Source organism: Rhinatrema bivittatum, chromosome 18 (assembly GCF_901001135.1).
Source record: "Rhinatrema bivittatum chromosome 18, aRhiBiv1.1, whole genome shotgun sequence".
In the NCBI taxonomy this organism is placed as follows: domain Eukaryota; kingdom Metazoa; phylum Chordata; class Amphibia; order Gymnophiona; family Rhinatrematidae; genus Rhinatrema; species Rhinatrema bivittatum.
In genome coordinates this window covers 61,283,973-61,353,747 of record NC_042632.1, presented here as the reverse complement: position 1 = coordinate 61,353,747, position 69,775 = coordinate 61,283,973, and the positions used below count along the sequence as shown (strand labels likewise).

The 69,775-nt window shown below is 45.6% G+C and overlaps 1 protein-coding gene across 1 annotated transcript; it reads right to left on the bottom strand.

The window, feature by feature from the left end:
- Positions 1 to 9,187: 9,187 nt before the first annotated feature.
- Positions 9,188 to 67,821, bottom strand: FBXO38 (F-box protein 38). The gene is given in 26 exon segments (XM_029583492.1): positions 9,188 to 9,770; positions 12,701 to 12,814; positions 17,972 to 18,075; positions 18,331 to 18,476; positions 19,137 to 19,303; positions 25,937 to 26,039; positions 30,021 to 30,121; positions 31,949 to 32,500; positions 38,703 to 38,876; positions 39,376 to 39,492; positions 39,570 to 39,628; positions 39,630 to 39,766; positions 40,123 to 40,265; positions 40,615 to 40,785; positions 43,149 to 43,279; positions 43,377 to 43,470; positions 52,067 to 52,154; positions 52,157 to 52,206; positions 53,219 to 53,356; positions 53,732 to 53,770; positions 53,773 to 53,896; positions 54,123 to 54,286; positions 55,359 to 55,492; positions 56,403 to 56,586; positions 63,643 to 63,783; positions 67,672 to 67,821. Coding segments are annotated over 24 exon segments (3,339 nt in total). The 5' UTR covers positions 56,513 to 56,586; positions 63,643 to 63,783; positions 67,672 to 67,821; the 3' UTR covers positions 9,188 to 9,591.
- Between the last annotated feature and the right edge of the window lie 1,954 nt (positions 67,822 to 69,775).

Genomic DNA, 69,775 nt, shown 5'->3' with positions numbered 1-69,775 from the left:
GTATATACATACGCACACACCTATGTATATACAGACAGTCACACCTATGTATATACATACGCACACACCTATGTATATACATACGCACACACCTATGTATATACATACGCACACACCTATGTATATACAGACAGTCACACCTATGTATATACATACGCACACACCTATGTATATACAGACAGTCACACCTATGTATATACATACGCACACACCTATGTATATACATACGCACACACCTATGTATATACATACGCACACACCTATGTATATACAGACAGTCACACCTATGTATATACATACGCACACACCTATGTATATACATACGCACACACCTATGTATATACAGACAGTCACACCTATGTATATACATACGCACACACCTATGTATATACATACGCACACACCTATGTATATACAGACGCACACACCTATGTATATACAGACAGTCACACCTATGTATATACAGACAGTCACACCTATGTATATACATACGCACACACCTATGTATATACAGACAGTCACACCTATGTATATACATACGCACACACCTATGTATATACAGACAGTCACACCTATGTATATACATACGCACACACCTATGTATATACAGACGCACACACCTATGTATATACAGACAGTCACACACCTATGTATATACATACGCACACACCTATGTATATACAGACAGTCACACCTATGTATATACATACGCACACACCTATGTATATACATACGCACACACCTATGTATATACAGACAGTCACACCTATGTATATACATACGCACACACCTATGTATATACATACGCACACACCTATGTATATACAGACAGTCACACCTATGTATATACATACGCACACACCTATGTATATACATACGCACACACCTATGTATATACATACGCACACACCTATGTATATACATACAGTCACACCTATGTATATACAGACAGTCACACCTATGTATATACATACGCACACACCTATGTATATACAGACGCACACACCTATGTATATACATACTCACACACCTATGTATATACAGACAGTCACACCTATGTATATACATACGCACACACCTATGTATATACAGACAGTCACACCTATGTATATACATACGCACACACCTATGTATATACAGACAGTCACACCTATGTATATACATACGCACACACCTATGTATATACAGACAGTCACACCTATGTATATACATACAGTCACACCTATGTATATACATACGCACACCTATGTATATACATACGCACACACCTATGTATATACAGACGCACACACCTATGTATATACATACGCACACACCTATGTATATACAGACAGTCACACCTATGTATATACATACAGTCACACCTATGTATATACAGACAGTACACACCTATGTATATACATACGCACACACCTATGTATATACAGACGCACACACCTATGTATATACAGACAGCACACCTATGTATATACATACGCACACACCTATGTATATACATACGCACACACCTATGTATATACATACCCACACACCTATGTATATACATACGCACACACCTATGTATATACAGACAGTCACACCTATGTATATACATACAGTCACACCTATGTATATACATACACACACACCTATGTATATACAGACAGTCACACCTATGTATATACATACGCACACACCTATGTATATACATACGCACACACCTATGTATATACAGACAGTCACACCTATGTATATACATACGCACACACCTATGTATATACAGACAGTCACACCTATGTATATACAGACAGTCACACCTATGTATATACATACGTACACACCTATGTATATACAGACAGTCACACCTATGTATATACAGACAGTCACACCTATGTATATACATACGCACACACCTATGTATATACAGACAGTCACACCTATGTATATACATACGCACACACCTATGTATATACATACTCACACACCTATGTATATACAGACAGTCACACCTATGTATATACATACGCACACACCTATGTATATACATACGCACACACCTATGTATATACAGACGCACACACCTATGTATATACAGACAGTCACACCTATGTATATACATACGCACACACCTATGTATATACATACGCACACACCTATGTATATACATACGCACACACCTATGTATATACAGACAGTCACACCTATGTATATACATACGCACACACCTATGTATATACAGACGCACACACCTATGTATATACATACGCACACACCTATGTATATACAGACAGTCACACCTATGTATATACATACGCACACACCTATGTATATACAGACAGTCACACCTATGTATATACATACCCACACACCTATGTATATACAGACGCACACACCTATGTATATACAGACAGTCACACCTATGTATATACAGACAGTCACACCTATGTATATACATACGCACACACCTATGTATATACATACTCACACACCTATGTATATACAGACAGTCACACCTATGTATATACATACGTACATACCTATGTATATACAGACAGTCACACCTATGTATATACATACGCACACACCTATGTATATACAGACAGTCACACCTATGTATATACGTACTCACACACCTATGTATATACAGACAGTCACACCTATGTATATACATACGCACACACCTATGTATATACATACCCACACACCTATGTATATACAGACAGTCACACCTATGTATATACATACGTACATACCTATGTATATACAGACAGTCACACCTATGTATACATACGCACACACCTATGTATATACAGACAGTCACACCTATGTATATACATACCCACACACCTATGTATATACATACGCACACACCTATGTATATACAGACAGTCACACCTATGTATATACATACGTACACACCTATGTATATACAGACAGTCACACCTATGTATATACATACGCACACACCTATGTATATACATACTCACACACCTATGTATATACAGACAGTCACACCTATGTATATACATACGCACACACCTATGTATATACATACGCACACACCTATGTATATACAGACGCACACACCTATGTATATACAGACAGTCACACCTATGTATATACATACGCACACACCTATGTATATACATACGCACACACCTATGTATATACATACGCACACACCTATGTATATACAGACAGTCACACCTATGTATATACAGACAGTCACACCTATGTATATACATACGTACACACCTATGTATATACAGACAGTCACACCTATGTATATACATACGCACACACCTATGTATATACATACCCACACACCTATGTATATACAGACAGTCACACCTATGTATATACATACTCACACACCTATGTATATACAGACAGTCACACCTATGTATATACATACGCACACACCTATGTATATACAGACAGTCACACCTATGTATATACATACCCACACACCTATGTATATACATACGCACACACCTATGTATATACAGACAGTCACACCTATGTATATACGTACTCACACACCTATGTATATACAGACAGTCACACCTATGTATATACATACGCACACACCTATGTATATACATACCCACACACCTATGTATATACAGACAGTCACACCTATGTATATACATACGTACATACCTATGTATATACAGACAGTCACACCTATGTATATACATACGCACACACCTATGTATATACAGACAGTCACACCTATGTATATACATACCCACACACCTATGTATATACATACGCACACACCTATGTATATACAGACAGTCACACCTATGTATATACATACGTACACACCTATGTATATACAGACAGTCACACCTATGTATATACATACGCACACACCTATGTATATACATACTCACACACCTATGTATATACAGACAGTCACACCTATGTATATACATACGCACACACCTATGTATATACATACGCACACACCTATGTATATACAGACGCACACACCTATGTATATACAGACAGTCACACCTATGTATATACATACGCACACACCTATGTATATACATACGCACACACCTATGTATATACATACGCACACACCTATGTATATACAGACAGTCACACCTATGTATATACAGACAGTCACACCTATGTATATACATACGTACACACCTATGTATATACAGACAGTCACACCTATGTATATACATACGCACACACCTATGTATATACATACGCACACACCTATGTATATACAGACAGTCACACCTATGTATATACATACCCACACACCTATGTATATACAGACAGTCACACCTATGTATATACAGACAGTCACACCTATGTATATACATACGTACACACCTATGTATATACAGACAGTCACACCTATGTATATACAGACAGTCACACCTATGTATATACATACGCACACACCTATGTATATACAGACAGTCACACCTATGTATATACATACGCACACACCTATGTATATACATACGCACACACCTATGTATATACAGACAGTCACACCTATGTATATACATACGCACACACCTATGTATATACATACGCACACACCTATGTATATACAGACGCACACACCTATGTATATACAGACAGTCACACCTATGTATATACATACGCACACACCTATGTATACATACGCACACACCTATGTATATACATACGCACACACCTATGTATATACAGGACAGTCACACCTATGTATATACATACGCACACACCTATGTATATACAGACGCACACACCTATGTATATACATACGCACACACCTATGTATATACAGACAGTCACACCTATGTATATACATACGCACACACCTATGTATATACAGACAGTCACACCTATGTATATACATACCCAACACACCTATGTATATACAGACGCACACACCTATGTATATACAGACAGTCACCCCCTAGTATATACAGACAGTCACACCTATGTATATACATACGCACACACCTATGTATATACATACTCACACACCCTATGTATATACATGACAGTCACACCTATGTATATACATACGTACATACCTATGTATATACAGACAGTCACACCTATGTATATACATACGCACACACCTATGTATATACAGACAGTCACACCTATGTATATACATACTCACACACCTATGTATATACAGACAGTCACACCTATGTATATACATACGCACACACCTATGTATATACATACCCACACACCTATGTATATACAGACAGTCACACCTATGTATATACATACGTACATACCTATGTATATACAGACAGTCACACCTATGTATATACATACGCACACACCTATGTATATACAGACAGTCACACCTATGTATATACATACCCACACACCTATGTATATACATACCCACACACCTATGTATATACATACGCACACACCTATGTATATACAGACAGTCACACCTATGTATATACGTACTCACACACCTATGTATATACAGACAGTCACACCTATGTATATACATACGCACACACCTATGTATATACATACCCACACACCTATGTATATACAGACAGTCACACCTATGTATATACATACGTACATACCTATGTATATACAGACAGTCACACCTATGTATATACATACGCACACACCTATGTATATACATACGCACACACCTATGTATATACAGACAGTCACACCTATGTATATACATACGCACACACCTATGTATATACAGACAGTCACACCTATGTATATACATACGCACACACCTATGTATATACATACGCACACACCTATGTATATACAGACGCACACACCTATGTATATACAGACAGTCACACCTATGTATATACATACGCACACACCTATGTATATACATACCCACACACCTATGTATATACAGACAGTCACACCTATGTATATACATACGTACACACCTATGTATATACATACGCACACACCTATGTATATACATACGCACACACCTATGTATATACATACGCACACACCTATGTATATACAGACAGTCACACCTATGTATATACATACACACACACCTATGTATATACAGACAGGCACACAGGTTAAAGCACCTTTAACCTTTAACCCGTTCTCACTATCATATTCTCTTATTACTTACTTTCATCTTCCCAGCTTATGATAAGCTTCCACGTTCTCGATTCCAGTTGATTGTAACTTTGACTTAATTCAAGTAGACAATAGATAACAATAAATATGAATGTTTCTTCCAGTTATACCCCCTGTTAAATGTAAACCGATCCAATATGGTTGTTTACTTTGCAGGTCAGTATAAGACACAGTTAAATAACTAACTAAATAAATGTCTGTATATATGTATATCTGTATCTTATGTATATACATACATATCTATCACATATATACATATAATAGATTTACCTCCCCATTGTGATAAAGTCTGAATTTCAGAAAAACATACTTTATCACAATGGGGATGTACCTGGAGAAATAATATGAATGAGGTGGAACAACAGTGGTCTAAGTTAAAAGGAGCTATTACAAAGGCAACAACTCAATCTGTTAGAAATGTAAGCAAGAGGAAAGAGAAACCAATCCACTTCCCTAAGATGATGGCTGAAAAAATAAAGACAAAAAGAATAGCATTCCAGAATTATCTACAATCTATTAGGTTGCTGGATCCGAGGCAGTATGGATTCACCAGGGGAAGATAGACAAATCTGATTAGTTTGTTTTTTTTTTGGATTGGGTGACTGAGTACTCCTCCTAGATTCAATTCTCCAATGTGATCTACTTGGATTTCAGCAAGGTTTTTCATACAGTCCCAGACCAGAGGCTTGTGAATAAAATGAGAAGCTTGGGAGTAAGTGCTACAGATTTAGCCTGGATTACAAACTGGTTGACTGATAATACAGTGTAATGGTAAATAGAACCTACTCTGCCAACCGTGTTAAGCAGAGTGCCACAGAGTTCGGTTTTGGGACCTGTGCTGTTCAATATCTTTGTGAGCGACAGTGTGAAAGGGACAGAAGGTAACATTTGTCCCAAAGCTATCCTACTGTATAGCCATTCAGGTTTTCCAGTTATGCAAGGGATGGATCTGCAGATGTAAGAGTGCCACTAAATACACATACTATAACACATCCATCACCAGTGGAGGTGTGGGAAGCCTTGGTGTAGTTGTCTTGTGCATTCACTCAAAGATGGAGGCATTATATGCCTTGGAACCTGCATTCTTCCCACTGTACATGCCTGGCCCACATATCTATGTAGAAGACATGGTTGTATTTTCCTGAGCTGCTTGCCAATAGCATGAATTAAGTAGCTAGCCAGGAACACTCCAATACTCATAAGATTTAGCCATATCAGAATGTGAAGAAAGCCAAGGTGTGCACAGCAAGGGAAATGCAGTGACAGTGTTATCAAACAGCACTACTGTGTGTTTAAAAGCAGCATTACAGATATGGTTTGTCACAGACCTGTCTATCTGTAACTGCAAATAAAAGGTAAACAAACAAATTCTCTACCCAAACCCACAATAAAACGTAAGAGAGCATGAGCTCCAAGAAACTAGTACAATAAAAAGGTATCCCATCTACATTTTCAGTTTTTATTTAACTTGATTTTCCATGCATTGATGCGGACTAACATGGCACTGCACTACTTACCCTCAAATCACTGTTATGCAGACCAAATAGTCATAGGATCGTTGGAAGATAACTGATAACACCAATAGTAACCAACTTAACCCGCTAATATCCTTCACAATCTCCAGATGCATATAATAAAGTGGAACAATAATTTAATAACAGTCAAGACTATATATGACCATCATACTAGGCTTCATCGTGCAGTGAACACTTTAAGTCTCGTCCTTACTTATAATCACCAGTCATGGGTTGAGTTTTTTAGGTCTTCTTTTATATGTGAATGTCAATCATCAAAATTATTTCCAAACCAGACTTTTTATAATCCACGTGGCATAACAATTTTAACTGCACAGATCTTCAAGCCCCAAATCGTCAGAAAGCAATCGATGGTGTGGTTCCTTAACCTTGCCAACGCAAACAAAAAACCCCAAAAAAAAGCATTACCCTGTGTCTCTTACTGCTGCTAAACAATTTTGGGAAGAGGAGACCAGCTAGAGAAATATTTCCCTCTGTCTGTCTCTTATAAACCACCAAGAAGTGTTGATTGAGCTGAATGAGATCCTATCGATGAGAAATTAGACAAAGAGAAAAGATGAGACATGGACCCTGGGCTTGCTGTAGGATGTTCTACCTAGCACACTTCAGCTACTTCTAATGCAAAGTGTTTGCAATAAGAAGATTTTTATATTTTTTCATACTACATTAACCTAATTGATTATGGTCATTACAAACAAGTTCCAAATAATAGCATCTACAGGAGTGTGAAATGGTGGAACTGTGCAGCATAATAGAAAACAGACATATAAACTATAAACCACAGTAAGGTGCATGGGAAGAGCATCCCAGATAAGGAGATGCTACAGTCATGTTTCCAGGAGAGAGGAGAGAGAGCAGTTGCTAGCATTCATCCATTACAAGAGGGGATGAAAGGGTCCTCGGCGCAGAATCTTATGATACCCCAGAATCCACCATTCTCTCTGAGCTATCACCCTTCCACACTCCAGCACTCCCCCATTCCCCTCATCCTTCCCATAGCAGTCTGAAGTCTTTACATCAATCCCAAGCCCATCAATAGCTACAAGGAACTCACTGCTATGCCCACTATGCTTGCTGTTTGTGAAAGAGATACGAGGATCATTACCCGCCTGTATATATGGCTGCGATAAATCCATGTAAGAAGATGGACCTCAACACCTGTCATTCCCCACCACAGTAAGTACATACAAGCACAGCCTCCAGGGAATCTGTCCTGTCACTTATGCTACAGTGTGCATGTGGTCAGTGCTTTCTGCTGCAGCACTCGCAATGTAAAATTTGTCTTGTCTGTCTGCCCCATCTCGACTGTGAGCACCACGGAACAGGGCCCGGCTCCAGCACATAGAAATGGTTAGCAGTGGCAGGTCACACAGTCTTCAGGCCTAAAGCAAAGCCACATTTCATCCTTTCCACAGTAGGTGCAGAAGTACAAAATAAATTGCTCTGCAATTCGTTTTTCTAGCAGCCACATCAAACCTTAAACAAATACTGTTGACGTCATAAGAATTCCCAACTTTAAACAAAAAAGGCCAGAAATTGAGTAAGTGTAATTTGTATTTATTGTTTCCTATATTCCTTTGTGAGTTTTTGTCTTTCCAAGATTCATCTCCTCTTATTCCTAATGCACAAAAGGTAGACAGGACACGAGACAGCACGAATTCCATCGGTTCAGTCCGCACAGACGCTATAGAAAGGCACAGGTTAAAAACAGACTCCGCCCACTATTTGTACAAAATAAGAAAAGCAGCTGCCCTTGAATGAGGGTTTTCACTATTAAATTAACAGTATAAACATACAATCCAACTTTAGAAAGCAGTTTCTTTTATTTTTAGTCATTGCTATCGCTTATTTTGTATAATTATTTATAAACCCAGACTGAGCAATGTGCAGCAGCTCAGGGACCCCAGGCCGTGCCTCCTCTTCCTCTGCCATGGCAGAGATCCTCTCAGATGTAATCGTCCTCCACAGGTTCTCCATTCACGTCGCAGTAGTGGATGAAGATGGCGGCCACCCGCTGAAATACACCTTTCTTCATCTGCCGCAACTCTGAGATCTCTTCCCCGATTGTCTCCATGCAGATGTCCGCGGACAGCTGCCCTTTCCTCCGCGGGGCATAGATCGTTGCTGAGGAATCAAGCAGAGAGAGAAACAGGGGTAGTGGACAGGGAAATTTTCCAAATCATCACTGCTCTGATATAAAGTGGTGAAAGGCATCATGCACATGGCAGATCATCCCTGGGGAAGACTAAATGCAACGCTCTCTAGAGCGTTTGTTTCCTTAAATAAACTAAACCTCTACAAATAAACTAAACTAAACCTCTACAAATGGTTCAGAATACAAACTAAACTAAATGGTTCAGAATACAAACTAACTAAATGGTTCAGAATACAAACTTAAATTTTAATTAAACAAACTTAAATACAAACTTAAATACAAACTTAAATTTAGAATTAAACTAAATACAAACTAAGCTAAATGGTTCAGAATACAAACTAAACAAATGGTTCAGAATACAAACTAAACTAAACCTCTACAAATGGTTCTACAAATAAACTAAACTAAACCTCTACAAATGGTTCAGAACTCTGCAGCCAGAGTCCTTACAAATTCCAGGAAAATCGACCACATTTCCCCTATCCTCAAAAACCTCCATTGGCTACCAATCCATTATAGAATCATGTACAAAACCATCAACATCATTTACAAAACTATCAACCAACACACGCAAATCGACCTACAAATACCACTTAAAAAATACATTTCCGTCAGACCCATCAGGGAATACTACAAAGAGTCTCTCCAAATTCCAAAGGCCAAAACCTTCCAACATAAATCCTTGAGTCTCAGAGCCTTCTCTTCAGCAGGTTCAGCTCTCTGGAACTCTATCCCACCAGACTTAAGACAGGAGCCATGCTCTCTAACATTTAGGAAAAGACTAAAAACTTGGCTTTTCAAAAAAGCATTTCCAAGCCCTGAATAAAACCTTCACGCAACAGCACAACTGGATCTAAATTCTGGGTTATATTTATTCATATTCTGTGTCATATTTAGCCTTCTAGATACATATGTTCCATCTCACAGTGATATACCGCCACATTTATTCGCATAGTCTTATTTACTCATCTTGTTACTCTTTTACATTAATTGGCTGAAATGTAAATATTGCTCTGTTCCTTTATCTCCCCTCTTCCAGTTCCAAGTTAATTTTCCCTGTTTTTTGTAACTTTCTCACATCCTTTTCTGATTCCCTGTATTTAAAGTTCAAGGTTTTTATTGAGAATATTGTTTATTACGCTACGTTATGCCTTTCACACTTTGTTAATTGTAAACCAGGTTGATGTGATGCCTGTCATGAAACTCGGTATAACAAAAACAATAAATAAATAAATAAATAAAAATAGCTGAGGGTGGGTGAAGTCTGCAAAAGCCAGGCCCAGGGCCGAATGTGGATGAAGTTTATTATGAAACCTCAATACTTTTTTTGATTTATATAATTCTGCCTTTCATGACTGGTCAGCTACTTCTAAGCACTTCAAGGCAGTGTAGTGAAACTGAAAGGTAACGAGAAGCAACGTGTCGAGAGCGGTGAAGAAATGACAAAAATATTAAACAAATACTTCAGTTCCAATGTTCACTAAGGAAGACACAGTTACTGGTTGACAAAACCATGGATGGCAGTGGGGTAGATGTAACCCCATTTACAGAAGAGAATGTATGGGAAGACCTAGGAAAACTGAAAGTGGACAAAGCCATGGGGCCTGATGAAGTTCATCCCAGGATACTTAGGGAGCTCAGAGATGTACTGGTGGGTCCCCTGCATACGGGAGTGGTGCCGAGTGATTGGAGAAGAGCGGTGGTGGTCCCGCTTCACATGAGTGGGAGCAGAGAGGAGGCTGGAAACTACAGGCCGGTTAGCCTCACCTCAGTGGTGGGAAAAGTAATGGAGATGATGCTGAGGGAAATGATAGTAAACTAGCTACAGTCTGGTAGGTTGCCGAACCCGAAGCAGAATGGATCCACCAGAGGAAGGCTCTGTTAGACAAATCTGATTTCTTTTTATTATTGAGTAACTAGAGAATTGGTTTAAGGAAGAGTGCTAGATATGATTTACTTGGATTTCAGCAAAGCTTTTGAGATGGTGCCTCATAGGAGGCTTGTGAATATAATGAGATTCTTGGGAGTGAGCGCCAAGGTGGTGTCATGGATTACAAAATGGTTGATTGATATGAGATAGCAGGTAATGGTAAATAGAACCTACTCCAAAGAAAAAACTGTGTTAAGTGGAGCGCCACAGGGATCGGTATTGGGTCCAGTTCTGTTCAATATCTTTGTGCGCGACATTGTGGAAGGGATAGAAGGTAAAGTCTGACTATTTGCAGAGGATACTAAAGGCAAAAGCTGTGACTGAATGCAACGACTTCAGATCCAGGGTACGCGGAAGGTGTCTGTCAGAAATCCAATAAAAGTGCTGGAACATTCTATACCAATGAGAAGGGGCAATTTTATACATTACACAGAGCCAAGTTTAGTCCAAACCACAAACACAACAGAAACTTTGTAAATGTGAACACTCAGACAGCTCATAGAACAAAATAAAATTAATTAGCTATGAAAATATTTTCCCACTGTGGTCAAAATGCAGAGTGACGTCCCAAATCGTTACCCTGAGAATGTCTGATGTCATTAACTATTTGTCCATTACTGGGCCCCAATGACCTGGGCACACGCAAACGTCGCAGGCAAGAAAAGTCTCACTAAACAGGGAGCTTGATTGGCAATAGCCAGAAAAACGGCAGAGAAGGTGCATGGCAGTTAGAAAGGGCAAACAATTATATTCACAGCGAAGATCTGAGTCTCCCGTAGGTGGCTAATGATACGAGCACTGCCAGTGAGAATTCAATGGGCTTCTCAGATACTGATCAGGCACTTCCCTCTTTCTGGCAAAAGCACATCCACCCTTTTTAATCCTTCCTGTCACACAGTTTACACAAATAAACACCTGACATGGTTTGGCGACACAGTCTCATCAAGGAAACATCTTTTCCATACTCACTTTTCTCGTCATCCTCAAAGTCGTATCGCGCGTAGCTGTTAGGCTCTGCTGTGCGAAGAGATCTGAGCCACGGAAAATCTGTGATCAGGGAGTAGGGGGCCCCATCTACAATACCTGAAAGAGACGAGGCCCGGCCATATTAATGAGAGCAAAAACGTTCTAAGCCCACCCACAACTTGGCCAAGAGGTTAAGCCGATAAATGAAAACCCACTGGGATGCAAGGTTACGTTCTCGTCTGGGACCTTGGTTCAAATTCCTCTCTCTCGTGTGGTGAGTTACAGGCAGAGAGGGTGAATTAAATCGGGGATTCTGAGAGGGCAGAGGCGGTCATGCTTTGTGGCTGGCAGCGTGCGGTCAGGAATAAACAACAGACTGGGTGGGCCATTATTAGGTATACGCTGCATAGTGCAGACACAGAGACAGTCTCTGGTTCAGGCAGCTGACGCACAGGCAGGACAAATAAGAGGATTTTAGTAATGCTCCAAATGTTTATAAAGGATTTTTAGTCTATTCTGTGTTTGAACAACAGGAAGAATTTACTATACCTCTGCTGCATATGCAAGTATAGATGAAACATTACATATTTCTTGGATTTATAACTTGTTCCTATATATTTTTGGCTAATTATATAATATATAATTGTTTGATTGCTATATAGTTACACGTTAATTGATAGGAGATAAGGATCAATTGGCCCAGCCAGTCTGCCAAACTGTCGTTCCCCCCCCCCCCCCCCCCCCCCCCAATACTGCTCTCCCATCTGTCAGTCATACGAGCTTGACCGCATACAGGATATTGCTCCTTATTGAAGTCAGTTTGGTGGTCTTCCTTCATTTGTCCTCAACCATTCTGGCCAGATAACCATACAAATTCCTTCCCACCTCCAGGCATTTACTACTCTCCATAAGGAAGTTTCCTTTATCCTGATCCCTTGATTCTTGACTTTCTTTTTCTACAGAAGATTGCACCTTCTTTTACTTTACTGGAAACTGCTAAATATTTGACTGTTTCCATCTTTCCTCCTGACGAGTACACCTGGAGCTGGCAGCCCTTCCCTGAATTGATTGTCCTCTCACAAAGGCTGAGCCTCTAGAATTCAATGTGGGGGCTTCACTAGTGCCCAGAGTGTTATAGGAAAATCAGTTCTCACCTGCTAATTTTCGTTCCTGGAATACCCCAGATCAGTCCAGACAAGTGGGTTTTGCATCCCTACCAGCAGATGGAGGCAGAGAATAAAAACTTGGCAGGTAATACTATTTAACCGAGAGTGCCACCTGCAGTCCCTCAATAGTGACCTGTCCCCAAGCCACGATGACTACTTCCCAAACTCCAAAGATTTCTTCCTCTAGAGCGAGATGAGGAATAAGTTTTAGAATTCATCTATTATTATCCTGTTATATGTACACGCAATTGCGTATTTTTGTTCCTTGTACACCGACGTGATATCTTTGATGAGCAGCGGTATAGAAAAACCATTAAATAAATAAATAATAAATAAGTTGGAAACCCCAGCCAAACTGAACCCTCAACTTAGGGTAATGAAATAGAAACTTCCAGTCTCAAAATAACAATCTCATTCATAATTCTGCATCACTAGCAGCATCCAGCAGCAGGAAAGGTCTTTCGAAAGAATAATCATAATGGGACAGGAGTCTGGACTGATCTGTGGTATTCCAGGGATGAAAATTAGAAGATAAGAACCAAACTTCCCTTTCCTGTTCATACCCCAGATCAGTCCAGACAAATGGGATGTACCCAAGCCCCTCTAACCTGGGTGGGATCCCAAAAGACCTGCACGCAACACACTTTCACCAAAGGAAGCCTCTTCCGGGACCCTGACATCCAATGGTAATGTCTAGTAAAAGTGTGCAAAGAAGACCAAGTTGCTGCTCGACAACTCTCCTGCAGAGAAGCCAACTGACACTGCACCCAGGAGGCTGCCTGTAATCCCTCTAGGATCGGCCGGAACAATCACATCCTTTAACCACTGTGCAATCGTGCTCTTAGGGCTTTGCAACCCTTCTTTGCTCCACTAAATAACACAAAGAGATGGTCTGATTTCCGAAATCCATTAGTTAAGAGAACCCAATGCACATCCAAAACGTGAAGTTCCCTTGCATGGGGAGAATCAGACGTCAGGTGTGGAAATCCCGGCAGCTCCACCATCTGGCTAAGATGAAAACAAACACGACCTTGGGCAAAAACGAAGGAACTGCACAAAACAAAACATCATCATCGGAAATCCACAAAAAGGAATCTCTGCACAATAAGGCCTGAAGCTCTGAAATTGTCTCGCTCAGCAAATCACCACCAGGAACACCATCTTCAGGGGAAGATCCTTCAAAGAAGCCCTGCTCAAAGGGAGGTCCACACAGTACTCGAACAACCAAATTAAGATTCCAGGACGGACAAAGTCTACTGGCTGGAGGATATAAAAACTTTGCTTCCTTAAGAAAATGTACTACTCCAGATGAGACGCTAAGGGTCGTCCCTACAACCTACCTGACGCAACCCAAGGCCGCCACCTGGACTCAGAGAATTATAAGCTAAACCCTTTGACAAGCCCTCTTGCAAAAAGGTCAAGACCTGGGCAACATTCGCCTGCAAAGGATCAGCGTCATGGACCCCACACCAGGACTCAAACACTCTCCAAACTCTGATATACGCCAAAGAAGTAGAGGATCTTCTAGCCTGAAGAATAGTAATCACTGGTTCCAAACACCCCTTCAAGTGGGAACATTGCCTCTCAAAAGTCAGGCTGTTAGACAGAAGCGATCTGCCTGCTAGCCTACGGGTCCCTCAAAAGGACTGCTGTCTTCCTGAAGCCTGCTTCTGCGTGGATCCAAAAGAACTTCAGTTGAAGCGAAATTTCTTCATCTCACGGAAGCACGTGCACGGCCGAAAGCTCTTCGTACTTCCTCTCTCATCTTCGGGCAATCTATTCCCTTTAGAATCCGCCAAATGCTTCATCAACTTCTCCAGGTCTTCCCCAAACAACAACTTTCCTTTGAAGGCGAAATTACAAAGCTGCGCCTTCGCCCACACATCCACTGATCAATTACACAACCACAGGAGTCTTCGAGCAGCCACAGTGGACACCATATTTCTAGCCGAAGTCCGAAGCATATCATGAGGGCATCTGCCACATAGGCCACTCCCCATCTCCAACTGAGCATCCTGGCCAGAATCAGCAGAGGTCCCCGATGACTTCTCCTACACCTTCCGCACCCAGCACAAACAAGCTCTCTGCATTAGACTAGCGCAGACTCAGAGCCGAGACCTCAAACAACCTCTAACAGGTTCTCTAGCTTCCAGTCCTGGACATCTTTCACCGCCGCTGACCCTGCCACAGGGATGGTTGTCTTCTTCATCACTGCCAACACTGCTGCATCCACTTCTGGAAGCATCCAAAGCTCTAAGGTGTCCTTTGGCAGGGGAAACAACCTGGCCATAGCCTAACACCTCTGCGAACACAGTCTTCACTTCTGTCTAAACCTATTCTAAAACTATATCTTCTTCTGAGGGACTGCAGGTGGCACTCTCGGTTAAGTATCAGTGCCTGAAAAGTTTTTGTTCTCTGCCTCCATCTGCTGGTAGGGATGCAAAACCCATTTGTCTGGACTGATCTAGGGTATGAACAGGAACAGAACTTTTACAGATAATTTTAAATACATCATAAAAACTAGGGATGACTTACAGGTACTTGAGACCTCACAGATCTCGTCTCTGCTTCACTGCTTGGTATTTCCAGAGTAGCAAGACAAATAGGTTTGCTTTTACCTGCATCTAGACCTGGCTCGCCTGCGATTAGCTCTGGGGATATTTTTATGTCCTTGGTTGATTTTGATGTGGTATTGAGCAGGGTTTTTAAGAACATAAGAAGTGCTATACTGGATCACACCAATGGTCAGTTAAGCTCAGCATCCTGTCTGGACTACTAGAATGTACTCAGCAGATCTTAATGGGAAGATCCACACCTTTTGCTTATTTCCTGCATCTGTCTGGCTAATAAGTGTTAATGGCCCTGTCCCCCAGAAAGTTGTCTGAACTATTTTCAAACCCAGCTGTACTACTAGTCCTCTGACAAAAAGTTCCCGAACTTAAATGTACACAGACTGAAAACACAAACACTTTATTAAATCTGATTTAAATCTGCCACCTGTTTCTGGAAGTTTCCCCTCTGAAAGGGTAAAGAACCCACTCCTGATTTTACCAACCCCTTTATCAGTTTTTGTCCTTCTCCTATGTCTTTGTGAGATGCAGTGACCAGAACTGCACACAACAGTCAAGGTGTGGTTGCACCACGGATTGACACAGAGGAATTACGATGATATCCCCATTTTTATTCTCTAGTCCTTTCCAAATAACGAACAACATTCTGTTTGCTTTTTTTTTTTTTACCACTGCCACACACTGTGATGAGGATTTCAATGCATTTTCCACAATGGAGGTGTAGTCTAGTACTTCGAGCAGCAGCCCGAGAACCAGAGAAGCCAGGGTTCAAATCCCACTGCTGCCCCCCCCCCCGTGACCATAGGCAACTCACTTCACCTTCCACTGCCTCAGGTATCGTTTTAGACTGTAATCACCTTGAGCTTAGATTCGGAAAGGCGAGTGATTAAATCAAATTCAAATGCAAAGAGTCCAAGGTCCTTTTCCTAACAAGGAACCCAGCACTGAGTATCTACATCATCAATTTCTATTCCGTTGTTTCCAATTTGTTCAAGGCGCATTACAATTAAAACGTACATACAGTCACTTTGCACTTGTCTGCCATTTAAGTTCCCTTTTCCTCAGTCCTATAAGGGCCTCCTGCAGTACCTCACCTTGTGTTTTAACTACTGAGATTCATTTTGTTACCATCTCTCAGGACTCTTTTTTTTCTAGATCATTAATGAGTCCCAGTACAGATCCCAGGGACACCTCTCTCAAGCAGGAAAACGGATTCAGCCAGTTACCAATCCACAGCAAGACACTGCATCTCAGCCGATGACGTTTCATGGGGAGAACTTACACTGGTGGCTTCTCACGCGGATTCTTCTGCATCTTACTTGAAAGACCTGCAGTACAGAGTCTGGACAGGAACTGCCCCGTTTTCTTCCATTAGGGCAGTTCTTCTGCCTTTTACTGAGCACAGGCCTCAGCTTCTTTTTTACATTCTGGTGAATGGCAAGAAAGAAGCAGAACTGCTCACATCTCAGCCTCTTATCTCCACAGAGTAAACACAAGCAATTTGCTTTAGTGAAACAGATCGTCCGTCTCCTACTCACCTTCTAAAGTATAAATATTCCTCCCCCAGGGGTACTTTCTGTATTTCTTTATATCATCTTCACTTCGTGTCGCTTCAGGGAAGAATTCATATTTAATGAGCTCTCTAGAGGCAAAGCAGGAGAGGATACAGGCTTACAGCAATGGCTGAATTAAAGAGCAGCAGCTTAAAGCAGATTACAAAACTGATCAATGGTCCTGGGCAGCACCGAAAACTATTACACATGGATTCATTAGAGAGATTCTGTAATCCGTTTTTGTGTGCCGAGTAAGAAAACAATCCTCATCCCAAGTGGGGAGAAAGCTTAAGTGGAGACAACTCTGAAGTGCCCAGGCAAGGTTACTGGAATTGGGTACTCACTGGTTAACGTTTGCTATCGTGTCCATCCAGCTGCGTATGCGCACCTTGTTCCGTATGTTGGGAGGGTTACTGAATTCGTGGATGATACAGATGTGGTAGGGGTACGGCCCACTGAATATCTTCTTCTCTAAGGTTAACGTGTCCACCTAGAAAATAAGAAAAGCTCCAGGGACTGTGCACCATGAAACTCTGGACAACTGTAAGCCCTTCAGCCACTCCCACCTGTCAACACAGAGGCTATTTCATGCTTTGTTTTTAAATTTAAAATAAAGCTTTAGCATGGTTTTGCTAAAACTTTGTGTGTGTGTGAATAAATAAATTTATGTTTGCAAGTGCTTGGGTTTTCAATAATTACACATAGTAGAATCACAGCATGCGGACCAGACCAGTGACTGGAATGCCAGCTTTTCCTGGCTATAGAGCAATTTGCTTTCAGAGCTAAGTCCTGGGCGTCCGCTTTCAAGAAGCATCTTATACATCAGTGGCAGAGAACCTAAGAATGCCCATACATTCAGAAATACAGTAAATGTCAGCACATAAAGATACAAAAGCGCTCATCCAGACTGCCCAGTAAGGTGTTTAGGACTACAAGTACCATTCCTTACAGATTACATCCTATGCCTTCTGTTTAAGATTGTAAATGCCACTCTGTGCAGGTTAACCCCCTGCAGAAAAGTTACCACAGGTTACCCCCAGTGCTCATTTCCATTCTTCTAATGTGCTGAGGATACACACAGAAGACTGTTCCTGACTCCTCTTAACCATGACTTTGAGAAGTCCCAGGATAATTCATAAAAGCTTTTTACCTGCTGCATGGGGCGAAGGTAAACAATCCGGTTCCTCTCAGGCGGCATCATCAGGATCTGATCCAGAATCTGTTCCATATTCAGCTTCTTGCACTGGGCATAGTCAAAGCGATTCACTATCGGTGCATTTTCAACCTTTAAATGCTTCAATACACGACATCTGGTGGCTAAAAAGTTAACAATAAAATCGTGAACATGCAGGGAAAAATGGGTGGTTGAGCATCCAGGAGTAAGATTTTATCAGATGGTTATTCTGGGGAGAGATTAAGGAGGCAATGTTGTTATTTCTGCTCACTGGAATGAGAGATCAGGTCACAAAACCACTACAAATCTGGGCAAAAAGAAAACAAGAGTTTTATAAATTGTAACTGGCAGCACAGCCAAAAGATGTCTCTGTCCTAACTTTAGGCACTACAGCTAGAGACCCAGCAAAGGCAAATTTAGATTTGGTATAAAACTACTGATTTTTTCTTGTGAACAGGCATCAGAGACGTTGCAATAAAGAGAAAAGAAAATTATTATTTACCTGCTAATTTTCGTTCCTGTAGTACCATGGATCAGTCCAGACAGTGGGTTATGTCCCCAATCCAGCAGATGGAGTCAGCACAAGCTTTGAGGGGGCGTATCCATATATACTACTACCCCCTCTGCAGGAGTTCAGTATCGAGTATATCAAAGCCCGAGTAGAAACCCCCGAAGGATCAAGTTTGTGGAAACAGATAATGAAAACAATTGTAACCGCAACAAGTAACTGCAAACATCCTACCAACTTGTAGGGAGCTGTGAAAAACAGCGAAAAGAAACAACTGCGAGCAAGAAGCAGCGCAGAGCTGAGCAGGATCAAGAACCCAAACGCGGTGGGCGTCTGGACTGATCCATGGTACTACAGGAACGAAAATTAGCAGGTAAATAATAATTTTCTTTTCCCTGTACGTACCTGGATCAGTCCAGACAGTGGGATGTACCCAAGCTTCCCTAAATCGGGTGGGGTCCTGCGAGGCCTGCTCGGAGAACCTGCTCGCCAAAGTGTCCAGAGACCGAAGAGGCGAGGTGCAGACGATAGTGCCTCGAGAACGTGTGTAACGATTTCCAGGTGGCTGCCCTACAAATTTCCTGCGAGGATACCGAGCGAACCTCCGCCCAGGAAGCCGCCTGAGAACGTGTAGAATGCGCTACGATTCCGGGTGGGGGAGTCCGTCCCGCCCCAATGTAAGAAGCAGCAATGCCGGCCTTCAGCCATCTGGCAATGGTAGTCTTCGAGGCCTGAGACCCCTTCTTAGGACCGGCCCAGAGTACGAAGAGATGGTCAGAGGTCCGGAACTCATTTGTAGCCTCCAGATAGAGGCGCAGAGTGCGCTTGACATTCAAGAGACGGAGAGACTTCGGCTCTGAGGAAGAGAAGGACAGCAACTCCACCGTCTGGTTCACATGGAATGCAGAAACCACCTTCGGAAGGAAGGAGGGAACGGTGCGAAGCGAAACTCCAGAGTCGGAGAAACGGAGATAGGGCTCTCTACACAACAGAGCCTGCATCTCCGAGATGCGTCGAGCGGAACAGATGGTCACAAGAAATACAGTCTTGAGAGTGAGATCCTTTATCGTTGCGCTGCGCAGCGGCTCGATCGGTGGTCCCGACAGGGAGCAAAGCACAAGGTTAAGACTCAAGGAGGGACAAGGGTCCCGTAACGGAGGACGCATATGCTTGACACCCTTGAGAAAACGAGCAATGTCAGGATGCTGTAGAAGAGAGCCCCCATCGCTCAACAGCAAGCCAAGGGCGGCCACCTGAACCCGTAGTGAATTATAGGCGAGCCCTTTTTCCACCCCCGCCTGTAGAAACTGAAGGATCTGAGGTACAGAAGCCTTAGCGGGTCTCGTGGCCTGGCTGGTACACCACAGCTCGAACACCTTCCAGACTCGAACATAGGCCGATGTCTTTCGTGCCCGCAATAGCGTGGATACTACCGCCTCCGGGTAGCCCCGACGCCGGAGGCGGCGCCTCTCAAAAGCCAGGCTGCAAGACAGAAGAATTCTGCCTGCTCGAAAAATACCGGGCCCTGATGTAGGAGCTGGGGGAGGTGCCCCAGCCTGATTGGCCTGTCGATCACCAGCTGTAGCAGGTCCGCAAACCAGGGTCGCCTGGGCCATTCTGGGGTGACGAAAACCACGGTCCCCTGATGGCTTTCTATTCTGCGGAGCATCCTGCCCACCAGGGGCCATGGTGGAAAAGAAAGATATGGCGGCCACGGGAGGACCAGGGCATCCACTCCCTCCGCGCTCTCTCCAGCGACTGAAGAAGCATGGAGCCTTGGCGTTGAGAGCGGACGCCATCAGATCCAAGTGGGGGGCCCCCCACCAATGGACGAGAAGTTGCATTGCTTTGTCGGAGAGAGACCACTCTCCGGGTCCAGCAGTTGACGACTGAGGAAGTCCGCCTGGACGTTGTCCACACCGGCGACGTGCGAGGCCGCTAGCCGGACGAGATGACGCTCCGCCCATTGCATCAGCAGCGCCGCCTCGAGCGCGACCTGCGGGCTGCGCGTGCCTCCTTGTCGGTTGATGTAGACCACGGTGGTAGCGTTGCCCGATAGGATTCTGACTTCTCGGTTCCGAAGAAGCGGGAGGAAATGTCGCAGAGCTAGCCGGACCGCTCTGGTTTCCAGACGGTTGATTGACCACTTCGCCTCCACCGTGGACCACGTCCCCTGCGTGGCGCTTCGATCGCAGACTGCACCCCAGCCTGCTAGACTGGCATAGGTGGTCACCACCACCCAATTTGGCAGATCGAGGGACTTGCCACGGGCCAGGTTCGGCGGATCCAACCACCAGCCCAGACTGTCCCTGGCATTCTGTGGGAGCGGGAGAATCATCTGATAGTCCTGCAATACTGGTTTCCAACGGGAGAAGAGCGCCCACTGTAAGGTCCTGAGGTGCGCGAAAGCCCAAGGTACAAGGTCGATGGTGGACCCCATCACTCCCAGGAGTTGCAGGTAGTCCCAGGAGGTGGGCTCTGGTAACGCAGAGAACCGTCGTGTGTGATCCCGCAAGGATTGAGCTTTGTCCTGGCGCAGAAAAACTTTGCCCAGTAGGGTGTCGAAAGTTGCCCCCAAAAAAAACCCAAGCGTTGCGAGGGCATGAGGGAGCTCTTGGAGAAGTTCACTACCCATCCCAGGGAATGTAGAAACCGTACTACTCGAGTCACCGCTGAGCGTCCATGATCGAATGACTTCGCCCGGAGGAGCCAATCGTCCAGATAAGGATGAACCAGGATGCCCTCCTTCCGGAGAGCTGCCGCCACAACTACCATGATCTTGGTGAAGGTGTGCAGCGCCGGCGCCAATCCAAACGCGAGAGCCGTGAACTGAAAATGCTGGTCCAGAATTTTGAAACGAAGGAAACTGTGGTGGTCCGGGCGGATGGGAATGTGCAGGTAGGCCTCCGTTAAGTCCAGGGAGGCGAGGAACTCCCCCCGATGCACCGCCGCAATCACTGACCGGAGTGTTTCCATGCGGAACCGAACGACTCGAAGGGATTTGTTGACTTCCTTGAGGACTAGGATAGGCCGGAAGGAACCGTCCTTCTTTGGTACGACGAAATAGATGGAATAGTGGCCCGAGCCCACCTCTCCGAAGGGCACAGGCGCAGTAGCGCCTATCTCCCGGAGTCTGTCCAGAGTCAGCTGCACCGCTCCTCTCTTGAGGTCCGAGCCACAGGGGGAAAAGATGAACCTTCCCTGCGGGGGGCGGACAAATTCCAATGCATAGCCGTGTTTTATGGTATCCAGGACCCACTGGTCCGAGGTGATCCGTGCCCACTCCGCTTAGAAATACGTTAGTCGGTCCCCAATCCTGGGGACAGGGGAGTGGGCGAGACTGGCATCATTGTGAAGACTTGGTATAGGGGTTCCCGGTTCCGGGAGTAGTGCGTGCGGGCCGATGCCCGCGGAAGGCGCGCAACCAGGGCTGAGACCTGGGGGCGGATGGCCGGGAGCCCGTCTGTCTGTAGCCCCTGTAGCGCCGTTGCGCTCTGGCTCTGGTCCGAGAAGAAGAAAACGCTCTGGATGGTCGAAACCTATCCTCCGGCAGCCGATGAACAGCGTTCTCCCCCAGGGACTTGATGATCTGGTCCAAATCCTCCCCGAAGAGGAACTTGCCCCTGAAGGGAAGAGAGCCCAGACTGGACTTAGAGGACGTATCAGACGCCCAATTGCGTAGCCACAGTAGTCGTCGTGCTGCCACTACCGAAACCATGGATCTTGTGAGGACCCGAAAAAGGTCGTACGAGGCGTCCGCCCCATACGCCACTGCGGCTTCTAGCCGATCTGCCTGGGCAGCCTCATCGGACGGCAGGTTCTGAGACGTGAGGAGTTGTTGCACCCAAAGGAGACTAGCCCGCTGGGCAAGCGAACTGCACATCACCGCCCGCATACCCAGAGCGGAGACCTCGAAAACCCGCTTAAGGAAAACTTCCAACTTACGATCCTGTGTGTCCCGCAACGCCGCACCTCCCGTCACTGGGATAGTCGTCCTCTTCGTGACCGCCGACACTGCGGAGTCCACCTTTGGGACCTTGATGAGGTCCAGAAAATCTTCGGGGAGCGGGTACAGCTTTTCCATAGCCCGGCTGCTCTTCAGGGAGGCCTCCGGGGTGTCCCATTCCCTGGTGAGAAGTTGTAAAAACGAGTCATGAATGGGAAAAGCCCGAGCCCTCGGCCGGAGTGCCGCCAGGACAGGATCTCCCTTCCTTGAAGAAGTGATGACAGCGGGAGCTACTGGGGCAGGCGGGTCTGGTGGCGGATCCAAATCTAATTCTTGGATGATCTGCGGGATGAGGTCGTCCAGCTCTTCCCTCTGGAAGAGGCGTAGGGTACGCGGATCATCCCCCTCCTGTGTGCCGTCCCCTTGTCCCCCGTCCGGGAGGTCAAGTCCATGTCCCGCTGGGTCTGGCACCGCCCCCACTGCCGCGGGCGTGGATCAGACCCGGGTAGGAAGGCGGGAGGCCCCCACTCCCGGAGGGTCGGGGGGGGCCGGCGTCGAGGGCGACATCCGAGGGATCTTAGGAGGGGGGGGGGGTCCCACAGGTGCTTCCAGCCCCTGCAGATAAGCGGTATGCATGAGCAGGATAAACTCCGGAGAGAACCCCGGCCTGCTCGGGAGCGCTTCGGGGGCGGCGTGGTTCCTGCTCCCTGGCTCTGGGTGCTTGGTTCCTGCACCAAAATCGGGGGAACACCCCCGCTGGTAGAGTCCTCCAGGGATCCGTTCTCCCTCGTGGCCTCCAGGGATCCGTTCCCCCTCGTGGCCTGCGCCTCAGGGCGCTCAGAATGTAAAATGGCCGCCGTTCCCGCCAAAAATGGCGGAGTGGCCGGCCCGCACCGCCCGGGCAAAAAAGAGAAATCAGTCAGGGACTGTGAGGTACCTTCCCCCCCGGGAAGGCATCGTGCACAGATGCCCTCCCGGGAAATCCGGGACCCCGGGTCTCCGCAGGCCGCACAGCGGGACGGCCGCGGCATCGGGATCGCTGCAGGAGAAAAGAAAAAGCCACGGGGGGGGCCACGCGCACAAAGGCGCCGCTGCGGGGGGGCCCGGTCGGCCCGCACTGCCCGCTGTCTGAAAATAGAGGAGGGTGCCGCGGGGGGGCCTTCCTGGCCACACGACCCGCCCCAGACATCTTTCCCTAAATGGCTCAGCAGCCCATGAGGAGCTGTAAAATGGCCGCGGGTGAGGGAGTAAAGAGCGAAGAGGCCGGCTCCACCGGCTTTCGCGGGCACCGGGGGCTGAGCTGTAAAGGAAAAAACTACAAAGGAAAAACAAACTTACCCCTGGCTGCAACGAGAAATAAACAGCAAGGCCGCAGAGAAGAGACAAGGAAGAGAAGCCACTCCCCAGGAGTTGAAAGAACTCTGCCTTTTTTTTTTTTTTTTTAAACTTAATACAAACTTGATACAAACTTGATCCACAGAAAAAGCCAACAACAAGCCATAATCAAGCAAGAAAGTGAAGAAAAAGGAGGGGAAGCCTGATTCCCCTACTCGCATCTGCTGGAGTCAGAAGATACTGAACTCCTGCAGAGGGGGTAGTAGTATATATGGATACGCCCCCTCAAAGCTTGTGCTGACTCCATCTGCTGGATTGGGGACATAACCCACTGTCTGGACTGATCCAGGTACGTACAGGGAACAAGAAATTACTGGTGCAGCGGGAGAATCAGTCTTATGTATATTATTCATGTAAGATTACATAAAAGGAGACGGGATTTATGCTATTACTGCATTCAGATATTAATTCCTTCTTAACTCTAAGTCATTCAGTCCTGCAGGTCTTTGATGTTACATCACAGCACCCAGTTAATCAACAGCCATCAACTGATATGAGATACTTCTTTCCTAGAATTCAAAACCATCCCTGACCCAAAACAAGAAGGAAATAGGGATCCTAGGACTCTCAGTCCTTTCAATGCAGAATCATGACATAACCATTACATCATCCAAGAAACCGACGTATGCAGCGATACAAATGCAGGCCATGTGGGAAACCTGCCAAAGACTCACTAACGCTGACGGGCCCGTTCTCTTTCAGTTAGCATGACGCATACTCAAAGGAGAAATAAATAGAAATTACAAACAGCAGCACATATCCAGCTGTTAAGAGCCCTGCCGTAATCCAGGCAAAGCATCAAAGACTACATGATCCGTGAGAAAGAGATGGGAATAGCCAGTCAGGACATGTTTAAGAACCAAGGTGGGAGGGTTAGGGTGGGAGGCTGAGCCCAGCTGTGTCTCCTGAGCAGACAGAAGCACTTACCATGAATAAACATCATCTTGGGACAGTCCTTCAGCACAAGGTCAGTGATGCCGCAGTTGGTTAATGTGATACCAACCAGGTTTTTGGATTTGAGAGTCAGCACCTGGAGAAACAACACGAGAGTCAGGCTCAGAAAGGGATGGGGCAGGAGAGTGAGAGAAGAGATGGTGCAGAGACCAGACACTATATCAGAGTTGTGGGACCTCTATCTAGCATGGGGATCCTAGGAAGAGAGGGGGATAAGAGTTTGATGGCACTCCTAAGATAGGTCAGGGAGCAGCTCAAGCCTGGCTCGTGATTCAAACCATACACAATGAAATAATGTCAGTCAGTTATAAGCACTGCATGAACCCTGGGAGGCAGATACTCCAACTGAGCTACCTATACCTGCCGTGATACCTTCAGCTCCCCGCAAGCGCAAATGTCCGGATGGCTTAGTGTTATCAACGTCTTTGCAAGGAGCCAATACAGCAGGGATAGGCAACTCTGGTCCTGGAGTGCAACAGACAGGTCTGGTTTTCAAGACATCCACAACGAATATGCATGAGATTATCTGCACACCATGGAAAGATATCTCCCGCATTTTCATTTCTTCCTATTCAATACATTTGGCCCATATTTAAGTGTTTGATGCTATTTCATAGATAAATAATGCAGGTTTCCGTTCCCTGGCCTGCATCCTGTAAGCAGGGACTCTGCGTGGACTTTAGAGAGACATTTACAGGTTTGTATTTCACTCATTTCTTTTACATTGCCAGGGCGGGATCATGATGGAAGTCACAGGGGTCTGTGCAGCAGGCTGGCAGTGGGTCAGGCAGACAGGGCAAAGCCTGCCTTAAGAAGACATTTCAGAATGCAATGGAAAAGGTCTCCCTTCAAGGGAAAGAGGAGTTTGGGAACTCTGAAATATTATACAGGCGAAGGTCGGGGGAAGGAGGGTTATTTAATGAAAGTGAAACAAGGTGGCAGAGGAGGAGAATGAGAAAAAAACCATCAGGCAAACAACAGATAAGAAGGGGGATATTTCTATTGTTGCATTAAAGCAGTTCCTGTGTGTTTGAGAAGAAAGGTTTAAATAAAAAACATACAAGCCACAGAGGCAAGTGGTTACGCACATCTCAGGACCTGAAAGCTACTGCACAGGCAGCACATCCATAAGAAATTGCCCAGTATCCTGTTTCCAACAGTGGCCAATCCAGGCTACAAGTACCCAAACACTAAGAAGATCCCATGCTACTGATGCAATTAATAGCAGTGGCTATTCCCTAAGCCAGCTTGATTAATAGCAGTTAATGGACTTCTCCTCCAAGAACTTATCCAAACCTTTTTTAAAAATAGCTAAGCTATCTGCCTTAACCACATCCTCTGACAACAAATTCCAGAGCTTTATTGTGCGTTGAGTGAAAAAGAATTTTCTCCGATTAGTCTTAAATGTGCTACTTGCTAACTTCATGGAGTGCCCCCTAGTCCTATTATCTGAAAGAGTAAATAAACGATTCACATCTACCCGTACTAGTCCTCTCATGATTTTAAAGACCTCTATCATACCCCCCCCCCCCCCCCCCAGCCGTCTCTTCTCCAAGCTGAACAGTGCTATATCTTTACTTTTTCCTCACAGGGGAGCTGTTCCATCTCTGCTGTCATTTTGGTCGCCCTTCTCTGTACCTTCTCCAGTGCATCTATCTTTTTTGAAATGCAGTGACCAGAATTGTACACAGTATTCAAGGTGCAGTCTCACCATGGAGCGATACAGAGGCATTATGACAGTTTCCGTTTTATTCACCATTCTCTTCCTAATAATTCCTAACATTCTGTTTGCTTTTTTGATCACTACAGCACACTGAGTGGACGATTTCAATGCATTGTCCATTATGACACCCTGATATTCTCCCAGGTGGTAACTCCTAATATGGAACCCAACATCATGTAACATTTTTCTCTATATGCATCATCTTGCATTTGTCCACATTAAATTTCATCTGCCATTTGGAAGCCCAATCTTCCAGTTTCGCAAGGTCCTCCTGCAATTTATCACAATCTGCTTGTGATTTAACTACTCTGAATAATTTTATATCATCTGCAAATTTGATTACCTCACTTTAAAAATCATTTATAAATATATTGAAAAGCACCGGTCCAAGTACAGATCCCTGAGGCACTCCACTGTTTACCCTTTTCCACTGAGAAAATTGACCATTTAATCCTACTCTCTGTTTCCTGTCTTTTAACCAGTTTGTAATCCTCGAAAGGACACAGACTCCTATTCCTTAGAAGCCTCACAAGGGGGACTTTTTCAAACGAAAATCCAAGTACACTACATCTACCGGTTCATCTTTATCCACGTTTATTCACCCCTTCAAAAAAATGAAGCAGATTTGTGAGGCATGGGACACATGCTGCCTGTGTCCCATTAAATCATGTCTTTAATGCTCTGTGATTTTGTTCTTTAGAATAGTTTCCATAATTTTTCTTGGCATTGAACTCAGGCTCACTGGTCTATAGTTTCCAGAACTACCCCTGGAGCCCTTTTTAAATATCGGTTATTCATTGACCACCAGTCTTCAGATACAATGGAGGATTTTAATGATAGGTTATAAATTACTAGTTTCATTTTTGAGTTCTTTCAGAACCATGCAGTATATACCATCCGGTCCAGGTGATTTGCTACGTTTCAGTTTGTTAATCTAGCCTACTATATCTTCCAGGTTCACCGTGATTTGGTTCAGTTGATCTGAATCATCACCTTTGAAAACCATCTCTGGAAGTTATCTCCCCAATATCTTCATTTGTAAACACCAAAGCAAAGAATTTTTTAGTCTTTCCAAGATGGCCTTATCTTCCCCAAGTGCCCTTTTACCTCCTCGATCATCTAATGGTCCAGCTGACTCCCTCACAGGCTTCCTACTTCACATATATTTAAATAGTTTTTTATTAAAAGTTTTTGCCTCTATGGCCATCTTCTTTTCAAATTCTCTCATAGCCTGTCTTATCAATGTTTTACACTTAACTTGACAATGCTTACGCTTTTTCCTATTTTCTTCAGATGGATCCTTCTTCCAATTTTTGAAGAAAGTTTTTTTTTTGGCTAAAATAGCCTCTTTCACTTTGTCTTTTAACATAGCTGGCAGTTGTTTGGCCTTCCTTCCACCTATCTTAATGCATAAAATACATCCAGACTGCGCTTCTAAGACTGTTTAAAAAATACTATGTCCACTCCTGTTGTATACTCTTAACCTTTATGGCTGTACTTTTCAGGTTTTTTCTATTTTCCTCATTTTATCAAAGTTCCCTTTAGAAAGTTTAGAGCCGTGGATTTACTTTTATCTCCCCCACTTCCAGCCATTAGTTCAAATTTGATCATGTTATGATCACTATTGCCAAGCGGCCCCGCCACCATTACCTCTCTCACCAAATCTTGCGTTCCACTAAGAATTAAATCTAAAATAGCTCCCTCTCTCGTTGGTTCCTGAACCAATTGCTCCATGAAGCAGTTGTTTATTCCATCCAGGAACTTTACCTCTCTAGCATGTCCTGATCAATATTGGGGTAATGAGATCTACCAATAATATCCAAAGTTTCATACAGAATACAACGATAAGGTAAACACTACTGTAAAACACGTTGTATGAACAATATTTCAGAATTAACATGTGTTCTTTTATGGCAATAATTCACTTACTACATTATTATGGACCATCATACCACCCGTGACATGCATGCATTTGATGCCTGTATTTTCAGTCACATTGAGTCAAAAAAGCAAAAAAAAGCACAAATGACTGCTTGCATTTAAATTTTACAGGACCGATGATTAAAGATGACCCAATGTGACTGAAAATACAGGCATCAAATGCATGCATGTCACGGGTGGTATGATGGTCCCTAATAATGTAGTAAGTGAATTATTGTCATAAAAGAACACATGTTAATTCTGAAATATTGTTCATACGTGTTTTACAGTAGTGGCAATGAGATCTCCCATTATTACTGCACAGCTTCCCTGATTTCTCTTAGCATTTCATCATTTTGGCCAGCTGGACGGTAGTATACTCCTATCACCCAGTGTCTGACGTGCAGGCCTTACCTGCACGTGATCGTCCTCAATCACAGGGTCACTTGTGCTTGTGGATTTGTCAGCGGTGCGCTTCCGTTTGATAGACTGTCGAGGTTTTGATGTGATCACCTCTAAGGAAAGGGAAAGGGATAGAATTACCTCATCTCCTGCACTTCCACCAATTATGTGCCCCAGGCTCTCCTGATTTCGTTTTCTCATGGGATCGCTAAACTTAACCTGGCAAAGGCTGCATAAGAGGCGACTAAAAGCCATTGCCAATTGATAGCTTCTGTGAAATAAGCTACTGGCTTCCATGCAAATGCCAATGGCTGAATGCTAGTATCATTTGCACAACTGCCCAGTTAACTAGCTTCATGTTGTAAGACTTTAATCTGCTGGTGTCCCTCAGGGTAATGGGCTGCTTCAGATGCAGTCACTATGTACAAAGAGTATTGTATGATTCACTCCATCACTGGCACATCTTTTACAACTCAACATTTCGCAGCTTTGCAGATTCCGATTCCTTTATTGCTATGACAATGCTGTCAAAGCAATATATACAGAGAGAGAGCGAGCGAGCCCAATATTCAAAAAAGATTAGCCAGCCAAGTCCAACTTATCTGGTTAAGTGGCACTGCTGAACATCTGGCTACGGTCAGTAGGCACCAGCTAGCCGGATAAGTGACTTCTCTGGCTAAGATTTTAGCTGGATAACTCAAGGACAGCGAATGGGTGGATAAGGGAGGTGTCCAGCTAACTTTGGTCGTGCCCTCTAAGATAGCCGGGTATATTCAGCAGTAACTTAGCCGGATAAGTGTATTCAGCTAAATTGCTGAGCCGCACAGTGGCTGAATGATTACAATAAAAGCTGAGGCAGGCAGTTTTCCCTTTATACAATTATTGTGTGTATGTAAAATTCAGGATGAGTCTTCCAGCTTTGTGTAATGCATTGTGGGAGACTGAGGATCAAGGTTCACTGTGGCCAGCCAGGTCTGGACACTGGAAGACAAAAGTAACAATGAGCAGTACTCAAGGAGACAGCGCTCCAGCTCCCTTGGCCAGGGAAGGGTTGCAGAAAAAGCCTTCCTCCTCTGAAATCCCATCTCTACACCCACCGAGCAACGCACCTGGCTTCATGTGACAGACAATTTGTTTGCTCCCCTCTTGCCAGTACTCCCCCAAGGCAATTCAGTTCCCTCTGCTGGCTGAAGACGAAAGAAAGTCTTTCATGAGCCTGAATCCCTCAGCACTGAGCTCACCCCACAGAGTGAGTCTCTTCCTTCCCCAGGGCCCAGCCCATACCTGAATCACACGGGCCTCCGTGTTTCTCCTGCATTCCTTCATGCTGGAACCTTCTCTGGGCCATTGCTTCACACAGTATAAGTGTCTTAGCAGGATACTATTTATTGATCTATTAATTTGCATTGCCTACTCCCTCTTATCTGTATTGTTATCGGTTATATGTAAGGGCGCTGCCCAAAAGTTTTTTGTTCTTTGTGAACCGATGTGATGTGCGAACGGCTATCTGTATATAAGAGACTTTAAATAAATAAATAAATAAATAATATTTAACAGACAACTCAGAGCAATTACTGTCAATTACAAACAAGCAAGCAGCAGCCACATACTGATACAATATTAATACTATGGTAGCAAGTCATCAAAAAAAAAAATACCAAAGATAAACCAGGCACCCACAAATTACAGCAAAACATTTTAATAAAAGAAGGAAATTGCACATCTGGCTTATCTCTGATATTTTAGTGGGACAGTTCCAAGTCAAATCTTTTTCTTACTTCTGCAATATTGCCTTTAAAATACAGCTGCAAATTTTCAGTCAGCACATAAGGACTGTGAGAAAGAAAAAGATTTAAAGTTAAAGAGAGCCCGAACACACGAGCGAGACCCTCTGGCCATTGGCAGGATGCATCGAGACATGCAGTAGGTTGAGAGTGTACCTGATTCAGACACCAGTGGAACCTGAGACAAACGGCTCCGGGCTCGCGTCAGAGGTCTGTGCAGAAAATGGTTATGGTATTCCCGTCCGCAGGTCTGTCCCCCACACACACCCTCACCAGGCCTCTCACCTTGAGACCCACAGTTCGGGAGTGTCCTGACTGGTACGTCCAATCCATTACCGTTTGGAGAGCAGGCTCCACTCACAGCATAACCCTCCACCTCCTGGCAGCCACTAGTCCTGCTCTGTGGCTCTGCAGCCTGGCTGCACGAGCACTTTGTACAAAAGGAGTCCGTAGCAGCTGGCCTGCTGGGAGGGGGCTCAGCAGAGGCCACGTCGCACGAGCTGGGGGTGGCAGGAGAGTCCCCTCCCAGGTCTTTGTTCTTGCTCTTCTCGGGCAGGTCGCTGGCTGCTTTCATGTCTGCTTTGATCTGCTCGCTGGTCACCTGGCAGCCTTTCTCACAACTGCTTTCCTCTGCAGGGACGGACCGCTTTGCCGGACCGGCACCCAACTTCTTCCGTAGGGGGCTTTTCCCTTTACCGCTTGGCAAACCTGCAGCGAGGAAGAGAAGCGGTAATCAGGAAAGGAGTTACAGGAGTTTCCCAGTCACCAGCACATCTGCTGTCAGCCTCAGCATTACTAAAATATATTTAAAAAATGTAGGCACCGCACCATAAAGCAAAGCTATCAGAATGGTTTACAAATAGTTTTGGTCACTACTCCACAAACAGTCCTAGTGATCACATAGCCCCACCACTCCCCCTGAATTCTGCTGCTGATACAGCACACACAGCCTGGGATTGGGGTCCTAGTGATCACATAGCCCCACCACTCCCCCTGAATTATGCTGCTGATACAGCACACACAGCCTGGGATTGGGGTCCTGGTGATCACATAGCCCCACCACTCCCCCTGAATTCTGCTGCTGATACAGCACACACAGCCTGGGATTGGGGTCCTGGTGATCACATAGCCCCACCACTCCCCCTGAATTCTGCTGCTGATACAGCACACACAGCCTGGGATTGGGGTCCTGGTGATCACATAGCCCCACCACTCCCCTGAATTCTGCTGCTGATACAGCACACACAGCCTGGGATTGGGGTCCTAGTGATCACATAGCCCCACCACTCCCCCCCCAAATTCTGCTGCTGATACAGCACACACAGCCTGGGATTGGGGTCCTAGTGATCACATACCCCCACCACTCCCCCTGAATTCTGCTGCTGATACAGCACACACAGCCTGGGATTGGGGTCCTAGTGATCACATAGCCCCACCACTCCCCCCCCCTGAATTCTGCTGTTGATACAGCACACACAGCCTGGGATTGGGGTCCTAGTGATCACATAGCCCCACCACTCCCCCTGAATTCTGCTGCTGATACAGCACATACAGCCTGGGATTGGGGTCCTAGTGATCACATACCCCCACCACTCCCCCTGACTTCTGCTGCTGATACAGCACACACAGCCTGGGATTGGGGTCCTAGTGATCACATACCCCCACCACTCCCCCTGAATTCTGCTGCTGATACAGCACACACAGCCTGGGATTGGGGTCCTAGTGATCACATAGCCCCACCACTCCCCCTGAATTCTGCTGCTGATACAGCACACACAGCCTGGGATTGGGGTCCTAGTGATCACATACCCCCACCACTCCCCCTGAATTCTGCTGCTGATACAGCACACACAGCCTGGGATTGGGGTCCTAGTGATCACTTAGCCCCACCACTCCCCCCCTGAATTCTGCTGCTGATACAGCACACACAGCCTGGGATTGGGGTCCTAGTGATCACAAACCCCCACCACTCCCCCCCTGAATTCTGCTGCTGATACAGCACACACAGCCTGGGATTGGGGTCCTAGTGATCACATACCCCCACCACTCCCCCTGAATTCTGCTGCTGATACAGCACACACAGCCTGGGATTGGGGTCCTAGTGATCACATAGCCCCACCACTCCCCCTGAATTCTGCTGCTGATACAGCACACACAGCCTGGGATTGGGGTCCTAGTGATCACATAGCCCCACCACTCCCCCTGAATTCTGCTGCTGATACAGCACACACAGCCTGGGATTGGGGTCCTAGTGATCACATAGCCCCACCACTCCCCCTGAATTCTGCTGCTGATACAGCACACACAGCCTGGGATTGGGGCCCTGGTGATCACATAGCCCCACCACTCCCCCTGAATTCTGCTGCTGATACAGCACACACAGCCTGGGATTGGGGTCCTGGTGATCACATAGCCCCACCACTCCCCCTGAATTCTGCTGCTGATACAGCACACACAGCCTGGGATTGGGGTCCTGGTGATCACATAGCCCCACCACTCCCCCTGAATTCTGCTGCTGATACAGCACACACAGCCTGGGATTGGGGTCCTAGTGATCACATAGCCCCACCACTCCCCCCCCCTGAATTCTGCTGTTGATACAGCACACACAGCCTGGGATTGGGGTCCTAGTGATCACATAGCCCCACCACTCCCCCCCCTGAATTCTGCTGCTGATACAGCACACACAGCCTGGGATTGGGGTCCTAGTGATCACATAGCCCCACCACTCCCCCCCCTGAATTCTGCTGCTGATACAGCACACACAGCCTGGGATTGGGGTCCTAGTGATCACATAGCCCCACCCCTCCCCCTGAATTCTGCTGATACAGCACACACAGCCTGGGATTGGGGTCCTAGTGATCACATACCCCCTCCACTCCCCCTGAATTCTGCTGCTGATACAGCACACACAGCCTGGGATTGGGGTCCTAGTGATCACATACCCCCTCCACTCCCCCTGAATTCTGCTGCTGATACAGCACACACAGCCTGGGATTGGGGTCCTAGTGATCACATAGCCCCACCACTCCCCCTGAATTCTGCTGCTGATACAGCACACACCGCCTGGGATTGGGGTCCTAGTGATCACATAGCCCCACCACTCCCCCTGAATTCTGCTGCTGATACAGCACACACAGCCTGGGATTGGGGTCCTAGTGATCACATACCCCCACCACTCCCCCCCTGAATTCTGCTGCTGATACAGCACACACAGCCTGGGATTGGGGTCCTAGTGATCACATACCCCCACCACTCCCCCCCTGAATTCTGCTGCTGATACAGCACACACAGCCTGGGATTGGGGTCCTAGTGATCACATACCCCCACCACTCCCCCCCTGAATTCTGCTGCTGATACAGCACACACAGCCTGGGATTGGGGTCCTAGTGATCACATAGCCCCACCACTCCCCCCCTGAATTCTGCTGCTGATACAGCACACACAGCCTGGGATTGGGGTCCTAGTGATCACATAGCCCCACCACTCCCCCTGAATTCTGCTGCTGATACAGCACACACAGCCTGGGATTGGGGTCCTAGTGATCACATAGCCCCACCACTCCCCCTGAATTCTGCTGCTGATACAGCACACACAGCCTGGGATTGGGGTCCTGGTGATCACATAGCCCCACCACTCCCCCTGAATTCTGCTGCTGATACAGCACACACAGCCTGGGATTGGGGTCCTGGTGATCACATAGCCCCACCACTCCCCCTGAATTCTGCTGCTGATACAGCACACACAGCCTGGGATTGGGGTCCTGGTGATCACATAGCCCCACCACTCCCCCTGAATTCTGCTGCTGATACAGCACACACAGCCTGGGATTGGGGTCCTAGTGATCACATAGCCCCACCACCCCCCCCCTAAATTCTGCTGCTGATACAGCACACACAGCCTGGGATTGGGGTCCTAGTGATCACATACCCCCACCACTCCCCCTGAATTCTGCTGCTGATACAGCACACACAGCCTGGGATTGGGGTCCTAGTGATCACATAGCCCCACCACTCCCCCCCCTGAATTCTGCTGTTGATACAGCACACACAGCCTGGGATTGGGGTCCTAGTGATCACATAGCCCCACCACTCCCCCCCCTGAATTCTGCTGCTGATACAGCACACACAGCCTGGGATTGGGGTCCTAGTGATCACATAGCCCCACCACTCCCCCTGAATTCTGCTGATACAGCACACACAGCCTGGGATTGGGGTCCTAGTGATCACATAGCCCCACCAATCCCCCCCTGAATTCTGCTGCTGATACAGCACACACAGCCTGGGATTGGGGTCCTAGTGATCACATAGCCCCACCACTCCCCCTGAATTCTGCTGCTGATACAGCACACACAGCCTGGGATTGGGGTCCTAGTGATCACATAGCCCCACCACTCCCCCTGAATTCTGCTGCTGATACAGCACACACAGCCTGGGATTGGGGTCCTAGTGATCACTTAGCCCCACCACTCCCCCCCTGAATTCTGCTGCTGATACAGCACACACAGCCTGGGATTGGGGTCCTAGTGATCACATACCCCCACCCACTCCCCCCCTGAATTCTGCTGCTGATACAGCACACACAGCCTGGGATTGGGGTCCTAGTGATCACATAGCCCCACCACTCCCCTTGAATTCTGCTGCTGATACAGCACATACAGCCTGGGATTGGGGTCCTAGTGATCACATAGCCCCACCACTCCCCCTGAATTCTGCTGCTGATACAGCACACACAGCCTGGGATTGGGGTCCTAGTGATCACATACCCCCACCACTCCCCCTGAATTCTGCTGCTGATACAGCACACACAGCCTGGGATTGGGGTCCTAGTGATCACATACCCCCTCCACTCCCCCTGAATTCTGCTGCTGATACAGCACAGTGTGCCTGGGATTGGGGTCCTAGTGATCACATACCCCCACCACTCCCCCTGAATTCTGCTGCTGATACAGCACACACAGCCTGGGATTGGGGTCCTAGTGATCACATAGCCCCACCACTCCCCCTGAATTCTGCTGCTGATACAGCACACACAGCCTGGGATTGGGGTCCTAGTGATCACATACCCCCACCACTCCCCCTGAATTCTGCTGCTGATACAGCACACACAGCCTGGGATTGGGGTCCTAGTGATCACATACCCCCACCACTCCCCCTGAATTCTGCTGCTGATACAGCACACACAGCCTGGGATTGGGGTCCTAGTGATCACATACCCCCACCACTCCCCCTGAATTCTGCTGCTGATACAGCACACACAGCCTGGGATTGGGGTCCTAGTGATCACATACCCCCACCACTCCCCCCCTGAATTCTGCTGCTGATACAGCACACACAGCCTGGGATTGGGGTCCTAGTGATCACATACCCCCACCACTCCCCCCGAATTCTGCTGCTGATACAGCACACACAGCCTGGGATTGGGGTCCTAGTGATCACATACCCCCACCACTCTCCCCCTGAATTCTGCTGCTGATACAGCACACACAGCCTGGGATTGGGGTCCTAGTGATCACATACCCCCACCACTCCCCCCCTGAATTCTGCTGCTGATACAGCACACACAGCCTGGGATTGGGGTCCTAGTGATCACATACCCCCACCACTCCCCCTGAATTCTGCTGCTGATACAGCACACACAGCCTGGGATTGGGGTCCTAGTGATCACATACCCCCTCCACTCCCCCTGAATTCTGCTGCTGATACAGCACAGTGTGCCTGGGATTGGGGTCCTAGTGATCACATACCCCCACCACTCCCCCTGAATTCTGCTGCTGATACAGCACACACAGCCTGGGATTGGGGTCCTAGTGATCACATACCCCCACCACTCCCCCTGAATTCTGCTGCTGATACAGCACACACAGCCTGGGATTGGGGTCCTAGTGATCACATAGCCCCACCACTCCCCCCCTGAATTCTGCTGCTGATACAGCACACACAGCCTGGGATTGGGGTCCTAGTGATCACATAGCCCCACCACTCCCCCCCTGAATTCTGCTGCTGATACAGCACACACAGCCTGGGATTGGGGTCCTAGTGATCACATAGCCCCATCACTCCCCCCCTGAATTCTGCTGCTGATACAGCACACACAGCCTGGGATTGGGGTCCTAGTGATCACATACCCCCACCACTCCCCCTGAATTCTGCTGCTGATACAGCACACACAGCCTGGGATTGGGGTCCTAGTGATCACATACCCCCTCCACTCCCTCTGAATTCTGCTGCTGATACAGCACACACAGCCTGGGATTGGGGTCCTAGTGATCACATACCCCCACCACTCCCCCTGAATTCTGCTGCTGATACAGCACACACAGCCTGGGATTGGGGTCCTAGTGATCACATAGCCCCACCACTCCCCCCCTGAATTCTGCTGCTGATACAGCACACACAGCCTGGGATTGGGGTCCTAGTGATCACATAGCCCCACCACTCCCCCTGAATTCTGCTGCTGATACAGCACACACAGCCTGGGATTGGGGTCCTAGTGATCACATACCCCCTCCACTCCCTCTGAATTCTGCTGCTGATACAGCACACACAGCCTGGGATTGGGGTCCTAGTGATCACATACCCCCACAACTCCCCCTGAATTCTGCTGCTGATACAGCACACACAGCCTGGGATTGGGGTCCTAGTGATCACATAGCCCCACCACTCCCCCCCTGAATTCTGCTGCTGATACAGCACACACAGCCTGGGATTGGGGTCCTAGTGATCACATACCCCCCTCCATTCCATGGCCAGACTCGAGCTGAAGGTAGTTAAAAATGGGAAACCCTCCCCCCCCCCAGCCAACTCAGGTAGGTATAAATGAAGTCATATGTTCATATATATGTATGGAGAAATCAAACAACGCAGGACTTGTATTTCCCATTTTTACGCTGAAGCATCACATTAGTCACCTGGAGTTTCTTGTGCCACAGCTGTCTCTTTAGGTTTCTCCTCTAAGTACACATGTGCTACACTGTTAGCAGAGCAGGGCTGTACAGGAATCACATTCTCCTCTTCATCTTCACTGTCAGAGTCATGGACGGTGATTGGTGCAGCTTTCACCGCTGGCTGTAGGCCGCTGGGTCCTGCCAGGAGAGAAGGCCCGGTAGCTCAAACAAGAAATACGCATCGTGTGTGTGCATGCACGACAGCACTGGTAAAATGTAGGTCTGGGCACACTTACAATTATTCCTCTCTGTGCTTCCTTCATTGGAGATCACTAAAGTTAATTATGCTTAGATTGTTCTTTCAAAGCTCCTAAGTACTGGCCAATTTCACCTGAGATAAGACAACACCAATGTGGAGATACAAAGCACTCCTCTCTGAACTAGTACTGAATCAATATCCTCCACATGGTAATATTAGGAGGGTCAATGATGCTTTGGGGTGAGATGTCCTCTCTACATCATAAGCATTAAAGCTCCCAGGGTACTATGTCATAAACACAAGGTGTTAATCATATATCCTGGCTAATTCCAGATTTACAATCTGCTTGCACCTTAACAGAACCCAATTAGGTTAAAAAATATGAAACAGATTGTGCAGCTCTCTGCATAAAGTATTGTACAAATATATCAAGAATACCTGCTTGCTCTTCATCCACATCCATGGGAATAACAGCTTGGCTCTGCCTGGGGAGCTCATTCCTGTTTTCTGCTACCTCCGCGTCTTCCTGTGCTACCTCCTCCATCTCATTTAATGCTGAAACACAGTGCGACATACAAATCAGGCGCCACCCCTGGGGGGGGTACTTCCTGGGCGGGGAGAGCGGCACTCACCCTCGGCTGCAATCTGCTGCTCCTCGGCTGGCCCATCCTGCTGCACCTCGTTCTGGTTTGTTGTGGTGCAGGTTCGGGGGGTGGTTGTTATTGTTCTGGTTGTTATTCTCGTTGTCGTTGTTAGAATTCTGGTTGCTAACCAATGCAGAAGAGACCCCGATACCAGTGCCAGCGCTCAGACCCACACGGGCACAGCCCTGAGTATACACAGACAGAGAGTTACCCCAGACACACAGAGCTTCTCGTCTGCCCCAAGATGACTTGTATAAAGTGGCCGATTATTCCTACATATCCCTACTTATTTCATCTCCAACTTCCTCAAAGCCCTGCAGATTCTTCTTGAGATCATCATGGCCTCACTTTCCAGCTCGGTCCCACTGCTTGATATTCTTCTATTTGTTTTTTTTTTTTACCTTGCATATCTGTTATAATAATGCTAACTCTCTGGGAAGAATGCTTTGGATCATTAGTTTTTCCTCTCCTTCACATGGCTTCTTTCTGAGGAATTTCCAGAATCCCTTAAGCCTGGAACGTGCCCCGAGGACGCCCTCACCTTTGGGGGCTCTCGGAACATCTGGTCCAGGGAGATAAACTCCAGGCTGGGAAGCAGCTCTATAAACTGGCTGAAGGATTCCAGCTTTACTGCATGACAGCGCACCAAGGTGAGATCAACCAGTCGGCTCCATCGGGAATGGTCTGCAGGGAAAAGCAGATTTACCTTACAGAATGAGACATGCTGCTCGCAAACGGAACCTCAACAGCCCCAAAATCTTGCCTAAAAAGGTATCACTTCTTCAAACTATTGTGCTGGATTTCTTAACAAATTTTCATTTTTTGGCAGACCAACACAGTATTTAGAAAATGCAATGCACCAGTAATATTATGCAGGAAAGGCAAATGTAGACAATCCTATTCAGGATAGAGCTATCGGTGTGACGCAAGCCATTGCAATCACAAACCTTTCGCCCTGCATACCTAGCAAGAGGATTCAAGCAGTTTTGGGCATAGCAAGCATGGCCCAAGCTTTCACAGTAGTCTCCAGTACCTGTGACCCAGCTGTTGGGGGTGTTGTAGGTGAGGGCAGTGTAAATGACAAGATACTTGATGCAGGAGAAAACCTCGTTCAGCGCCTTCATGCCAATGTCAGTGATGATGCCAGGGTTTTCAGCCACATCTGCTAGGCCGTACTTCATCAGGTCCGCATTGGTCATTTTACCTGTAACAGGTAAGCAGCAGAACCTTAAAACCTATTGGCAGGTACAACTCTCTGTGAGAGAAGCCAGGAGCGATCGTCACTGGATGAAGCAGGACCAGCTCCTGGAGCACTCATCTCATCTCAGTGTTCAAATATTAAAAAGGTGTGAGGCAGATCGATGATGGCGAGAGGAATTTGATTCACTTAAGAAAACAGTTTTGTTTATCCGCAGAAGACAAATATGCCTACATACAGGGAAAGCAGGTTACTGGTCAGCATGAAATCAAGAAGCTCTTCTGAGAAAGACTTGATCTTTACAAAACATTAAATTAAAACAGCGGAAACTTAAAATGAAACCGTGCTTCATTAAAGACTGAATTACATCCTGATGGCTAGAGGAAAGGACAATCCTCTACATGCACACTAATCCTACAAAACAGAAGTAAAATATTACACCGGTGCTATCTTACACTATGGCGACTGATAAAATATATCAGAGGCATCTCTATTATGGCAACTGCTGTTGATTTTTTTAATTTGGAGCCATTTCTTTATTATAATAATGTACGATGATCCATTATTTGGTTAGGTAATGCATTTTTACTGTATGACTTTACATTTAGGTGGAATGTGCATAGATATGGGTTATTAATGTGCTTGTGCCAAGCCCTGAACAACAAATAAATACATCTCAGCCATCTGGTTGGAGGGATGTGTTTTTATCCAGGTGGGTGGTGGGGTAAATAAAATGGACAGTGGGTAGTAAGTAAGCTTCCATAAGATGCCAAGGTCTTTCTAATTGGGCTTCCCTATTTTAAAAAAAAAACAACAAAAAACTTTTACTAGAGATGTGCATTTGTTTTTCTCGAATTAGACAATTTCAATGAAATCGTCTAATTCGTCATGGTTCGTGGGCACTGAAAAAACGAACGGAATTTTTCAGAAATTTCGGAGAAATATGTGCGCCTTTTTTATTTGCCTGATTGATAACATAAAAGGAAAGATACAGTTAGAAAATTATACATGTATAAAAAGGACAAGATTTATCACATTCACCCAAATAGTATGATCATAAAATTATGTAACCGAATCTTATGCACCTGTTTAGATTATATGAGCCTATACACTTATCAACATTAATTTATGTGCCTTACTGTAAACCGCTGTGATGGTATTTAACTTAAACGAAGGTATAGAAAGATTTTAAATAAATAGTTTGTGTTAGTGCACACTAACTTTAGAATTTTAGAGTGCAGCGTTAGCGCGCACTAACATGAAAACGGGACCCCACGAAAAAAAAAATAAGAACCATGGGAAAACGGAATTTCCTGCGAACTGATAGGGTTAACAATGCACATCTCTACTTTTACACCCCCCCTCTGAGTAGAGCCTGGGCCATGTTAGGATCAGGGGAATAGCAGGATGTCTGGATACCAAGTCTCAACTTGATGTGAATGCGAAACCTGCTCGCCTACAGAACTTCTTCTCCTGTTCCAGTCTGGGTTCTGCTCTCTCTACGGTTAGGTACAAGACTCTTAGCTACTTGTAAAGCAGGCCAATCCATATTAAGCATTTACAGCCATGTGGATGAGCCTGGTGACCATCACTGGACGGTGTAACTCGGCAGGACCCAAGGCAAATCCCAAGTTTTTTAATCTTCCAATACTGACCTGCTGCTTGTAATTAATATCACCTGGGGCAATTTCCAGTACTTCACACCCACCTGGGAGGCAATTTTAAAAACCCAAACAGGGTAACACACAGTTCTTCTGAGACTTTCTTTACCTGGTCCCTGTGGACTTTGCACCTCCTCTTTTGCAGGAGGAGAAAAGGAGGAAAAGGTTCAGGAGCCGATCTGAAACGGTGCTCTCCTTCCCCAGCCTAAGCATCCCCCCCCCATGGACGTGTGGTGTGAGCCCTGCACACACCTTTCAGCCACTCTGAGGGAAGCAATATTCAGACTTTGAAAGCTGTCCTGCACAAGACTGGAATTTATTTAAAAAAAAAATTAAGAGTAAAAGCATTAAAGCAGAAAGGGAGCTGCTTAAAGTCAAGTACTGTAGGACCATCAGCCCTGGGGCAGGCCATTATAAAAAACAAAATAAGCCGTCCCTTCAATGCCTCATTATGTGGTATAAATCCAGCTTCTGCAGTGCTTCATTACCACACACTGAAGCAGGTCAGATCCTTTTAGTCATGCTAGCCAACACTAGAAAGCTCTAATGTGCTTGGATAGGATCCTTTCTAAGCAGCCGACCAGAGCTGCATCCATGGCTGGAATCCAACCGGCTCAAAAGGCACCGATTTCTACATCTTGCAGCTACCACATGCTGTTTAAAACCGCCATACCATATTTTCTCATAAAATGAAGGAAAGTTTCTTACATTGTAGTAAAAACTCATCCACATATCCCAAGTGAAGAGTTTCAAACTGCGGGAACTCCAGCTCTGCCATCTTAAGAGCAGAAAATACGCCATCCTTGGTCAGGGAAGGCTGGATGCGGACTTCATGTAACCTGTTGGCAAGCAAATCTGCATTACTTGTACAGCTGCGAACACCGGGATGTGAAGGGAGCACAGGTAGAAGCCTGCAGTGCGAGGAGGAAGCAGTACCTTCGTGCCGCAGTGATGAATGAGGTAGCCCAAATCCATTCCAAAGCATTCTTACAAGCCCCCAGGACAATAGTGTGCAGATTCCGGAAGCCACCTGCCAACACAACCCGAGCAAAAAATGACATAACAGATGCAGGTGGATATTGCTACCTATTGTATAATGTTGCTGAAATTTAAAATCACATGCAAAATTTGAAAAATAATATTAGTGGAAAAAAAAAAACAAAAAACTTTCACCACATCCTTCCTGGCAAAGAGAAAAATGATCTTGTTAAAGACATGGTCAGGTTTTTCAGGTTTAGAAGTCCTGCTATCAGTTAGCATCATGCATGTTTAAGCATGAGCAGCGAGGCGCTCCCAAGGGTTGTGGTCTGCTAACAAGTCATGTCAGACACGTCCTTCCTCATTTCTCTGACAGTTTCGCCCGTTTCTCTCTTGTCTTTATATTTTGACTATGGGCATGGATACAGGAAAATTGTTTCTTACCTGCTAATTTTCATTCCTGTACTACCACAGATCAGTCCAGACTCCTGTGTTTTGCCTCCCTTCCAGCAGATGGAGACAGAGAAAGTTTTACCGACACTGCCACTTAACACGAGGTGCCTCCTGCAGACCCTCAGAGTATTGATCTGTATCCAAGCCAGAAATGAAAAACAAAAACTATCACCTGAATAACCAACTAGTCTCCCCTGAATGAACAGCGGGAACAGGAAAACCTTAAAAGCGAAAACTGCATCCACACAAAACCCTGTGTAAGACTAACAAAACTTTTGCCATTCTTCAGAGCAATCACAGAAAAAAAATAAATAAATAAAAGACCGATAGAGCAATTTTCCCCTTTCCTCCAGAGGGTGGGGACTCTGGACTGATCTGTGGTAATACAGGAACGAAAATTAGCAGGCAAGAACCAAATTTTCCTTTCCATGTACATATCCAGATGGGTCCAGACTCCCGGAATGTACCAAAGCTTCCCTAAACCGGGTGGTACTGAGAGAGTCCCACCTTAAGCACGCTTTCACCAAAGTATCTGGGGCCTGGACATCCAAACGATAATACCTGGTGAACGTGTGCAGAGATTTCCAAGTAGCTGCTCTACAGATCTCTTGTAGTGAAACTAGCTGACACTCGGCCCAGGCGGCCACCTGAGCATGAGTAGAATGCGCCCTTAGCCCCTCTGGAACAGGGCGACCCCGACAGATATACGCAGAACTAATAGCCTCTTTCAACCACCTCACAATTGTGGCCCTTATGACCCTTTTTGGCACCACTCCACAGTACAAAAAGATGATCTGACATGCGGAAACTGTTCGTGACCTCCACGTACTGCATCAAAGCGAGCTTTACGTCTAACCGTCGTAAATCTTTAGTGTGCGGTGCCAAAGGATCCACATTTGAGAAGGACGGAGTTCTACTGACTGATTTAAGGGAAGAGAGGAAACTACCTTGGGTAAAAAAAAAAAAAAAAAAAAAAAAAAAAAAAAGAGGGAACTGTTCTCAAGGAAACTCCCTAGCCCGAAATTCTCAAAAAAGGTTCCCTGCATGATAAGGCTTGAAGTTTGGAAATTTGATGAGCCAAACAGATTGCCACCAGGAAAACCATTTCAAGGCAAGATCCTTCATAGTTGCACGTCTCAGAGGTTCAAAGGGGGGGTGCACACACACTCTTTAAGACCACATTAAGGCTCCAGGAAGTGCACGGCTGCCGAACCAGAGGGCGCAAATGGTTCGCTCCCCAAAGGAAAACGCACAATGTCCGGATGAGCTGCTAGCGAAACTCCTCGAACCTTACCTTGTAGACATCTTAACACCTCCACTTGAACCCTGAGGGGATTAAAGGATAACCCTTTGACCAAACCATCCTGAAGAAAGACCAAAATATGCACCACCAAGGCTCACCTAGGATCCACCCGCTGATCGCAACACCAGGCCTCAAAGACTCTCCGTACCCTCACATAGGCGAGGGAGGTGGAGGTCTTCCTAGACTGCAAGAGAGTAGCAATGACTGCATCCAAATAACCTTTATCTTTCAAACGCTGCATCTCAAAAGCCAAGCCACAAGACAAAGTCAATCTGCCCAATCTAAATAAACGGGACCTTGGTGCAGAAGAAACAGCAGGAGAGCTAGCTGCAATGGTCCATCCACTGCTAGACTAAGTCCACAAACCACAGATGCCTCGGTCATTCTGGTATGACTAGAATCACATTGCCCAGATGAATCTCTATGCGCCATAAAATCTTGCCTACTAATGGCCAAGGAGGAAACACATACAGTAGGATGTCCGTCGGCCAAGGTAAAACGAAGGCATCTTCCCCCTCTGCTCCTCTTTCTCTTCGTCGGCTGAAGAAACACGGGGCCTTGGTATTGCGGGAGGTCACCATCAAATCTACACAGTGTACCCCACCTGTGATTGACGAGGCGCATCACTTATGACAGCTCCCACTCTCCGGGGTCCAGCTGCTGCAGCTTAGAAAATCCACTTGCTCATTGGCCGAGCCCGCAATGTGGGAGACTGCCAAGCGCTCCAATTGTTGTTCTGCCCAATAGACCAAAACCGGGCCTCCCTGAGTCACTGCTCGACTCTTGGTACCCCCCCCCCCCCTCCCCCACACGTCGACTGATGTATCCAACAAGACCCTCCTCAGCCTTCCAGTCACCAAGGGTAGAAATGCCTGCAGGGCCAATCACATGGCTCTCGTCTCTAAACGACTGATAGACCAGGAGGCTTCCTCTGTCGACCACCGCCCTTGCAGACTGGTTCTGACCTATCGCTCCCCACCTGGAGAGACTGGCATCAGTGGTGATGATCGACCAGATCGGAATGTCAGGTTCACACCTTGACTCAATTTGTCCGAAAGAAGCCACCAGAAAAGACTTGAACGCGCAAACTCCAGAAGAGGGAGAGGTAGCTGAAAACGCTCCGACAACAGGTCCCAGCGAGATAGTAACCGACTGAAGAAGCCTCATATGAGAAAACACCCATGGAACCAAGTCCAAGGTGGAAGTCAGAGACCCGAGAACTTGTAAGTAATCCCAAACCTCAGGTACTCTTTGTCCAACAATCTGCGAACCTGAGCTTGTAATTTGGAAATCTGCTCTTTGATGAGGAACACCTTCCCACCCTTGTATCAAAACACGTCCCCAGGGATTCCAAACTCTGGGAACGAACAAGATGACTCTTGGACAGATTGACTATCCACCCCAACGATCTCAGGTGCCAGAGGACCAAATCCACTGCCCTCCGAAAAAGGGATTTTGACTTCGCTCTAATCAGCCAGTCACCCAGATGGGGTGGATCAGGAGCCCTCTTTCTGGAGAGTTGCAGTCACCATGACCATTACCTTGGTAAAGGTCCTGGGTGCTGTCGCTAGACTGAAAGCCAGAGCACAAAATTGAAAATGCTCTCCTGGAATCATGAACCCGAGAAATCTCTAATGATCGGGCCGGATTCCTATATGCAAGTACGCTTTGGTTAAATCCAGGGATGCTAGGTACGCCCCCTTGTGCACCGCAGCATCACCAAACATAGGGTCGCCATTCGGAACCGAGGAACTCTCAGAGCCACGTTCACCTTTTCTAATTTGAAGATTGGATGGAAAGTTGCCTCCTTCTAGGGAACTATGAAATACATGGAATAGCGTCCTGTCCCTCCAGGAGGACAGGGACAATGGCTCCCAACTTGCGCAGGCGACAAACGGCGTCACATACCGTCAGTTACTTTTTCTTCGTAAGAGCACAGGGGAAACCAAAAACCGATCTCTTAGCAGCCGGGCAAATTTTAAAGCATAACCTTGTTTTATTATGCTTAAGACCCACTGGTCTGACATGATTTTGGTCCACTCCTCATAAAAAAGAGCTAGACGGCCCCCTATCACTGGAACAGAGGAGTGAACCAGCCTTGCATCATTGAGATGATTTGGCTCCACCTTCTTTCTGGGAAAAGTCATCTCTCCAGACCGATGCCCACGAAAGGACTGACTCCAGGACTGCTGTCTGCCCAAGAACTGCCTCGGAGCAGTTCCTGACGGTCTGGACGATAAAAAAATCTTTGACTTCCTCTGAAGCAGGAATGAGGAGGAAAAGTGCCTTTCCCCTTTTGGTTTATTTTCTGGCAACTTATGAACCTTATTGTCACCAAGGAACTTGATCATCTCCTCTAAGTCTTTACCAAAGAGCAATTTCCCCTTAAAGGGCAAAGATCCCAACTGTGACTTGGAGGAAATGTTGGCCGACCAATTCTTCTACCAGAGGAGTCTCTGGGCCGAAACCACCGACATCATAAACCTGGAAGAGATCTTGAGAAGATCATACAATGCATCCACACTGTACGCCACAACATCCTCCAGCTGCTCTGCCTGTAGAGACTCAGATTCAGACAAAGACTTGTCCATTTGCAACTGCTGCACCCAGCAAAGTCCTGCTCTCAACATAAAACTGCTACATATAGCAGCCCGAGCACGAAGGGCATGAGGTGCACTTCCAGCTTCCTATCCTGAAGGTCCTTCAGAGCTGCAGCACCAGAATGGTCGTATTCTTAGAACCGCCGAGACTGAGGCATCCACCTTCGGGACTTTGAGGAGGTCAAGCGCATCTTCCGGCAACGGATACAATTTATCCATATTCCTGCTGACCTTTAAAACTGTGTCTGGAGTATCCCATTCCCTGAACAACAAAGCGCTAACTAACTTATGAAAAGGAAAAGACCTGGCTGGACCCTAGAGGCAGACCATGACTGGGATCCACTGCTCCCAATTCGGAATACTCTCGAGGGATCTCTATGTCCAGTTCCTCCAGAACTGTGGGTATGAGAGGACTCAGCTCCTCGCTGTGGAACAATCATACTACCTTAGGATCATCTCCATCGACCGCTAAGCTCTTCGATAATGCCTGATCTGGGTCCTGATCCACCACACCCAAGGTCAGACCCCCAAGGGCCCTGCATTGTTTTCAGAAGCTTCGGAGGAACTGTCCACAGTGGGTGGCAGTGCCGTGGCCATCAGGAGTCAGCTGACCCTTGTGGCCCCCCATCCCCGGAGGGCCTGGACCTCTTTGCCGGCCTTACAGGAGCCCCCTTTTCAGGTCTGTGTCGTGCAGACTTACTGGCCTTATAGGCCTTGTGTACTAAAAGCACAAAATCTGAAAAGCAGGTAGAAGAGGCATCTGATTCTTTTTGGGGTCCTCCTCACTTCCTAATGGGGGCCCCTTGGGATCTGGACCTCCGCCGGAGATCCACACCTCCGGAGATAAAGGAGAAGGGAAATCCCTGTCCCCCTCTGCAGGAGTCCTGAATTTTGACAAAATGGCTACTGTTCCTGTGCACAGTGGGAAGAGAACTTCAGAGAGCTGCCATGCCAGCTAGAGCCTCCCAGATTCATTGCGCCTAGCCAACCTTTCCTCCCGTCATACTTCCCGAAGAGCCTTCCCCACCGGGGGAGGCATCAGGAGCATAACGCCTTTGCATGAAGCGTCTCCAGAAGTGGCACTGGAGTCTGTGTCGGGCAGCGAGAGAAAAAAGCGTCAGAGGAATGGGGAGAAACAGCAGCCCAAAGGAGAAGGTAGCAGAATCGGGATCAAAAACGGGCTTTCCCACAGTAACCCCCCTACTGCTCTGAAAAATCTCTTTCCTCTTTTTCTTTTCTTCTTTTTTTTGAACAAAAACTTTAAACGAATATAAAGAAAGCACTTCCCTTAAGAATGGCTGCAAGCTCCATCCAGCCCTCAGGGTGAGTGAACCGGGACCCCCGGCTTTCAGCCCTGTCCAACGAAAAAGGGAGAAAGCTATAAAAGGGTCCGTGAACCCCTGCACGTCCGCCTCAAACACCAGGGGGGATGGCCCCACCAGGACCTAGCAACCTCCTGGAAGGCAGGCACTGCTGAAAACTGCAGTTCTGTGTTTGTTTGTTTTTCTAAACTCAGACTGCAGGCTTTGTACCTCCACCATCTGCTGGAGACCGATAAATACTGAGGGACTGCAGGTGGCACCTCATATTAAGTGGCAGGGTTGGTAAAAGACTCTGTCTCCATCTGCTGGAGGGAAGGCAAAACCCAGGAGTCTGGACTGATCTGGGTATGTACAAGGAAGAGCATTTTGCTTTATATTTGCCATGTATTACAGGAAAATTGGTTCTTACCTGCTAATTTTTGTTCCTGTAATACCACAGATCAGTCCAGACAAGTGTGTTATGCCTCCCTACCAGCAGATGGAGTCAGAGAAACAAAACTTTGAGGCACTACTATATATCCGAGAGTGCCACCTGCAATCCCCTCAGTATTGACCTGTACCCAAGCCAAGCTGTAACCCTCAGGCTAACAGGGAAAACTATAGGGTTGGAAACCCCAAAAACTGGAGCCCAAAACACTGAAAACTAATCTGAAAAACCCAAACCATGATCAACAACTGCCTAAATACGCTGAAAGAGAAACTAACTTGTACCACCAGTTGGCGAAAAACATAGTCGTTCGGCAGTGACGGGAATGGGTCTCTGGCTGATCTGTGCTATTACAGGGACGAAAATTAGCAGGGAAGAACCAAATTTTCCTTTCCTGAACTCACCCAGATCAGTCCAGACAAGTGGGATTTACCAAGCACCCGTTAGACTAGGCGGGATCCCAAAAGACCCGCACGCAGAAGACTCTCACCAAAGAATGGTTGTTCAATTTTCTCTCTCTCTCAGACTGCAGGGGTTGCACCTCTCCCATCTGTTGGAGACAGAGAGATACCGAGGGACTGCAGGTGGCCCTCTCCCATCTGCTGGAGTCAGAGAGGATACCGAGGGACTGCAGGTGGCCCTCTCCCATCTGTTGGAGACAGAGAGATACCGAGGGACTGCAGGTGGCCCTCTCCCATCTGTTGGAGTCAGAGAGATACCGAGGGACTGCAGGTGGCCCTCCTCCCATCTGCTGGAGTCAGAGAGATACCGAGGGACTGCAGGTGGCCCTCTCCCATCTGTTGGAGACAGAGAGATACCGAGGGACTGCAGGTGGCCCTCTCCCATCTGTTGGAGACAGAGAGATACCGAGGGACTGCAGGTGGCCCTCCCCATCTGTTGGAGTCAGAGAGATACCGAGGGACTGCAGGTGGCCCTCTCCCATCTGTTGGAGAGAGAGATACCGAGGGACTGCAGGTGGCCCTCCTCCCATCTGCTGGAGTCAGAGAGATACCGAGGGACTGCAGGTGGCCCTCTCCCATCTGCTGGAGTCAGAGATACCGAGGGACTGCAGGTGGCCCTCTCCCATCTGCTGGAGTCAGAGAGATACCGAGGGACTGCAGGTGGCCCTCTCCCATCTGCTGGAGTCAGAGAGATACCGAGGGACTGCAGGTGGCCCTCTCCCATCTGCTGGAGTCAGAGAGATACCGAGGGACTGCAGGTGGCCCTCTCCCATCTGCTGGAGTCAGAGAGATACCGAGGACTGCAGTGGCCCCTCTCCCCATCTGCTGGAGTCAGAGAGATACCGAGGGACTGCAGGTGGCCCTCTCCCATCTGCTGGAGTCAGAGAGATACCGAGGGACTGCAGGTGGCCCTCTCCCATCTGCTGGAGTCAGAGAGATACCGAGGGACTGCAGGTGGCCCTCTCCCATCTGCTGGAGTCAGAGAGATACCGAGGACTGCAGGTGGCCCTCTCCCATCTGTTGGAGTCAGAGAGATACCGAGGGACTGCAGGTGGCCCTCTCAGTTATGTAGCAGGGCCAACATTTGCTTCTTTGCCTCCATCTGCTGCTAGGGAAGGCAAAACCCCACTTGTCTGGACTGATCTGGGTATGCTGAGGAACTATTATTCATGCAATAAAAAATAAGAAGTACAAGGAAGCCTCAGAAGGTGTCTAGTCTGCCCATCAATCCAATTTATCCCATCACTGCCTCAGAGATCCCCTGCATTTATTCCCATGCTTTCTTGAATTCAGAGACCGTTTTTGCCTCACCACCTCCACTACTCTTTCTGTAAGAAATATTTCCTAAGATTACTCCCTCATCCCTTGATCCCTCTTTCCATTAAAAGATGCTCGCTTTCTGTGCATGGAACCCGTGGAGATATTTAAGATCCCACTATGTATGGCCCTCTTCCCCACCCCAAGTGCCTCCTTTCTGGAACACCAGATAATCAAATACTGGACAGCTGCTGCTACACCAATCCGGGAAATTATCTGCACTGATTAAAGACCCAGAGCATTTGGGAAAATCTTGGTTTCTTTCTAAATACAAGTAATAAAGTGTAATTTTTTCCCTCATTAAATATCACCCAGAGAACTGCATTGATCCTCTGACTGCTGCCTGCATGCGAGTGGAGAAGAAGAAGGAGGAACTCTATATGGTTTATATTTTCAATTAAACTATTCTAGATGGTGCTGCACTACTAGTTTCTCTTCTGATCCAGAAAACTGGAGCATCTCCCTTGGCCTCCTTCAGGCTAAGATCCCAGTGCAGGGTCTCTGTTTATTTGAACCGAGAGTGAGAACCAGTACAATATGAGACGTAATGCCCTGCTCTTAACCCCAACGGGGACACGGTGATATGACCATGGCCATGGCAGGAGGATTAAACCTGCTGTAAAAAATAAATAATAAAACAACCTGCACAATGCAGCAGCAATCTAAGGTGGTCTTCCTCAAGAAGAATGTATTGGTCTCATCCCCAGTATATCAGAGAGTGGAACCACTTCTGCCAATCCCTTTCCAAAGCCTGGCTGATTGTACCTGATCGCCAGCTGTCCTCCACCACATGCTGGATCAGCCCTCCAAGGAAAGGTACACGGACCAGCTCTAAATGCTCTAGGTTTCGTGCTCTGATGCCAAGCCTGTCACCAAGGGCACATACTTTAAAGAATTGGTAGGTCCTGCAGAAAACAAACAGAAAGTGACTGCAGCTTCCATTAACACCAATAACTTGCACCTCTATTCATCAATCGTATTAAATATCAAGAAAAAAAAAACAGTTCATTTAGTTTAACCAGAAACTGAATGTAATCGGGCATTAAACCTTCATTCCACAGTATCTATGATGGTTTAAGTAAACGGCTAAAAAGTCAAAGGCAAAAAATCCCAGACCGCCTCTGTAGGCACTGGCAAGTCCCGGAGACCTCTCTCGTATGCTGGGCATTTCAGTTTAGTGAGGGGTTTGGTACGGGAGAGAAGGTCTCTCACATTCTAATTCAGTCATTTGAGAAAACTAAAGGGTTTTGTCTTTAGTCTGCACTCTCTCTGCTCCTGCTCCAGCCCCTCTGCTGGGGATGAGGTGGCACATTCTGTTCCTCTCCCCGAAGGAGACAGGAGAGGAGCAGTGAAGCTGTCCCTTTAGAAGAATTTGCTCTCTCAGCTGGCAGAGAGGGCACGAGTTGCACGACTGCTGACAAGTTTCAGGTGTGCTAATTCAGCCCCTTTCTGAATCTGTTCCCATGCATCCAAATATGTGCATATTGCCAGCATGACAAACTGCTCTTACATTTGGAAAGACAAGGACTTTCAAGAAAATATGCAAAGGATGGTTGCATTATTTCAATTCAAAACAAAAAGTGACATTTCACTGTTAAAGTTTGTAACTTATATGTCATCTTGATAAATTGTTGATTTTTGTACTGATACATTTTTTGTTTACAGTTGAATAGTTTAAAACAAACTTAAATGCATTTCAATAAAAATTAAACCTTTTTACACAGAGATGTAAATCTTTATGCAAAATATGCAAATGTGCCACATAACTACCATCAAATTTAGAAAAATCTGCCACAGGAAGCCTAGGGCTCTGTGTAAAGTGGGGCGGGTATTCATAGGCTCCTGGCTCACACATATTCACTTGAAGTTTTCCTTGTTATACAAAATGCAGCGCAAGAAAATCTGCTGCCCTCTTACCTGCACAATTCCTCATAACAAATGTCCGCAAACTGATACAGAGGAAGTCCTTAAAAGGCTGGGGCTTGGTCAGCCTTACCCACTTCAAGTAGAGGTGCCTCAGCATTGGGATGCACGGGATTTCTGGAACATTCACACCTGCAAGGGATTTTGTAATGAATTATTCCATCCCGTGTGATCTCAGTCAAAGAGGATCAGCAGTGTTACTACTCTTCCCAGTGCAAAATCAGAGAGCGTCCCTGCTCCATGGAGCTTACAATTCAGTCAGGATGCACAGACAAGGCAAATTAAAGGAAACGGCCTAAAAATCAACAAGGCCACCATTGTGGGAAACGGGAATCAGGGGAGTTTGGGCATTTAGGTGGGACTGCCTGACAAGCCTGCGCAGACTGCTCTGGTGCTATAAGGTTGCCCTAGCAGCTTCTAACTGAAGGCAGGCGTGGAAGACCTACCGGTTATGGGACACTCACTAATTTTATATCAGTAACGTTCACTTCATATTTAAGCACGCACCGACTAAGTGCAAAGTCTGTATTTTGGCTCCTATAGGAATTTCAGCTTGTTCTCTGGTGGGATAGGGAAGGCTCCATTCCGGTTTCGAAATTTTCCCAGAATGTGAACCTGGGGCATGTAGATCCAAATGGCTTCCACCAGCTCCAAGTGAGACGTCTCCACTCCCTGGAGGAAAGCAAAGAGAAATCAGCTTGCTATCACATCAGCTGCTTCCTCTCTAGCAATGACAATTGCTTCCAAAATGGCCTGTGCCCAGTTAGCAAAACACAGTGCATCTACATGAAGAGCCAGTCAGGTGACCGTGCAATAGTGCATCCATCCCCACTGCCTGACACTATTACACTACATGGCGTTGGATAGTGGGTGAGGAATCCTGAAAGCACCACTCCACCAGGAGGTTGGGACAGGCCTGTAGGGCTTCCAGCACCCCTGGAATGCTGAAGGCTTCGTGCCCACGAACCCGTCGCCTCTCAAGGTACCTGGGATGAAGGCCGTACAGCTGTTCAATGTCAGGCATTTTCTTCAGCACCATCAGGAAGCTGGAATCGGTAAAGCCTAAAGAGGTGAGGCACACGGGAAAATTCAGCGGAAAATGACAATATGCACACGATTTGGTAACAGCGATTGTGATAGAGGGGAGCCAGGGGCCTGGCTGGCCTCAGAGAAGGCTTGTACTTCATCTGCTTTATCACAGGGGCTCTGCTGTGCCAGAAAGCAGTTTAAGGAGAGCTCCTAGGACACCACACCATGGGGGAAGTGATGATACGCCGCCTTTCTTTCTCCAAAACGTGGGAGAAGTGCAGAGCCCGAAATTAAAAATGCTACATAAGCGCTAAGTGGGTGCTGCTTAGGTGGCTACGTTTTTAGCCAGACAAGGGCGGATGGAGAAGGAATTAGGCTGGCCGGATAAATGAAGCAGCTAACTCAATAATCAGAGTCAGCTGGGGCCAAAGCTGGTTATATCTAACTGGCCGGGGATACTGAGCGGTGCAGCTGTACCAGTGAATATACAGCACTAGTCAGCCAGTGTATGTAGCCATGCAATGTCTGGAAATGCAAGGTGCTGAAGAATAACTGGAGATTAGTGTTTGCCATATCATCCAGCTTCCTGCTTTCTCCACTAGCAGCACCTGAGCTAGTTAGACTTGGTTAATCCATAGTATAGACTTAGTACACAAAGTCAATTGAATTCAATCGTACACAAAGTCAATAGTACACAAAGTCAATCTAATGCAAAATACACAGCCCAAGTTGGCTTTTATGATAATATTTATTTATTTAGCACTTTTATATACTGATTTTCCATATAACAGAATTACTAATCAAGTCGGTTTACATTTTAAACAATAACCAGACAAAATGTTGTCTTTACAATAACACAGGAAGATTGAACTTGGATACAAATAACTGGGGATAATATATAACAGATAAAAAAAATTGTACACTATTTACTTATTCTTTTTACAACAGATGAGACCCAACTGATCACACTATAAGGACTGAGTAGACCTGATAAGTAGTAGCCTTCTGTGTGTGTACTATAGTCCATCAGCAGCCAGCCCCCAGCAAAGTCAGCCCTTCCAGTCATTTACTGAAAGCATCATAGGCTCTCTTTCTGGGCTCTCACCTGTAGGCATGTATTGCCACCAGCGGCCTGCACACAGGTCCACCACCTTTACCACTCTCAGATAGAGGGTCACGGCTTCCTTCAGCTTCGGGAGAGACATTTCCATGCACATGATGTCCTGCAGTGGGAGGTACCTGTGCGAAGGAAGAGAATTTACCAAAGCACCCATGTCCTTCCATAGACCAAGGAGGCTGCTAGTCAGACAGGATGATTGCTTCTCCACATCATTCCTTTTCAGGCTGGTGCAGTCGGGCTCCGGTTTTAAATATAGCAATACATCAAACACTAGACAACCAGAGTTCACTCCTCCAAATATCATAAAGGAAAACTGAACCAGGTACATCAATGGCAAACAGAGAAGAAATGGATCACAAAAATATTTACAAACCAGTGTCATGTGCAATCAGCACCTATAGCTCATATCTGACTGGATTAGTAAACCATCATCATACAATTGAGGTCGCTAAGAAAGAAAAATTCTTCTCTGCACTGAACTTTAATTAAACAATATTTTAATAATTGCTGGTAAACACATTTTTGGTGGATGATGCTACACGAGACCCATCCTTTGGCACACCGACTTTGACAGACACCTCAATTCATTCCTTCACTACCTTGATTGTCTCATTGTAGGCGAAACATTTTTTTTTTAAATAAATACATTCCATCATTAGCATGAAAACTAGCAACACCCCTGGATGTGCAAGTCCAAAATCAGATGCATCATCTTGTGTCAAATTGTTAAAAGTAGCAATGCCGATACCAAGTCTACAGAGAGCACTACTTAATCTGCATAAGGCTCTCAGAATTAAAAGAATATTTTGTGGCCTCCCATTAAATATAGTTAGCAGTGCATCTCTCATATTTCCCCAATTTGTAGGTCAGAAGGCAGCTCAGCAGCCCCAGCCCTTAGTGGGACTACTAAAGAGAGAAGAGGCCAGAGAAAGATAAAGAGATCCAGGCAAGTTCTTCTGGGTGGGGCATTAGGAACACCATCGAACCGCCTTTTGAGGACGAGCTCACGGGGCAGTGCAAGCTGCTCAACTGAATATGTGGCACAGGACTTCGTGGGACAGCTGGTTCATGTAATCTTTAGGATCCTCTGCTTTTTGGAGCCTCTGAGGCCTGGCTGCCCGGAACGCATGCTTTGACATTTTTCCGCCGAGGACTCATGTCTGCAGGGATTCTAGGTGAAAGGGTTAAGAACCCCGAAACCAAAGCTGAGTCACTGGAAGAGAAGACACTGACAGTGAAGGACAGGGATACACCAGCCACAGACTCCATCCCCAAACCCCATGTATTAATGCAGACTGCAGAGCATCTATCAAATTACTTTCTATTTATGACTATTACAGTAAATAGATTACAGTTTTCACACAGGTAAAATTCCCCCAACATTTTTTCCAGACGGATTTTGCTTACATCATTTTTTTCTCTGGATTTTTCCCTTTCTAAATTTAGAAGAAATTAAATCACTGAAGAAAAGCTGGGCTATTTAAAATGTTTGCAAGCAAACTGACATTTGCACATTTTCCCCTACTTACTCTTAGAAGACTCAGATTCTCACTCAGGCCTGCTTCCAAAACCGAAGTACATCAAATCCTTTCTAAAATGAATCCATCTAATTGTCCTCTTAAGAACATAAGAAAATAACAAAATGCCATACTGGGTCAGACCAAGGGTCCATCAAGCCCAGCATCCTGTTTCCAACAGTGGCCAATCCAGGCCATAAGAACCTGGCAAGTACCCAAAAACTAAGTCTATTCCATGTAACCATTGCTAATGGCAGTGGCTATTCTCTAAGTGAACTTAATAGCAGGTAATGGACTTCTCCTCCAAGAACTTATCCAATCCTTTTTTAAACACAGCTATACTAACTGCACGAACCACATTCTCTGGCAACAAATTCCAGAGTTTAATTGTGCGTTGAGTAAAAAGAACTTTCTCCGATTAGTTTTAAATGTGCCCCATGCTAACTTCATGGAGTGCCCCCTAGTCTTTCTACTATCCGAAAGAGTAAATAACCGATTCACATTTACTCGTTCTAGACCTCTCATGATTTTAAACACCTCTATCATATCCCCCCTCAGTCGTCTCTTCTCCAAGCTGAACAGCCCTAACCTCTTCAGCCTTCCTCATAGGGGAGCTGTTCCATCCCCTTTATCATTTTGGTAGCCCTTCTCTGTACCTTCTCCATCGCAATTATATCTTTTTTGAGATGCGGCGACCAGAACTGTACACAGTATTCAAGGTTGCGGTCTCACCATGGAGCGATACAGAGGCATTATGACCATTTTCCGTTTTATTCATCATTCCTTTTCTAATAATTCCCAACATTCTGTTTGCTTTTTTGACTGCCGCAGCACACTGAACTGACGATTTCAATGTGTTATCCACTATGACACCTAGATCTCTTTCTTGGGTTGTAGCACCTAATATGGAACCCAACATCATGTAATTATAGCATGGGTTATTTTTCCCTATATGCATCACCTTGCACTTATCCACATTAAATTTCATCTGCCATTTGGATGCCCAATTTTCCAGTCTCACAAGGTCTTCCTGCAATTTATCACAATCTGCTTGTGATTTAACTACTCTGAACAATTTTGTGTCATCTGCAAATTTTGATTATCTCACTCGTCGTATTTCTTGCCAGATCATTTATAAATATATTGAACAGTAAGGGTCCCAATACAGATCCCTGAGGCACTCCACTGTCCACTCCCTTCCACTGAGAAAATTGCCCATTTATCCTACTCTCTGTTTCCTGTCTTTTAGCCAGTTTGCAATCCACGAAAGGACATCGCCACCTTGATGCAATCCCGTGTGATGACATTACATATTATAAGTAAGTTAGTCAACTTGTCAGGCGTTTAGTCTGTCCAATTTTAGATTATTGTAATGATCTCCCTAAAGAGAGTACAAAACGCTTACAGGTTGTACAAAAACATGGCTGCGTGTTCGATTTTGGTCTTTCCCGTAGAAAGAGTGTGGCACCATTGTTAAGGTGCCTTCACTGGTTACCTAGCGAAGCGAGGGAAACTAAGTTAATGAACTCTGATATTTAAGGCAATAAATGGGGAGGAGGTACAGTGTAGCTACAAGAAAAGATCAGACGTTATGTCCCTATGCGTACTTTACACTCTAAATCAGCGGCGTTTGTGTCGGTTCCGGTTCTGGACGGTGTTGTAATAGGATCTCGGCAGCTTTGGAGGGGAGGGCGGAAGGTAAAGGGCCTGGGCAGATTTTACACTGGGAGTAGCACAGACAGGCTTGGGAGTTTTTCATGTTTCGCTCTGGCCAGAACTGGAATCTGATGTGCAGTATATAATAAATGAGAAGGGGTGCTTCCAGGCTCGTTAAAATGCACCTCCATCAAAGCTAACTATTCTAATGATTTTGGTAATGAGAGAGCAATGTCTTCACTACCCTTATGGAAAAAATAAGTGGAGAAAGTGGAACCCCTCCTAGAAGAAACATTCTCTTCCCAAACCAATTTGGGTTCAGGAAACCTTGCTACTGTCCAATGCCTGACATGCAGGACCTACTCCGAGACTTCTCTGCGGGCTTTTGACAGTCAGCCACCATATTTTACTTAAGTGCTGACTGTGTATGGTTAAAATCCTTGTAGCTCTGCCCTCTCAGCCAGCGCATTATCTGCACTTGGGTTACATTTCCAAATCAGGCAGTTCTTCATTCCAATTGATCATACACTCAAATCACTCAAACTTTTTCCTCATATTAAAGGTTTTAACTGTCTAAGGATGCGTTCATTTCTTAAAATGGTTTGGATTGTATGGATGAGGGTAGTCATTGAAAGTCGGACCTAAGTCATGCACAGAGTTTGCCATGGGAAATTTTGTTACATCCAAATTCAGACGTGAAAAGTTGATCAGTTATAGTATTTCTACTTAAATATACCAATTTCTGTCTTGTTGGTGTTTAATACCAGTCGATTAGAACACGACAGTTTTCAAACAGTATTACAGACCCTTAATTGTTTTCAACATCGATTATTGTAACTCACTACTGTTTGGAATTCCAGTAAGCACATTAAGATCATTATACATGTTCCAAGCAAACACTTCACTGGTTACCTTTAAAACTTTGTGTCTGATTCATAAAATCATCACTAATAAAGACAGACTGGATAAGTGCATTTTCCAAGAGCACAAAGGGATACAGGATATACCAATCAGTGCAAACTGTATATCTAGTTATTTATTTATTATTTTTTATATACCGACATTCTATCTGAGATATCACATCGGTTTACATTCAGGTACTGTAGGTATTTTCCCTATCCCCAGAGGGCCTCCAATCTAAGTTTGTAACTGGAGGGTTAAAGTGACTTGCCAAGGTCACAAGGAGCAACAGTGGGACTCGAACCCTGGTCTCCTGGTTCATAGCCCACTCCTCCTAAGTGAAGTTTGTTAGTAGCAGGCCCTAGGTCTTCCATGCCAGAGCCTCTACGGTTCTCTTCTGGTCAGTCAAGTGAGCCTATGAATCTAATGATTTGTAGAAGAAATTATTTTTGAGAACTATTTTATACTATTGCTTAAGCTTGCCATGAAGTCAAATGACGTGAAGAAGTGTATTTTGAGATCTACTTTAATTTTTCAAGTTTTTATACACTGTGTATGTTTAAACCACCATTATCGTGTTTGGAAGAATGGTATATAAATACCTGACAATAAATAAATAGATATTTCTCAACTTTAGACTCATCCATGACTTGAAGACTCTGTTATAAACTATTACTCAAGATATTCCAAAAATGGTTTTATACCAGCTTACTCCTGAGTTTAAGCTTTGCACTATTCTCTGCCAAATTTAAAATGGTAATGTGTGTGACTATCTTCTTCATTTATCCCAGAGGGTGAAATTTTGGGTCACCAGTGGCACTAAGAATGTGAAGTTGGCAAGTGACTTGCCAGCGCCTGTATTGCACTAGTACTGCTCAGGCACCACTTTCTCTGGCTGTATTAGTTATCTTGGAGGCATGTACCATCGGTAGGCACACTTCCTGCCTCCCTCTCAACCTGCAGTCCACTCCTGCTGAACAATGAATATGCATGAGAAACACTGGAAGCAGTGCATACACATCTATTTCTTGCATACTGATCAGGGATAGTCTGTACGGCCTTCAAGGAGAGGAGGTTCCCTAGACTACAGTATCAAGAAACTCCCCCCAAAATTGTTTATTAATTTTAATCTTCTTACTGGCACAAAAGAATTCCAGAGCCACTGCAGAATATAAAATGGATAAAACCAAAAACCCAGAAGTTCTAGTTTAGCTCCACTGACATTATTATTAATTTTTATATACCGAAGTTTCATGAAAACATATCACATTGGTTTACAGTAGTTAAATATTAGTTTAAAAATATTGCACTTCCAAAATTAAAAGAAGATGAAGGAAATGCAGAGTTTCCCTAATAGACTACTAAAACAAATAAAATAGTTAAATAAATAGACAAAATTTAAACAGTAAAAGAGACAGAACAGTAAGCACAGAGATAAAATAATTAACTAAGTGCTTAAGAACATAAGAACTTGCCATGCTGGGTCAGAGCAAGGGTCCATCAAGCCCAGCATCCTGTTTCCAACAGAGGCCAAACCAGGCCACAAGAACCTGGCAAGTATCCAAACACCAAGAAGATCCCATGCTACTGATGTAAAGATGCTTATATTAATGGCGAGTATAAACCTTAGGTTTAAAGTTCTTGGAAGGCTTGTTCCAATAGCCAAGTTTTAACACCCTTTTTAAATATCTTAATGTCTGATTGCATCCTCAATTCTTGTGGGTAGAGAGTTCCACAGTTGGGGCCCAGCAATGGAAATAGCCCTCTCTCTTACATTACTTAAAGAACAATTTTTGGAGAAGGTATGGGCTGCAATCCCTTGTACCTGCTGATCTCGTGATTCCTGATGGGATATGAAAGTGTAGTGTAGAGGTTAACCATTCTATCTTTTCATTGTAGAGGGTTTTATGAATAGTGCTAGAACTTTAACAGGTCTTTCAGTATTGGGTGTAATGGGACCTGATCTTTTAGTTCCTGTCAGGAGTCTAGCAGCTGAGTTCTGTAATAGTTGTAGTGGTCTTGTCACATTCGCTGGCAGGCTAAAAACAGTGAATTACAGTCATCTAATTTTAATTAAAACCAGAGCTTGTAAAACTGTTCTAAAATCTTTTGGAAATAAGAGAGGCTTCAATCTTTTAAGTACATTTAATTTAAAATACCCCTCGTTAATGATTTTTTAATGCAAGCTTTCAGTGTGAATTCACAAAGAAGATCCCAAGGTCTCGTATTTCCAGGGAGATGGGATAATTTTAGCAGCTTCCTGAATTTCAAGACTGGGTTAATTTCGGGACGATATATAAAATTCAGACTTTTTTCGCATTCAGGGAACGATTCATTTTGGATAGAACTTTACGAATGGCCATTGTTGGAAACAGGATGCTGGGCTTGATGGACCCTTGGTCTGACCCCAGTATGGCATGTTCTTATGTCTTATATCCTCAGAGGAGCAGATAACTGCCAGACTTATTTTCTGATTATGCTGGATATATCTTCAGCATTCGATATAGTTAATCATAAAATTCTCTTAGGTAGATTAAATGAAATAGGTATTAAAGACTCTGCACTGAAATGTTTGACTCCTACTTAAAGAATAGATCTTTTAAAGTAAAATTTCATAATAAAGAATCTCAACCTACAGATCTTCAACACGGGGTACCACCAGGGATCCTCTTGTCTTTTTTAACGTTTACGTGCTTCCTTTGTGCAGAATTTTATACTGGTTTCAGTCTTATGCATTTTATTTATGCTGATGATGTGCAAATTTTAATTCCAATTGAAAAATCAATTGCTCTAACTCTTAAGCTTTGGGATATATACCAATTCTGCCAATCCAGGCCATAAGAACCTGGCAAGTACCCAAAAACTAAGTCTATTCCATGTTACCATTGCTAATGGCAGTGGCTATTCCCTAAGTGAACTTAATAGCAGGTAATGTTTAAAATCATGAGAGGTCTAGAACGGGTAGATGTGAATCGGTTATTTACTCTTTCGGATAGTAGAAGGACTAGGGGACACTCCATGAAGTTAGCATGGGGCACATTTAAAACTAATCGGAGAAAGTTCTTTTTTACTCAACGCACAATTAAACTCTGGAATTTGTTGCCAGAGAATGTGGTTCGTGCAGTTAGTATAGCTGTGTTTAAAAAAGGATTGGATAAGTTCTTGGAGGAGAAGTCCATTACCTGCTATTAAGTTCACTTAGAGAATAGCCCACTGCCATTAGCAATGGGTTACATGGAATAGACTTAGTTTTTGGGTACTTGCCAGGTTCTTATGGCCTGGATTGGCCACTGTTGGAAACAGGATGCTGGGCTGATGGACCCTTGGTCTGACCCAGTTTGGCATTTTCTTATGTTCTCCTCCAAGAACTTATCCAATCCTTTTTTAAACACAGCTATACTAACTGCACTAACCACATCCTCTGGCAACAAATTCCAGAGTTTAATTGTGCGTTTGAGTGGAAAAAGAACTTTCTCCGATTAGTTTTAAATGTGCCCCATGCTAACTTCATGGAGTGCCCCCTAGTCCTTCTATTATTTGAAATTGTAAATAACCGATTCACATCTACTCGTTCAAGACTTCTCATGATCTTAAAGACCTCTATCATATCCCCCCTCAGCCGTCTCTTCTCCAAGCTGAACAGACCTAACCTCTTCAGGGCTTTCCTCATAGGGGAGCTGCTCCATCCCCTTTATCATTTTGGTTGCCCTTCTCTGTACCTTCTCCATCGCAATTATTATCTTTTTTGAGATGCGGGCAACCAGAATTGTACACAGTAAAGATGTTAACAGGGTCTCATGTTGTGCGGGAATAGTGTACTATGGGTTTCAAGGGTAGTCTGTTAATTGTTTGTTAATTACCTTCTCCAAAATCTTAGATATACAGGGTAAATTAGAAATTGGTCTTAGAGTTGACAAATCCAATAGAACTGCAATCTAACATTAGAGGCTGAGTCAACAATTAGGAACTGACAGCATTTTTACAGCCCAGAAATTGTCAGCACGGTCTGATCAAATGGCAAGGTGTTAGTGCTGGTCTAAACCACAGCTTGATAGAATGGCAGAACCACCGACAGACTGAGCATTCGATCCCATGCTAGCTACTCTGTATGTTTCATAACTTTTCCTTCCCCTGTCCTATCCTAAACCTTGAACAAACATAGTAGATGACGCAGATATAGTAAAATGTGTTCTTGCCTGATAATTGTCTTTTCTTGAGTCCTTACACTTGGGATGTCCACGATCCTCAGCTGCCGGACAGAGAAAGCACAGCCCTCTTCATGGTTTTCATTCTTGACCATAAAGAGGGACTGACTTTAGGCCTTTGCCAGTAGCTATCTGAAAAAGAAACCAGACAAGGAGCCCCTTTTTTAGGATTTCTCAAACTTATTCCCCCTCACAGGGAAGCATGAAAAGGAGAGAGGGAAAAAAGGGAGAGAGAGAGAGAGCCTCAGGCATCTCTGCTTGTTGTCCCTAGGTGGGGCTTGACTGGTCTAACAGGACTCAAGGAAAGAAAATTATCAGCTAAAAACATTCACCTTCCTTTTCTCCTGCTAGAAGAGTCCTTACACTTGGGAGTTTCAAAAGTCACCTTTAGGCTGGCTAGGAGCAAGACAAGGCTGCCCTCAAGACCCCTGATCCGAAGCCCACGTCCTCCCTGGCCTATATGTGCAACCTATAATGTTTAGAAAATGAAAGCAAGGATGACCAGGTGACTGCTTTATAGATTTTGTCTGAAGACCGATGCTGCTTCTGCCTAGGATGATGCCTGTGCCCTTGTACTGTGTGCACAGAGCACCTCTGGGATTTTGCCTACCATTGAGCTGTAGGACGACATGATTGTTTCTTGGCTCCATCTAGCTAAGCCGGTCTTGAAGCTGTTCTCCCTTATGCAGTGCTCTGAATAACACAACAAACCTATTTGATCTCCTGAACAAGTACCTTTGTAGCACCCAGGGTATATCTAGGAGGTGCAGTCTTTCACCCTTACCCCTATATTCTCTTCTTCCAAACGTGGTAGCAACGCTGTCCTGATTCAAATGAAAGGAAGACACCACTTTCAGCACCAGCAGGAACATGAAATTACTAAGTAGAGTTCTCTGTAATTTTGAAGTGCACCTGGTGAAGCAAATTGCTACCAAAATGGTAGTTTTCAATGATAGGTCCTTGACTGATGCCTGCTTTAGCGGTTCAAAAGGTGCTTCTACTAGGGCCCCGAGGACAAATTGAGAGAAAAATGTGTATGAAGGCCTCATTATATATGCTTCATTATATAGGCCCTGTACCAGAAAACAATTTTAAAAAGCCTTGTACATCTGAGTGCACTGCTACCTAGGTACCTTCAATACAGCCCTTATAGTAGGATATGGCTGCAACTTGCACCCCTCAGTGAATTGGGTGCTTACCCCTTGTCCAGGCCCTTCTGCAAGAAGCCTAGGATTCATGGATTGTCAGACTTCCCTGGGAAGTTTTATGCTTCTAGCACGAGAGGCCTAAAATAGCGGCTGAGGTTGCACACTTATGCATGTTTAGCACAGCCATCACTTCTACTAACTGGGAATAACCTCTGCCTCACAGCCATAAGAATATTGGTATTGGACCCTGCCACAGAGAGTTGCCTAGGTGGGGGGAGTGGGAGACCGCTAGGAGCTTTATTAGATCTCCATACCAAGGCCTTCTCGGCTAATGCAAGTGCTCATCTATCCTTTTCATCACTTTGCCTATCGAGGGCCAAGGAGGGAAAACATATAGGAGCATGGACTTTGGTCAGAGACAGATTAAGGCTTCTAGTCCCCTGGATCTTATCTCCTTGTTGGCTTTGACATTTGCCCAGCTCACCAGGAAGTCTACTGCTGGAGGTCCCCATTGTTCTATATCATCTAGAAGGCTTTCTGACTGAGCTCCCATTCCCCCGCATCCAACATGTTTCTGCTGAGAAAGACTACATGAACATTTTCCATTCCTGCAATATGTGATGCTAACAGCTAGGCAGGTTCCTCCTCTGCCCAACTGAGCATCCCACTTGGTTCTTCTGCAAGCTTGGGGCTGAGCATGCCCCCTTGCTTGTTCATGTAAGCTGCTGCTTACCGTAGCATGTCTGCCTTCCACTTTAATCTGATGGCCCTTAACTCAGCCATAAAGCTTTCTCCTCTGACCAGCTCCGTTGGGTTAGATGGCCCTGGCAATGTGCGCCCCACCTAAGCATGCTGGTATTTATGGTTTAGAATGACCCAGTCGGGTAACTCTAGGTCTACAACAAGGGCTTAAGCCACTCCCCTTTAATGGCTGAGAATAAGTCATGAAAGGAGGTATATGCCTCCAACAGCTGAGGAGCAGGGAAATCCCAAGTCTAAGGACTGCTCAAGCAGGGAGACCCCAATTTGTCCAACCTATTGTTATGACCTGCACTAATATAGCTCAGGATATCTCCCAGCTGTCAGTTGTACAAGCTTGGCTGCCTGCCCTGCAGGATATTGTTCCTTACCCAAATCAGTTTTGTTGGTTTCATTCTTTGGTTCCCTACCATCCTAGATATATGAGCATAAAGTTAACATACTTAAAAAAGCTCCAAAACTCTGCTCATATCCAATGCCCTCTATATCTATCCCAAGCATGCTTAAATTTTGTCACAGTATGGGTTTTCACCAACTCTGTCAGTGGCTATTCCAGATATCCATCACCCTCTCAGAAAGTATTTTATCATATCCACTTTGAAATGCTTGAAAAGTTAAATATAAATTGAATAAATAAATAAAATCATCTGAGCCTCTTCCCTCCAAATTTCCTATCATGATCCCATGTCTTTGAAATTCTTTTTGCATGGAAATTACACCTTCCTATGGGTTACTGAAAATTGTTATATATGTGAATGTTTTTATCACCACCCTCCCTTTCCCTTCTTTCTTACAGCTGTCCTATGCAGGATTGTATTGCAGGCCCTGTACCAGAAAACAATTGTCTGAACTGCTTCCATCCTCACAATGCCTTTATGAAGGTATAACTTCCAGAACTGAGCACAATGCTCACAGTTTTCCCTTATGTGATGCAAAATATTGTGGGAGACAATTTATATGAATAGTTGCATACAATAAAATATACTTAAGGAGAAAATTTCCCAGGCTTATCAAACCTCATGATTTGCTGCCTGATAAACACAGGCTTCATGAACTGCTATGGCCACTACTAGAATTTCATTTTTATATCTTTAATCTTACTGTACTCTTACAGCTAAGTTAATATGCTCACCATGTGCTGCACTTACATCTGCAGTAGCATCACCTATAGAGCCCTAATAGTTTACTTCTCTAAGGACTGCCTCAGTGTCACATACTCAAATCTTCAGCACTCTGCTGAAGGCCAATTGATTTCTAAACTCACAGAAGCAATTAAAAAGGTTGGGAAAGAGCTAGAGCAGGAAAGAACTTTCTCTGCTGGATATGAAATAAGATAAAGAGGGACCTCGGAGTCTCCACCTCCCTGAAGACAGAAAGTATTTCGTATGCAAGTATGTCGATAAATACATTATACTTGTTCTTAACATTAATCAAGGTTTTCACCCAATTAAGTGCTGGCAACATAAAGCATACATTGGTGGTCTATCTCCTCTGAAAATCCTTGGTCACATCACAAACCAGGAACACAGCTGCTAACTTCAAACCATCAGGAGACATCATTATTGTTTTTTACGAAGCTGACAGTACATTCCTCCCTCAATGTTAGGGGCTGTTATAGTCTGGGAACAGCGGAGGGTTGGAGAGCAGCCAAACAGGGGGCATAGTTAGAAGGAAATTGGGGAGGGGGAGGAAGGGTTAGAGTGGAATCGGGAAACAAGGCGAGAGGAAGACAAAAGGTGAACTGGGGGCGTGTGAGTCAGGAGAGTACAGAAAGGTACTTAGGCATGGAAGGCAGTCATCACTTGGATCAGAGAAGAATGCAAGCAGGGGGGCAGTTATAGAGGGGTCTGTGGGGGAGCGGAAGAGAGTTAAATGAAACGCGTTTAGAGAGGATGCACTGGCAACCTTCTCATAGGCCTCGGCTCGGGGTGGCCCGGGACAGCCTGTTCCTCCCTTCAGGCCCCCGCCCCCACACAGGCCAAGCTGCTCTGGTCTGGTGACAGCCCCCTAAGAACGCCCCGGCCTGCCGTGACAGCTCCGACTGAGGCTGACAGTCAGCCCTGCAGCCCCTCCACAGACCCCCGGAGCGGGCGAGGGCCGCGCATTCACTCACCCGCCACCTCCGCTCCCTGTATTGCTGCTATGGGAGAAGAAGAGACCCCGCACGGACACTTCCTGCAGGGCCGCGCCGGAACTTCCGGTGACCGTCACGACGCCTTCCCAACGGCCGCCCGGCGCCCGCTGTCCGCCATGCTTGTTGTGGCCCTAGCGGCGGGGGGAGGAGCCTCGCCGCTTCGTCTTTGCCTACGTGACAGGCAGCGATTCCCTGAGCCCCTGCCTGCCCCCCGCCGGGCTGTTGGGTCCTGTGCTTGCCCCCTGGAGCTGCCGGCCCGCCTTCTCGCGCTCAGGGCATGCAGGGCTTGCTTTCTTGGCTCTCGCCCTGCATCGCAGCATGCAAAGGGCACCGTAGCTGCAGCGCTAACACCGAAGTCCTGATGAGCGCTCGTAGCTATGCTGAAACCCCAGTTTACAAGGCTATCTTCTCTCCAAAACGGATTGCTGCTGATCTAATAAAACCAGCGTCCACCTGCTGAATTTATTTGGAAATATAGCAAGAAGTTATAAGCTGACTGACAGTATTACTGATGTTTTGAATGTCAAGAAACAGCTAACTTGCTGTTTGACCCAGATGGTATAAAATGTAGTTGTTTCAGTTATAATCTTAATCTCATAATCAGTTTGCACAGCACTCTAGGTACAACAGAAATGTCCAAGAGTCAGTTCACAGCATTAACTTTCTTCAGTCTCTCCTCTTAATATTCACTTGCTTATTGTCCATGCCAGCCCAGTGGGTTATGACCTTCTACCAACAGATGGAAGCAGAGAAAAAATTGAAAAGCGGACTCACTTTCCCTACAAAGGTCTGGTGCTGTCATCCACTCTTTCTGTCTAGGCAGACAATGTAGAGGTCCTGAAGCATCTAAGACCGCTCTTACACTTCCAGGATTTCCGTTCTGTTCTTCAAGCAATACTGTTTCAAAGATTGACTATTGCAAACGCTCTTCTACTCGGTCTCCCCGCCTCTTCGACCAAACCTCTATAGATGCTGCAAAACGCAGCAGCCAGGATCCTTACAAACACACGGCGCAAGGACCACATCACACCTATCCTAAAATCTTACATTGCTTCCTATTCAACATAGAATAACTGTTCAAAGCTCTCACTATCATCCACAAATCGGTCTACCAACAATCCTCTCTCCAACTCACCTTCCCTCTGGAACTACATACATCTTCAAGACCAATAAGAACTGCCTACAAAAGTAAGCTCATGGCCCCTCCCAACAAATCATCAGTTCACAACTCCATCCACAAGCGAGCATTTTCAACAGCAGGTCCCCTACATTGGAATTCGCTTCCTCAAGACTTACGCCAGGAACAATGCCATTAACCTTCAGAAAAAAACTTAAAAACCTGGCTGTTCACACAAGCCTATCGTTGAAGGATTCCATATTAACTAACTCTCTCTCACCCTCCAACCACCCTTCTCACTCCCCGCACTCCCAACCTTTTTCCCTTTTCCACTCGCAACCTCAACCCACCCTTTTCCCCTCACCCCCGCCACTCCTCCCATTTTGACATACCATGTATATTCCAGCTGTATATATTCCATATATATATATTTCCATGTATATTTCCGCTGATTATATTCCATGTTTCTGTATTATTAATTTATTGTTTTATGTTAATTTATAGTTTGTAATTTTGTTAACTTATTGTTCAATTACTTAATTCTGTCCTATCTTCCGACATCCATGTTTTTACTCTCCCTGTTTTAATGTAACTTCTCTTTTCCACTTATACGTTAATTGGTTTTTCCCCTTGTTCTAATGTAAACCGGTACGATAAGACCTGGTCTTGAGTGTCGGTTATAGTAAAAGAAGTTAAATAAATAAATAAATAAATGTCTGACTGGTGGTACAGGTACACGTACGCTGCTGCCGGGAAGGTGTTTGGCCCAAGTTCCTGGTGGTGCATAAGATGGGTCCTGGGGGTGCTCCGGGTGACATTCCAGTCGTTCCCCCTTGGGAACTAACTCATTTGGAATCTGAGGTCCCATATCAATGATGTCAGACACCGGGTGGTTCCTAATGGCATTGTATCGGTGGGTTCAGCAGGAGGCATTGCTGACCAGGCTTCCGGGGCAACAGTATTTAA